General features: G+C 35.3%; 4 protein-coding genes, 1 non-coding gene and 1 pseudogene across 5 annotated transcripts; 3 read left to right on the forward strand and 3 right to left on the reverse strand.

Moving 5' to 3' along the window:
* Positions 1-12751: 12751 nt before the first annotated feature.
* ATS1 (phospholipid/glycerol acyltransferase family protein) lies at positions 12752-16757 on the reverse strand. Its single transcript, XM_079004649.1, has 12 exons — positions 16210-16757; positions 14912-15009; positions 14712-14798; positions 14543-14640; positions 14394-14451; positions 14211-14312; positions 13954-14126; positions 13791-13869; positions 13595-13714; positions 13397-13510; positions 13170-13321; positions 12752-13014 (listed from the first exon to the last, which is right to left on the reverse strand). The coding sequence occupies exons 1-11, from the start codon at positions 16478-16480 to the stop codon at positions 13184-13186; spliced, it is 1338 nt and encodes a 445-aa protein (XP_078860775.1). The 5' UTR covers positions 16481-16757; the 3' UTR covers positions 12752-13014; positions 13170-13183.
* An 11244-nt stretch (positions 16758-28001) lies between these two features.
* ATDAD1 (Defender against death (DAD family) protein) lies at positions 28002-30252 on the reverse strand. The gene is made up of 5 exons (XM_079004650.1): positions 30096-30252; positions 29944-29991; positions 28868-28955; positions 28551-28594; positions 28002-28297 (listed from the first exon to the last, which is right to left on the reverse strand). Exons 1-5 carry the CDS (start codon positions 30183-30185, stop codon positions 28214-28216), a joined length of 354 nt encoding a protein of 117 aa, XP_078860776.1. The 5' UTR covers positions 30186-30252; the 3' UTR covers positions 28002-28213.
* A 73-nt stretch (positions 30253-30325) lies between these two features.
* On the forward strand, positions 30326-30399 carry TRNAI-AAU (transfer RNA isoleucine (anticodon AAU)). The gene has a single exon. It is a non-coding gene; the product is annotated as a tRNA-Ile (tRNA).
* Positions 30400-41911: 11512 nt separating this feature from the next.
* On the forward strand, positions 41912-45067 carry LOC145056921 (NAD(P)-binding Rossmann-fold superfamily protein). The gene is made up of 7 exons (XM_079004651.1): positions 41912-42137; positions 42713-42812; positions 42904-42992; positions 43188-43243; positions 44195-44341; positions 44406-44531; positions 44602-45067. Exons 1-7 carry the CDS (start codon positions 42010-42012, stop codon positions 44880-44882), a joined length of 927 nt encoding a protein of 308 aa, XP_078860777.1. The 5' UTR covers positions 41912-42009; the 3' UTR covers positions 44883-45067.
* Positions 45068-45370: 303 nt separating this feature from the next.
* Positions 45371-47083, reverse strand: LOC145056922 (uncharacterized). Its single transcript, XM_079004652.1, has 5 exons — positions 46868-47083; positions 46334-46443; positions 45859-46253; positions 45703-45778; positions 45371-45573 (listed from the first exon to the last, which is right to left on the reverse strand). Exons 1-5 carry the CDS (start codon positions 46940-46942, stop codon positions 45540-45542), a joined length of 690 nt encoding a protein of 229 aa, XP_078860778.1. The 5' UTR covers positions 46943-47083; the 3' UTR covers positions 45371-45539.
* Positions 47084-50120: 3037 nt separating this feature from the next.
* LOC145060189 (protein MOS2 pseudogene) lies at positions 50121-50753 on the forward strand (annotated as a pseudogene).
* Positions 50754-72089: the final 21336 nt, after the last annotated feature.

Consider the following 72089-nt stretch of genomic DNA (forward strand, 5'->3'; position numbering starts at 1 on the left):
ACAACGAATTCAAGAATCTATAAATAATTCTGAGCAAAATCTCAAGGATTCTTACAAACCTACTAATCGATGTACAATTTTAAATAATAATCATATTCACGATGCTAGATGACTCATAAGAGCTAGTATTAAAAATCGTTACAAACAATATGTTATCTAAAAACAAAACTATTTGTTTTCTAAAAATATTATTTAAAGTCATTATATTATTTTGATTTTTATGAACACTCTATGACACTCTACAAATAGTACAAGAATACATATATATATATATATATATATATATATATATATATATATATATATATATATATATATATAGGGCTAGGTTATAATGTGGATGAACAACTATTGTGTGGACGTGTGGATAATGCTATTTTATGAAAATTACTAAGAAAATATGTTGTTTAGTAATGTGAATACGTTTAATTTCACAAAACTATTGTTATTTTAATGGATTCTCACCAATTCTAATTCATTTTTGTTCTCATTCATCGTTTTTTTATTTATTTTAATTCTTACAGAATACGAATCAATAAACATCATGATAATATTCTGACAGAATGAGAATAATTAAAAAAAAAGTGTATAATAAGTTTATAGACGATTTAATCAGGAAAAATGCTTAATAATTAAAATAATTATATAAGATTGAACGTATTCATATTATCAAATAATATATTTTCTTTGTAATCCTCACAAAATAGCATTATCCACACGTCCACACAATAGATATCAATCCATATTTGAACCTAACTCTCTCTCTGTGTATGTGTGTGTGTGTGTGTGTATATATATATATATATATATATATATATATATATATATATATACGCTAGACGAATTCTCGCGTGTTACGCGACGCAGGTTAAAAATATATTATTAGAATATAGTTTTCAGACACCTTTTAGTTAATTCGATTCATCAATTTAGGTTCTTTTATTATTATTATTATTATTATATTTAATGTTTTCCTTTTAACTATGTTAAAAAAAATTGATTTTTTTAAACATTATTTGATATTTTACTTTAGGTTTTAAATTTTACACTAAATTTTTAAGCTTATTTGATATATTAATGTAAGTTATTTTGTAACCTCCCGGAATAGCAAGGGTAAAGTTGAAGGGCTAAAAGAGTAAATGGGAAAGAGCGACTCGGCGAGTAGGGTCGCGACTTTGGTCGCGTGTTAAGTGACCAACTTGGCGAGTAGCATGGGTGGACTCGGCGAGTTGGTGCTGAGTGGAGAAAACCCTAAATCCAGAGGTTGAGCCCTATATAAAGAACATAACATCCATTCCCCCAGCCTCTTTACTCTTCCTCAAGTCCAGAAACCCTAACCTTCGTGTGTGAGTGGATCAAATTGCATTTGGAAGCTTGAAGAGGTAATTGTTGAGGAAATCTTGAAGGGTAGGAGGCTTGGAGCAAGGGGCTTTTCTTAGATTCGAGTTTCATTGCTGTTGGGGATTCCTTTTGAGGTAATATCTCGCTTTTGGGTTGTCACTCTTTTAGATTCATCATTTTGGGGTTTATGGGGTGCACATCTTGTGATGTTCTGAGTTTGGAGGATAGATCTGAGGTTGCTACCTCAGATTTGGAATGGAGAAGGACTAGAGTGCATGAAATTCACTGTTCTTGAGTGATTGAAGGAGCTATCTTGTCCCAAACCCTAGCCCTAGAGTGTTAAGTGCCTAGATCTCCTTGGATTCACGTAAAGTTTGCCACTTTACGTGATGGATGGCCTTAGGAAGGGTAGATCTATGGTTTGGATCATCTGCATGGCTTGGAAAGCCTTTGTATGGATTCAGACCCGGTGGTACTCGGCGAGTCACATGGGTGGACTCGGCGAGTTGCTTGAAGATAGGCTGGGACTAGACGAGTTGGATGAACAACTCGGCGAGTTGGATGAAGATGACCTGGAAATCGACGAGTTGGAAGAACAACTCGGTGAGTAGGTTGAAGATAGCCTTAGACTCGACGAGTCTGTTCTTGGACTCGGCGAGTCTTGTCGAAGAGTCCCAATCTTTTCTGGTTGAGCCGTGAATCGGTGAGTCAAGGGATGACTCGGTGAGTTGTGTGTGAGTGGAATCAGAGTTGTTGGACTCGGCGAGTCTTGGGGTGACTCGGCGAGTTGAGTCGCGGATTGGGGGAATTCTGAGCATGGGGACTCGGCGAGTCATCGGGTGGACTCGGCGAGTAGAGTCGGTCAGGGGTTGACTTTGACCAAGGGTTGACTAGTGGTTTCCAGGGGCATCTTGGTAATTGTTAGATATTGTTTTGAGTTCAGTGCTTTGGTGGTTGTCCAGTGGAGGAGATCGTATCAGTGATCGGAGCAACGTGGGTTATCTGTTCAGTCGGCAGTATCGAGGTGAGTTATCCTCACTATATCAATAGGGTCTAAGGCACCAAGGCCGGCCCTTATCGGATTGAGATCCGGGTAGTTGTTGTTATGTTATTGCTTGATATGTTTGCATCCTGGTAGCTAGGATGGTATATGTTAGAGACCTGATTGAGATCGGTATCCTGAGAGATAGGGTGATGCTATGCAAGTGACCGGTTAGGTCGGTATCCTGGTTAGGATGATGATATGTTATGTGATCTGTTTGATCTGCTTGTTGACTGTGAATTGCTATATGATTGTATGTATATGTGCACATGGTTGTTTGGACTGGAGTTGGGTTGAGGTGGGCCCTGCTTTGTGCTGTAGGCCAAGATACCCAGGGCGGACCGGTTGTCCCGAAGGCCCAACGAGCGGTCCGGATAGGCTGTAGGCCCCAAGAGGGCGGACCAGACGTGCCGAGGCTCGGAGAGTGGACTGGGCCGACTGAAGGCCCGGTGCGGGCGGACCAGTCATACTGTAGACTCAGAGAGTGGACTAGGTGGATTGAAGGCCCGGTGCAGGCGGACCAATCATACTGCAGACTCGATGTATGTGGTTAGATTCGGAGAGTGGACCAGGTGGATTGAAGGCCCGGTGCGGGCAGACAAATCACACTGTAGACTCGAGGTATATGGCTAGACTCGAAGGGTGGACCAAGTGGACTGTTGGCCGGTGCGGCGGACCAGTCCCACAGTAGACCCGAAGTGCATGGCTGTTCTGTGATCGGATATGTTATGCATGTATGGTATATGTGGTTGGTATTTTGGGGATATCTCACTAAGCTTTCGGGCTTACAGTTGTGGTTTAATGTTTTTAGGTTCTTTAGGAGACCGTGGCAAGGCGAAGGCGTGATCGTACCGCTCCTCGTGTTTATATTATGATGAGATTCTGGGAATACTTAAAATAAATTGTATTGAAAACCTTTTTGTAATAACTTTAATGGAATTGGGTTGTTTTCGAAAATTTTAAATTGTATGAAATATTTGGTTGTTACAAGTTGGTATCAGAGTCGTGGTTTGAGTGAATTGGAGGAACATTCGTGTGACTCCAGTCTCAAATCGAGGAGAGTTTTCAAAAGAGTATTTAAAATGGTTTTCAAAATGAGTAAAGGAGGACGCGGAGGTACGATCAGCCGGAGCCAGTAAGTAACCCCAAAATACCATACATGATATTTGTTTTTGAGCTTTGTTAGAACAGCATGCTAGTGCTAGGCTAGGGATCTTCAGGATTTCATGATAATGTTGTCTGATTTGTGATGCCTGTAGCCTAGGGTTTCCTTATGAGAGATTTCCAGTGTTCCTCTAGTTATGAGGGTTGAGCGTTGTTATGCATGTTTTCACTAGGGTGTTGTGGTAGTACTTCATACAAATATGGGCAGGTGTGGAAGGTAGTATAGGCCCGTACTACTGAAAGCACAGGACCCATACGCGTATCAGGGAAACCATGACCTCTAGGGTTGGGTTGAGAGAGTTGGTTCCCGGGATAGTGGGAAGTGTTTGAGATTTTGTGTGGTGTTTTCAGTATGGAGATTTCGAGGCATGCTGGGAGTGGGTCCGGATCAGGATCGGGAGCAGGAGAGGGAGTCCCAGGCGGGTCAGTACCGCCCGAGGCTATCGGTCAGATGAGCACATGCGAGTTGGATGCGAGGATTCGTGAGATCCTGCGTGATGAGATTGCTGAGTTGTTCCGGGCTGAGTTGTCGGAGCTGTTTGGGTCGATCAAGACCGCCATGGTTGAGTATTTTGATGAGCGCTATGCAGCTCTCACAGAGACGGTTGCCGCGGCGGCTACAGCAGCTGTAGCAGCGACAGGGGGAGGAGCTAGTCGGGGCTTTCAGTATCGGGACTTCGATAATACGAAGCCAACCACCTTCGATGGAGTTCAGGACCCGATTGTTGCTATGAGGTGGTTATCGGATGTGGAGGGGTGTTTCTTCACGTGTCCATGCCCTGCTGAGCAGAGGGTGAGGTGTGCTCTGAACCTATTGAGGCTCGGGGCGAAGGATTGGTGGAGATTGACCACGGGGTCATATTCGGATGCGCAGAGGGTTGCGGTTTCATGAGATCAGTTCAGGGAGATGTTCAGTACTCGCTATGTTCAATGTTCAGCACTCGCTATGTTCCGCGAGTTGAGAGGGAGAGATTGGCTCAGGAGTTCCTTGAGCTGAAGCAGGATTCGGAGTCGGTGACAGAGATCACCAGGATGTTCACTGAGAGGGCGATGTTCTGCCCTGAGTTCGCTTCGGAGCAGGCTCAGATGTCTCGATATCTGAGCATGCTCAAGAGGGATATCAGACAGTTTGTGTCTACGCAGAGGTGCGAGACCTTGTTGGAGTTACAGGAGGCCGCCAGGCGGCGCGAGTTAGAGATTGAGTTGCAGATGCATGAGTTGAGGCAGACTCCAGTGCAGTTGCAGCCGGCGCCAAAACGGTCCAAGACCGTTGATTCTAGAGTGGGGGATCTGAGTAGCCACACTTGTGGGAAGTGTGGAAGGAGTCACACCGGAGTTTGTAGGTCCGGTGGTGTATGCCGCAAGTGCGGAAAGGAGGGGCATTATGCGAGGGATTGTCGGCAGACAGCGCCGGTTCGGGATTTGAGGATTTGTTACCATGGTCATCAGGTTGGATATTTGAGGGTCAACTGTCCACAGATCGCTGCAGGACCGGTTCAGTCTCCAGCATCGGCCACTTTGAGGGTCACGGGTGGAGGTCAGGGTGGAGCGGAGCCCCCAAGGGCTTAGGGTCGTGCTTTTCAGCTTGCAGCAGAGGAGGTCGGAGCAGTGCCTGATGCAGCTGCGGGTATGTTTCTTCCTTGATGTTTTGTTATCTTATGATTATTGTGGAGTATTATTTATGTGCTAGTATCTTTGTGTGGTTCTTGGTGTGGTATTTGTTGTTTTTGAGAGTTATGGTATGGCTAAGGGTATAGTTTTGGGAATTCCGTGGTTATCATTTATGAGGGGTTGTTAGTGGAAACCTGGCATTGGTCTGAAGGTCGGGTAGCATCTGCCTTCTAGGGAGTGGTTAGCTGCAGATTGAGTTTCTTTCGAGCGGGATGATCAGTGTGGAAATGTGATTTTGTGATGGTTGCTAGTGGTAGTGGGAAATCAGTCCGCGTGTAAGTGTGAAGTTGTGCAGGGTTGTTTTGGGAGGTCGGTGATAGCGACCGGTGGTTGATAGTCAGTGCCTTAAGTGGGGGAGAATTGGAAAATTCTCCGGATGATCGATGAGTATGTGAGATTGTTGAGCTGTTGGGGATTCAGCAGTGTTCTATCAGCCAAGAGCGTAGGCTGGCATGAGTAAGTGGCAGGCATGCGGGGCGGAATACAGACCAAGGGTACTTATTTGCGGAGGGTCTGGGATCAGGCCGGGATTGAGTTGTGTGATGGAGATAGCGTTCGGAACCCCTAGAGGGCTAGAACGGTATGCATGGGAAGATTTCTCGGAGAGATAGCTCGGAATGATGAATGCTAGTTGAGCGGTCCGAATCGACTGAAGGCCGGTAGGCGTACCAGTCAGGTCGAAGGCTCGGAGGACGGTCCAGACAGACTGAAGGCACTGAGAGCGGTCCAGATTGGCTGAAGGTTCTGAGAGTGGTCCAGATTGGCTGAAGGCCGGGTGAGGCGGTCCAGTCATGCTGAAGACTCTGCAGGTATTGTTGGATCGGTTCGAGGATATGGATTGTGTATGTTGCGGTGTGACAGCATTAGAAGGTCTGGCCCCGGGAAGTGATCTTGATTAGTTGAGATAGTGCATGGGCTTGAGAGTCCCTTTAATCAGAGTCAGAGCATGTGTGTTGGATGGATAGCGGTTACGCTATGAAGGAGTGGTGTAGCATTGGGCGAGCACCGTGGCACTTGTCGGAGTGACAAGGCGGCCAAGTGGATTCCTTGGTAAAGGAATGAGAGAGGAGTGTAACTCCGAGAGGGAGTGCAAGTTCATGCAAGTGAAAGCGGCAGAGCAGAGTTATGATTAGAGTGATCCGAGTATGGTCATTGAGCAGCGTGGTTGCGGCAGTGGAATGGAATCACATCCGGTTTGGGATGTCTGCTGAGGTCGCGAAAGGAATTCCGCGGGTGTAGAGCCAAGAGGCTCGGAAGGGATGCAGGGAGGGAGTCTCGGACTCTCAGTGTGATTCGGATCAGGGAAGTGCGTATGTAGTGGTGGTTCATCCTGGGGATGTTTGGAGATGTCGTCAGTGTGACGGGTTTTCCCAACCCGAGAGTGCGAGGGCTGGTTCAGCATGTGCATGTGATTGCAAGAGGAGAACTCATGGGAGTTGCTCTGAAGAGTGTGTCTTTCTGTCAGCAGAATGACTAGAGTTGGACTCGGATCGGGAATTCGGTGGTGCATGGTTATTTCTAGCTCATATGAGTTCGAGTTCGATGGTTGTGCCTTGAGGAACCTGGTCTGGTTAATGCCAGGTGATGCGTGACAGGAGTACTTCTAAGAGTTGAGTTGTTGCAGGCTTCGAGGACGAAGCCTAATGTAAGTGGGGGAGAATTGTAACATCCCGGAATAGCAAGGGTAAAGTTGAAGGGCTAAAAGAGTAAATGGGAAAGAGCGACTTGGCGAGTCCATGGGTGGACTCGGCGAGTAGGGTCGCGACTTTGGTCGCGTGTTAAGTGACCAACTCGGCGAGTAGCATGGGTGGACTCGGCGAGTTGGTGCTGAGTGGAGAAAACCCTAAATCCAGAGGTTGAGCCCTATATAAAGAACATAACATCCATTCCCCCAGCCTCTTTACTCTTCCTCAAGTCCAGAAACCCTAACCTTCGTGTGTGAGTTGATCAAATTGCATTTGGAAGCTTGAAGAGGTAATTGTTGAGGAAATCTTGAAGGGTGGGAGGCTTGGAGCAAGGGGCTTTGCTTAGATTCGAGTTTCATTGCTGTTGGGGATTCCTTTTGAGGTAATATCTCGCTTTTGGGCTGTCACTCTTTTAGATTCATCATTTTGGGGTTTATGGGGTGCACATCTTGTGATGTTTTGAGTTTGGAGGATAGATCTGAGGTTGCTACCTCAGATCTGGAATGGAGAAGGACTAGAGTGCATGAAAGTCACTGTTCTTGAGTGATTGAAGGAGCTATCTTGTCCCAAACCCTAGCCCTAGAGTGTTAAGTGCCTAGATCTCCTTGGATTCACGTAAAGTTTGCCACTTTACGTGATGGATGGCCTTAGGAAGGGTAGATCTATGGTTTGGATCATCTGCATGGCTTGGAAAGCCTCTGTATGGATTCAGACCCGGTGGTACTCGGCGAGTCACATGGGTGGACTCGGCGAGTTGCTTGAAGATAGGCTGGGACTAGACGAGTTGGATGAACAACTCGGCGAGTTGGATGAAGATGACCTGGAAATCGACGAGTTGGAAGAACAACTCGGCGAGTAGGTTGAAGATAGCCTTAGACTCGATGAGTCTGTTCTTGGACTCGGCGAGTCTTGTCGAAGAGTCCCAATCTTTTCTGGTTGAGCCGTGAATCGGTGAGTCAAGGGATGACTCGGTGAGTTGTGTGTGAGTGGACTCAGAGTTGTTGGACTCGACGAGTCTCGGGGTGACTCGGCGAGTTGAGTCGCAGATTGGGGGAATTCTGAGCATGGGGACTCGGCGAGTCATCGGGTGGACTCGGCGAGTAGAGTCAGTCAGGGGTTGACTTTGACCAAGGGTTGACTAGTGGTTTCCAGGGGCATCTTGGTAATTGTTGGATATTGTTTTGAGTTCAGTGCTTTGGTGGTTGTCCAGTGGAGGAGATCGTATCAGTGATCGGAGCAGCGTGGGTTATCTGTTCAGTCGGCAGTTTTGAGGTGAGTTATCCTCACTATATCAACAGGGTCTAAGGCACCAAGGCCGGCCCTTATCGGATTGAGATCCGAGTAGTTGTTGTTATGTTATTGCTTGATATGTTTGCATCTTGGTAGCTAGGATGGTATATGTTAGAGACCTGATTGAGATCGGTATCCTGAGAGATAGGGTGATGCTATGCTAGTGACTGGTTAGGTCGGTATCCTGGTTAGGATGATGATATGTTATGTGATCTGTTTGATCTGCTTGTTGACTGTGAATTGCTATATGATTGTATGTATATGTGCACATGGTTGTTTGGACTGGAGTTGGGTTGAGGCGGGTCCTGCTTTGTGCTGTAGGCCAAGATACCCAGGGCGGACCGGTTGTCCCGAAGGCCCAGCGAGCGGTCCGGATAGGCTGTAGGCCCCAAGAGGGCGGACCAGACGTGCCGAGGCTCGGAGAGTGGACTGGGCCGACTGAAGGCCTGGTGCGGGCGGACCAATCATATTGTAGACTCAGAGAGTGGACCAGATGGATTGAAGGCCCGGTGCAGGCGGACCAATCACCCTGCAGACTCGATGTATGTGGTTAGATTCGGAGAGTGGACCAGGTGGATTGAAGGCCCGGTGCGGGCAGACCAATCACACTGTAGACTCGAGGTATATGGCTAGACTCGGAGGGTGGACCAGGTGGACTGTTGGCCGGTGCGGCGGACCAGTCCCACAGTAGACCCGAAGTGCATGGCTGTTCTGTGATCGGATATGTTATGCGTGTATGGTATATGTGGTTGGTATTTTTGGGATATCTCACTAAGCTTTCGGGCTTACAGTTGTGGTCTAATGTTTTTCAGGTTCTTCAGGAGACCGTGGCAAGGCGAAGGCGTGATCCTACCGCTCCTCGTGTTTATATTGTGATGAGATTCTGGGAATACTTAAAATAAATTGTATTGAAAACCTTTTTGTAATAACTTTAATGGAATTGGGTTGTTTTCGAAAATTTTAAATTGGATGAAATTTTTGGTCGTTACATATTTATTTAACTATATATTGAAGTTAACAAATTAAGTATATCATATTGATAAGTCACAAATTCTTCCATTTATGATAATGTTTACAACTAAAAGCATATTTAAGTTAATAAATTAAGTATATTGTATGGAAATATGAAAAAATTGGGAGTTTCAAATGAATGTGGTGAAAGAAAAAGTGTTTCATTTATAATATAGTATAATATGATGATTATAGTTTTAATTTTTAAGTCATTGTGATATATAAAATTATTTGATAATTTTATAAACCATTTAAAATTGTGTAAATTATATATCAAATGTATGATAATCTATATATAACAGGTAAAAAAATGTATGGACAAATATATGAACTACAACTTTTAGTAACATAAAAATACAAAAACATCTATTATAATATTTGTATTAAAAAAGATATATATACAACGAATAATAAAAAATATGAAAAATACACACTACAACTTTTAATAACATAAAAACACTAAAACATTTATTATAACATTTATATTAACTTTTCATATTTAAATCACAAATCTATTCAAGTACATTAATGTTTTTAATGAGCAAAACTTTACAACCTTATAAAAGAAAGGAAAATAAAAAGTTGTTAGTGATTACTAATTAATAATAACAATAAGTTAAAAACTCTTTAGTTGTAACTAATAAATATACATAAATTAGAAAACTTTTGAGTTGTAGTGTGAGTTTCAAATGAATACAGTATTTGGAAATGTGTATTTATTATTATTGTTGTTGTTGTTGTTGTTGTTGTTGTTGTTGTTGTTGTTATCGTCTAAATAATTGGTTCTGATGCATCATTGTAATCCCTTCAATTATTAAACATAAAGATATTTAATTATAAATTTATAACATACATAGGTGCATATATATGTTAAACAAATCACATATAATATGTATTTTCGTAAATGTCATATGTAATTCTTGTTGTAGTAATATGGATAAATTAATTTCATATGAAGAACATATCATGATAAATCATCATAATTACATATCAAATGTTAAAAATTATGTTATCTTTTAAATATTGTCTTATAAATATGTTGTGTAGGATAACCCAACAAAAAAATAATAGAAACTAAACATAATCAAAATAGAAAAACTACAATCAAATAAATAAAAACATTGGGTGGTTGAATATATAAATAAAAATGTTACATAAATATACATTTAAATCAAAAGGAAAAAACTAACATTCGTCTACTTTGCTCAAATAAAAAAAAAACATATATCCGTTTTCTGAATCTTCTTTCTTTATTGAACACCATTCAACCATAGAAACTTGATGACAATTTTTCACTAACCTACAATAAAAATGTTTTTCTTGAAAAAGAAGAATGAGAAAGATATTCCAATCAAAGCATTGATGTATGGAGAGTCACATTCAAGATTGAGTAATACATACAAATCACATATAAAGGTCAAATGAGAAATTGAATATAAAGAAAGAATAGACAAGCTTCATTTGTTTTGGTTGAAAGAAAAAAAATCATATTACAATTACCATCAATGCGACATAACTCATTTCTTCAAATCATCATATTTTGATCGTGAATGCTTCAACTATATGAAAACTTTTGAATTATAATATCTTCAACCAAATTACGACTTTTTGTAAGAAAAATGTACTAATATAACTACATATATAATAAAGGTGAAAGGGTGTGGGGGTTTGAAATGCATGAGGTGTTGAACTTATAGAGTGTGTGATTTTCTTTTAATGAGATTATATATAATTAATTACTTTGAATGTGAAAGGGTGTTGGGGTTTCAAATGCATGAGGTGTTGGCAAATTTTTATGGGAGTTTCAAATGCATCAGATTCAAGAAAAAATGTTAGCTTTATAAGTATGTATGATATATATATATATATATATATATATATATATATATATATATATATATATATGATTATTTTTTATAATCTGACTTAAATTTATTTGTTATTTTATTAATAACATTATCTCGTTATTGTTATTTACAAAAAGGACTACTATAAATCTTTAGGCTTCATTATTACATTTATAGTTGTGACTTGTGATAGTTAAATCATTTTATTAACATATAAGTATCTGAATGAGATTCATTTTTGTCACATGAAATCCTTCATAAAATATAGAAAGTAATATTTAAATATATCACTTTTGTATGTATTTTTGTCTTGAGGACACAAAAAAGTTGAACATGGGAAACCCCAACACCAATACACCAAACACAAAAGTATTAAAGACAAGACAAGTATTTTCACAACCTTTTAAACATCAAAAACAATTATTTATTTCTTAGCTATTTTAACGAATACACTTCAAATCTAAAATGTGCATTTTTTATTGATTAGATTATATTTTAAATAACTATAAACAATCAAAAGATGCAGATACATAAAATATTTTGATATCTAACAGAAAATGACAAAATAAATAACTTCTTTTACGTAAAATATTTTTCTAAAATAAGAAATAATTTTGATGCATTACCATTGTGTGAAAGGTAAAGATTGTGAGGTTGTCAAGTGGTGATAAGGTGGTTTTGTGGTAGTGAATTGAAGTTGTGATTGATTATGAAAGGCGGAAGGATGGTCCTCTGCGAATTGGAGGGAGGTTATGTTGGTTTGGAGGGTGGTTCCAATAAAGAAAGTGGAGGATTAATGGCTTCTCAGGATCTATGAATTTGATATGTTTTTTTTTGTTCTTCCGGTTTGATTCACGATATAAACCTTCTTAATTGTTTACCTGTATTTTACAACATATATGACGGTTCTACATCAGATTTGTTTTTTTTTCAAGTGCATGGAACACCATATAAATATGGTTATTACCTTGTTGATGTGATCTATCCTAAGTATGATGTGTTTGTTAAATCATTTTCGTGTCCACATGATTCTAGATGGAAAAAAAATTCAAGAGAGTTAAAAATAGATGTCAAGCGGATCTTTGGAACTCTTAAGAAATGTTGTCACATATCGAAAAAACCAACACTTCTTTTGGCAAGGGAAAACTTCAATAAGTCATATATGCATGTATTATATTGCGTAATTTGATTATAAACGCTATATGCACATGACAAGCATGAAACCATCCCCAAGACACAACCAACATAAATTGGTAGCAATGAGTATACAGTTACAAAAATATAGATACGTAGCACTGAAACATTTCACAATCTTTGTATGGACTTAGTGAAACATATTTAAAAGATTCAACATATTAATCTTAATTTGGATCCCAAAAATAACTCGGAAGACAATTCTTGGATGAAGATTTCATGTAGTATGTTTTTAGTTACTCATATTTTATTTGTGTTTTTTTTAAGTTATTTTATTTTTAGTATGCATTTTCCTTTAGTTGAATTAATGAAATTTGGTGTTTTTATTTTATTTTTTTTAAAAAAAACCTATGCCACCACACCTAGTGTGTGGCGAAAAAAACCACACTTTTGTGGTAAAAATGACATGATAATGATGTGACATGGCAAAAAGTGTGGTTTCAGTAGCACCAATCCTTCCGGATTAAGGAGAGATATAAAGATGCATTAATTAGCATAGGGAAAAGTAAAAAGAAATTTGATATATTGGTTGTAAAAGGTGCAACATGTGTATGCTAAAGGTGTGGTGTATCCCTTTACAATCCAAAACATAACATACACCTGTACATCATTCAGCATCCAATCCTTCCAATTTAAAACATGATTTCATTGAGAATTCTTCACAAAAACAAAAACAAAAACTAACCACCTGTAATGTAACAACCGCTTTCTCTTACTGTAAATTTCAGTATCTATACACCTAAGGTCATGTAAAAAAAATAGCCTTCACCTGCATTCCCCAAAAGAAAAATAAAATAAATACCATTAACAAAAAAAACCTTAGACTACACCTCTAGTTTCCACTATATGACAGGGACCAAATTTGTAATTTACACTTGTATTTATATATTTACCAACAGGTCCCTAAAGAATGTATGTGTGTACCTGAGGGGACAGAACTAGTGCAAGGTGGGTTGTGACAATGAGACATTTGGTGTTGATGCTTCTAGACCTTTTCCTCCATTAATGGCAGATTGTAGCACCTTGTATTGCTCACACACTGAATCATAGACTGCCTGTGAATAAACTACCTTCGCCTGCAATACATTTGACTCGTAATTAAATAAAAAGTTTGTGAAATAAATAAAAATGTAAAATCAAGTAACAAAAACCTCATCAGGGGATCCACAAGAAACAGTAGCTTCCTGGAAATCAATCGGGGGCCCCACTGATACTCCTGTTCCATGATACGATATCAACCTTTTCTCTCCAATTTCTTTCTCAACCTATTTAAAAAAAAAATAATATTTTGTATATAAGTGACGAACAAAAAGAATACATATGAACCAAGAAGAAGAGGAAAAAGAAACCTGAGGTGGAGGAGGCATGATGTCATGGCATAGCATGGATAAAGGGTATATATGTCCAACCACACCCGCATGCTGCACAAGCCTTCTCATATTGTCCAGTGAATTTGCATCAAATGGTGCCTATACAAAATATTGAATATACATTATATGAAATATATATTTCATTTTTTATTTATGTAATAAATTAAGATGTTACCGGAAACCATTGGTTTGTTACTGGATCTGGTCTGTCCCTTCCGCCACTTGGTGCGATCCATATTATTTTAGATCCACCCCTAAAAATTCAAATAAGAAAATGTTAATGGATTTATATTATATGACATGTGTTAAAAAATATATATATAGAGATTTGATTGTACCTTAAAAGCAAAGCCATTTCTTTTAGACTTCTTGTATTGGATCTTCTTTTCATATCAACAAGCTCAGGGTCATCATTCATGTGTTTTTTTGAATACACACACAACAAGTTTCTTCCCATGCTGAAAGGCTTGCATAGAGGATCTGTTATGACTCTATCACCTGCCACATAGATCTGCATCACAGTGTTTTTATTTTTTTTTGAAGTAAAGGAAATATATATATTTTTTAGATTGAATTTAGGGTGAGGTGAGCTTACTATGTTTTCAGATATATGGGGATTTGTTGTTTCAAGCAATAAGGCGATGACAGCTGGATCTGCTTCTGTTTGGTGGTTTGATATCAAAATCACATTTTCGCCCTATTGGTTTAATAATAATTAAAGTAAATATTAGGATATAAACTAATAATAGAAATAAGTGTGGGAATGAGAATGAGGAACCTGATTAAGCTGTTGTTCTATTTTACTGAAAAGGGAGACGTTTCCAACATATGATTCCCTGAATGAAAAAAGATTTACACCTTTCTTTATCATATATATAATAAATAGAGAGCTGAAAAACTGATAATAGCAAACAAAGATTGACTAACTTGAAATTGATCAAAGGACGAATATAGCTTTGACCAAATGTATAGTAGTCAAAGGGTTCCCGAATAGCTTCATGATATGGTGAAAATTCAAATGGCTCCTACATGTTCACAGATGAGGTTCATGAATAATGGTCAAGATAAATCAATGTTTTAGGTCAAACGGTCAAACCTTCACATCCAAAAACATACGATCGAAAGCTACACGCATGTTTGACACTACAATATCTTCTGCACAAGGATCTCCACTTTTGAGAACCTAAAAAGTAAAGAATGATAATTTTTTTTATAAAACTCACAAGGTATAAAATCATTAAATCAGTATCTAAAACTAAAGGATTAGTACAGGGCAAGCCCTAGAAAGAAGTTTACTGCAGTTTTGTAGTTGTGATACAGCTCTTCCATTGATTGAGCAATGGGTTTTGGCAGTGTTTCAGCTTCTAGCTCTCTTTGAATTCCCAAAATAAGATCTGCATGAAAGATTTATATTGAAATAATAGCATATGAAATTATGAATGCATCAAATAAGGTATGTTTAGAGTTACATTACATGCAAGCGTAACATTGTAGTTAAATCGCACATTTAGGTTTTCATTGAAATGTGATAGTTGACATGAAGATTCCCTACAGAAAGGACACATCTATGAATCTTTACATAAATCAAAGCATCAGAATTGGGAATTTGGGATCATCATTTCTTGAAGTAGCCTCACAGAAAGTTAGGATTTTATAAATTAGGGAAATCCTAGGGCTTTGATGGTTGAACACCGGACGTTATGAATTACCAAAATTGTAGATTTCTTACGTATTTGAACGATTTTGTGTTATAAATGCATTAAAATTTAAAATGTAGCAGAAGAAATTTTTTCTCCCTTTGACGTGTGCCTTACATTTCAGAAAATCCTAACATGTCATCTTCAAGCCACGAAAATTTGAACAACATAATCAAAGTACATTTGGCAATAACATTAAGAGTAATTAAGGATCTAACAATATGAAAAATATCATAAACCAATTGTCCTCATTCACAACAAGACATATGAAATTAGGCGCCCTATTCGTTGAGGCAGCATAGCAAAAAGACTGAGTGATGATGATGATTCGGTGCCTCAAACAGTATCAACAAGCATAATCACTAGATTCAAATCATCATAAGACAAGAACATGCACCCAAAAACTCATCAAGATGATTGGTTGATTGCTAAATGGCATTGGTTCAAATACACTAACAAACCAAAAGAACATCTGGATTCTGGATAAGCTAAGCAATGTCAATCATTCAAAAACTTATCTCGGACATCAATCAAGCCATCAAGAACACACAGACATCATTAGTTTGTCTCAAATCAGGATGTGCATAAATCAAACCTACTAGTATTAAAGGATTTGACAATCGCTCAAGAACTCGATTCACCGCACTTCTTTACAATTGAAAAGAAATGATCAAACCTACTGAACTGAAGAAACAAATCAGAAATTGCGAACAATGAACAATTGAATATCACACAAATCAATCGCTCGAAATTCTCCCACCATCACTTCGTTTTAGTTGAAATAGAGCAAAACAAAAAGCATAACACACGCGTACCAACGCTACCACAGTAAATAAACACAGGCATTCAAAGCAAGTGTAAAATTCACTCGACAAACACACTCGGAATCGCATATACCTTGTTCAGAGCGAGCGTCGATGAATGTAGGAGAGCAACCGAGTTCGGATCCAGACACCGGTAGTGGAGTAGAGGATGGCGAAGGCGAACACTTCTTGTCTTGAACCGTTTCCGCCATGCCATGGGCGGCAGAAAACGCCAAGCACGGAAACCGCCGGAAAGCCGAACGAACTCGCCAGGATGAAGAATTAGAAGTAGAAGGTAATAGAGAAACCCTAGGATTTGTGGTGGATAAGAAGAGAGTAGGGGAAGAAGGAGAGAAGATCGACATAGTGTGTGTGTAGAGAGAGAGAGAGAGAGAGAGAGAGAGAGATTTTTTCAGGTAGAGGTGGTGTTAATAAAGTGATGGAGGTGATGGGAGTGGTGGTGGTGGCGGTGGAGCATTGGCGGAGACGGCCTGTGCACACGTGCTTTTCATCAAAAACGAGGCGGAGGAGGAATCGTGCGATTGGATTAGCTGACGCCGCCTGTAATGGATAGTGAAACTAACTGGCCAACCGTTAACCCTATTTCCTTTTATTTTATTTTCTATTTTATATTGAACATTTTACAATAAAGTATATTATCTATAAAAGATTGTTCAACATAAAATACAATTTCTTGAAACAATCGTCAACAAATAGCATTCATGTAATGTAGATTATTTCTCATAGATAGATTATTTCTCATAAAAATCATTGTTACAAATACATTTCATTACTATCTCTCTTAGTTATTAAAACTATAATCGACAGACAACCTTTAAATGATTACAAAAATTTTTGTAAAGCTTAAATGAATTAAAAGTGTGCTTACCTAATCAGTTGGCCATATTAAAAATACGGAATTGACATGATTTATTATTAAAATTCATGACATAATATTCATTGCATTAAATAGCATCTTATTTTTTGAAATAGCTTTTTATTTGTTCGTGTTATCTGATTATAAACATATTTTGTAGGTAAATGAGAACCTTTTTAAGAAAGTAAGATGTTATTTTAGAAAACAAATATAGTATTATATGAGTAAATGAGAGTTCATATTAGTTTTAACATCTTTCAAAAGGAAATATCAAGTTAGGATGCGGTTGAAATTTTTTTTAAAAAAATGCCGCTTTAACTAACTGGCATAAAAATTTGTTGTTAAACCACAAAATAAAACTCAATAAAACAAAACTAGAATATTATTAAATATAATAAATGAAAATATTATTATATCGAAAAGATTTAAAAATAAAAAATAAACGTTTATGAAAATAAATGATTTTTTTTCTAAATGAAAAAAGATAATCTATCATTTTCAACGAGTTTTTAAAAATTTATTATAGTTGTAGGAACCAGTAGAAAATCCAATTGAAAGTGTTTTTATGGGTTATTGTTAAATCATTTAATGTTAAATAATTACAACAATTAATGGCTAAAAGAATGTAGCCTTTCTTAACTATTTAGAAGCATTTAATTAAACGTTGTTTCAACATTATTTCAACAAATATTTTTCTTTTCATTATATTCATTTGAAACTCTCATACATCTTTCCTTTCACCACATTTATTTGAAACTCCGAAGACTTTTCAATTTCTTTATAATATAAATTATACTTTGGTTAATTATGTTAAATAAATATCAAACTTAAAGTGTAATCATATATAAATTAAATTTTAATATTAAAATAATACTTTTACTTCTACTTATAAAGTTATGTTTTTTTACTTTTAACATATTATCCTTCATTATTAGGTTTAATATATTGTTGGATGTAAACCATTATCATTTTAAAGATAAAATTTTGCAACAATTTGTATAAAATACTTAAATTATTAATTTAAATATTACATTACAGGGTCAAATTAAATATAAATTTTATTTTAACTTAAACAACCCAAAGAATATTTTATAAATAGTTAAAAGTGATGAATTATAGTGTCTTTTCTAATAATGAATATAAGTTGGTTAATAAGTTTAAATAAATATCAAATCTAAAGTGTAATCATAAATAAACTAAATTTTAATTTTAAAATAACGTCTTTACTTCTACTTATAAAGTTATGTTTTTAACTTTTAATATATTATACTTAATTTATTAGATTTAATATGTTGTTATATGTAAACCATTATCAGTTTAAATCTACAACTTTTGAACAATTTGGAAAAATACTTAAATTGTTAACTTAAATATAACATTACAATGTCAATTTAAATATAAATTTCAGTTTCATTTAAAAAACAAAAGAATATTTTGTAAATAGTTAAAAATAATAAATTTTAGCGATAAATACAAAAACTAAATTGTAATCTCATTTAAACTAAAATATTTTCTAAAGATATTTTTAAAATCATTAAAAGTTTTCAAATAAGTAGCTTAAAATAACTTACAATAACAATAGTTAAAAATAACTCTATATAAATGATTATATCTTTACCTTTAAAATCAAAAAATAATGTTTAATGTTTTAAATAATTATCATTTTAGAAATTTAAACATTAAACAAATAAATTTTAAAAAGATAACAACTATAAATAACATTAAGCCATATATTATATTTAATTTTATTCATCTGTAACTCACAACTAGAAGTCATTCAGACGATTGAGATTATCAAGTTATAATAGATGTATATATTATCATATAATTCAAAATAATCAATATATTATATCAATTTAGTACATGAATTATTATATCAAATTTAACAATAACGTTATTGTTATATTTAAAAAAACATATATTTATAAAGAATTCAACTATATAAGTGCTTCTACGCATTACAGTGTCAACTTAAATATAAATTTCAGTTATACTTAAAAAACCAAAGAATATTTTGTAAATAGTTAAAAGTGATAAATTGTAGCGATAAATGCAAAAACTAAATTGTAATCTCAATTTAACTAAAATATTTTCTAAATATATTTTTATAATCGTTAAAAGTTTTCAAATAAGTAGCTTAAAATAGCTTACAATAACAATAGTTAAAAATAACTATATATAAATGATTATATTGTTACCTTTAAAATCAAAAAATAATGTTTGATGTCTTAAATAATTATAATGATAGAAATTAAACATTAAACAAATAAATCTTAAAAAAATAATTAACAATAGCACCAACTATAAATAACATTAAACCATATATTATATTTAATTTTATTAATGTTTAATTCGCGGGTAGAAGTCATTCAAACGATTGAAATTATGAATATATATATATATATATATATATATATATATATATATATATATATATTATCATTTAATTAAAAAATAATCAATATATTATATCAATTTAATATACAAATTATTATATCAAATTTAACAACAACTTTATTGTTATATTTAAAAAACATATATTTGTAAAGACTTTTCAACTATCTAAATGTTTCTGCGCAACACATAAACATTCACCTAATTATATTAAATATGTAAATGTACGAATACTGACCGAATCAAAACTATATACATGGGTTACATTTAAAGGTCATATAAAAAAACGATTTCCCACTTCATAAGTTAATCCAAAAAGTGTGAAAGTGACTTGGGATTTTCTTGTGCGACCTATACAATTTTGTTTTCACTCTATCTGTATAATTAATTTATTTAAGTGATCACATTTCATAATCAGGTAAAATATTAAATATTTATGGATATTTTATGTCAACTTTATAAGAATTGTTCGAATATGTTATGTCATGATGATTTTATATAAAAAATATAAACGGTAATTTCGACTTATTTATTTATAAATAAATGAATTTTAATTGTATATCAATGGTCGAATAAGTAAAAGTGAACACTTATAAAAGTTTATTTTGATTATATTTTATGTAAAACAGCTTATGTATCTTATAAAAACAAAGTAATTGCAAAAAGGTAATTTTATCAACAATTTTATAGACTATAAATATAATTCGTAATGAATTAAAATCAAATACTTAGATAAAAATCAAATGGATCAAGTAGATTTAGGCAACAACATTTTATGAACGTATTTGGTTGGTATTAAATAAAATTAAATAATAATAATAATAATAATAATAATAATAATAATAAATGAAGTACAATTGAATTTGGTTGGTATTAAATACTACTAGTAATATGGTTGTCATTAAATGAAATAAACTTGAAATTTAATATTCGATAATTACATGGTTGATTTGTAATGAATATTTGATAGCGAACTATTAGATAATGACAATCACCTAAATTCAATGTTTTAAAAACCGGTTTTTTAGTTGAATCGGTATGGTGACCGGTTCCCGGTTTAACCGGTTCGATCGTCGGGTGAACCGGTTTCTATACTTTTTATGTTTTTTTTTCTATTTTCCTACACATACATTCATATATAAATTATGAATTTGATTTTACAATTTCAAACATTAAAAATAAGTTGTAGATAAATACAAATACATTAAAATAACACATAGTCATAAGGTTTAGTGTTTTACATCAATCCATATACGTCAGAAAGAAAATAAAGTATAACACCAAAACAAAATATAGTTTTAGATGAATACAAACATATCAAAAAAATTTATAAAATTTACCATATGTTTTTATTTAGAAAAAACTAAATAGATTTGAAAAAAATCACCAAAGTTTATTATGTAATGATTCTTTTTCATATGGTTTTATTAGGTTTAACCGGTTCAACCGGTTTTTTCTAAAAACCGGCCGGTTTAATCCGGTTCAGAAATCAATGTAAAACCGCTGATAATTGAGCCGCTCACTCTCCCGATTCACGGTCCAACCGATTCAACCGGCCGGTTCAAACCGGTTTTTAAAACATTGCCTAAATTAACAAATACAATTCTATATTCGTTTATAAAAAAAAATATTTAAAATTAATAAATAGAGAAAACTTCATAAATAGTCCCTATGGTATTTTGAAATCTATCTGAAATCCCTAAGTTTAAAAACATCAAAGATGTCTATTGGTTTCAAAACTTTTGATGTTTGGTACTTATTGCTTGCTCTATTATCTTTTTTCTGTTAACTAAAGTTTTGCCTTATTTAAAAAGAAAAAGAAAAAATATAATATAATTATTTAATATAAAATGGTCCTATCTATCTATCTATCTATCTATCAAAAGCATACATATGTACAGAAGAACACATACATACATACACAAGAACACACACGTCTCTCTCTTTCTCTCTCTCTCTCTCAAACATATACATATGTACACAAGAACCCATACATACGTACACAAGAACACAAATACCCCCTTACTCCTTCGTTTTCATATTTTTGAAAAAACATCATAAATGGTCCCTGTGGTTTCCCCAAATCTGAAGTTTAGTCCCTATGGTTTAAAAACATCATAGGTGGTCCCTATGCTTTCAAAACTTTTGACGATCAGTCCTTATTGCTAAATCCGTTAAGTTTTATCCGTTAAGTGAAGAGCATCTTCATCATTTCACAACAATAGGGACCATTTATGATGTTTTCACTTATTTTAAAAAAATATATGCAAAAGGGGTCTCTCTCTCTCTCTCTCGTCAAGAACACATATGCACACACAATACGAATATACATTCCCTACAACCAAAATCTTTGTCTGGGATCCACCCCCTTCTCTTCTCCTTTTTTTTTTTTGAATCCATGAAAACATACATGCAACTAAGAAAAGGATATTGAAATTGAGCAGATGAAATGAAAAACCCTCACCCTAATCTTTTCCATTCATAGAAACAAAATCAAATCAAGCAATCAGAAGTTGATTTGGGAAAAGAACGTTGGGGAAGTTTTACCTAGCCATCAACTCTCTTTTTCTTTGATAGATGCGTCACCACCACCGACCTCATTTGTTCTCTTCAAGCTACCTGCTCCGGCCTCTGTCCTGTTCATCATCATCTCCACCCATTTAGGTAATCAATTGAGAAAGGGCAAAAAAAATCTTCCTCCTAACCACTGAACACACCAAAATGAACAAAAAACACCACAAAAAATGAAGTTCAATTTTTCAAATCTTGAAGAACATATGGATTTCCCAATCGAATCAAAACCTAGAAACATGAATTAACAATAATTGTGAAGAACAAATGGATCTGCATAGATCTTACTTACTCGTACACTTGTTTTATCAAGTTAATTTCTTCTTTTGGGAACTTAACATCGGAGTTCATATCATCAACCTCCCACCACTATCTTCAACCTCAAAATCGGAGTTCAAATCTTCCTATTTATCCTCAAAATATGGGTAAACCTTTCTTTCTCAGAATAAACGATGGCCAAAAATCGATTTAAAGAACATTCAAACCTTGGAACCAAAAAACCGAACCAAACTTGGTGAAAAATCAAAGACCCCATCGTTCTCTTCCTTTTAATCACATCTGAATAAACAAAACATGACAATGGCTTGGTGTTGGAACCCTTAGAGAGGAACTGATCTTAAAGTTTCAGAAATGGATTCAAAGAATGAGGAAGATGAAGTAGCGGTGGACGGTTACCACCATAAGCATCGACGGTCCCCGAGATTTAGGTTGCATTGGGTTCCTCGATCTGGATGGACATCAAGTTCCTCGATTTATTTTCGTCAATCAAAACCCTCTTTCTTCTCCTGAAACTTGTTAGTTTCGATTTGCAGATTTAGGGTTTAGTTAGGTTTGATTTTCAGGTTTAGAGTTTGATCTTTGAGGTTTGATTTTTCTAATTTTCATGTTTGGGTTATCGTCGTATTTGCGTGGAGGAAAGGGGCGGGCAGGTTTAATGATGATCGGAGGTAAGGCTGAGAGAGAGAGATAGAGAGAGAGAGAGAGATTAAATTTAATTAAAAAAAAGAAAAGAAAAGAAAAGAAAACCTCATAAAAGGTCCTTGGATAGTTAAATGACAAAAATACCTTTCATTTGACGGTGAAAAGCTAACGGAGTTAGCAAAAAGGACCCAACATCAAAAGTTTTGAAAACACATGGACCATCTATGACATTTCTAAACAACGAGGATTAAAATTCAGATTTTGGGAAACCACATGGACCATTTATGACGTTTTTTTTCCATATTTTTTCCCTTCAAAAAATCACTAGCTTCTCCTTCGTTTTTACAAAAGAATCGGTACCGAAAACTCAGATCAAGAAGGAGAGATACAAATATACTTCGATCAAACAACCCCAAAAATTTGGACGGTGCCCTCTTTCAGTTTTTAATCGATGTTTCTTCCCCAAAAATTCACCACCGGTTATGGCGTCTCAAAGCTTGTGACGATGGATGACATTTATGGGTAATCGGATCTCTTTAAACCCAAAATCAAAGATTGTATCTGAGTTTAAAGTCGCCACATCGGAAACCTGCCTCTGAATCTAAAGTTGCTGTCGGATTTTGATCCAAGATTACATTTAGGTTTAAATCACTTGCATCACCCACCTTCATATTACCCACTGGATTTTGTGCTTGGATCGAGGTTTGGTGGAGGACCCAAATCATATTGCAAATCTCGGTTCTCTGTTCAATGTGTTCTTAAAAGGCATCATCGAGCGTCCAATAGACTTCCCAGGAACACGATTTTATAGATTGAAGAAAGCAGTATCAGCTATTTGGAAATAATTAATGTTGATTATCAATGAGAAGGGTGGGATTGGAAGAACAAAAAGTATCATCTTCACAAGACCTATAACATTGGAGTGAATGCCACCAAATTCACCAAGGATTCTCTACCTTCCTCAAAGAATTTTGCCAATTCGACGATCTTCGACCATTATTGTTTCTTTTTTTTCTATAGGAATGAATTTGTGTATGTGTTTGATCATTTTTCTATGGAATCACAAGGAGATGTTTCAAGCTCTGATTTTTATTCCAACGAAAATGGCATGGCAGGTTTCAAACATAACATTTAGTGTGTGTAAGTGTTTTTTAATTGCAATGTGTGTATGTATGTGTAAAATGAGTTTGTGTTCTAATTTTAAAATGACAAATAATTGTTATACCATCCGACGATGAGGCTAATGTAAATCAAAGAACAAGACAGAGGTGTTAGGTGAAGCAAGGAGCGATGAAGGTGAATGGTTGGGTTTGGGAAGAATGAAGGTAGAGATCGCGTGTATATATATATATATATATATATATATATATATATATATATATATATATATATATATATATATATATATAGAGAGAGAGAGAGAGAGAGAGAGATCCTTTTATATTAAATAATTATATTTTATTTTTTTAATGGTCCATTTGATAGTGAAATAACAAAAATGTCCTACAGTTAACGGAAAAAAGATGACGGACTGAACAATAAGGACCAAACATCAAAAGTTTCGAAACCACAAAGACCATCTCTAAGGTTTTTTAAATGAGAGACTAAACTTCAGATTTTGGAATACCACAATGACCATTTATGAAGTTTTCTCTAGACAAAACTGCACAAATGGTCCCTGTGGTTAGCTGAAAATTGCTGCTTTGGTCCTGAAAAGTTTGGATTAGCACTAGAGGTCCAAACTTTTCATTTCTTTGCGAGTTTGGTCTGATTTTGTTTGGACTTTTTTATAAAGACAATTTTGCCCCTGATTATTTAATATTTTAATTTTCTTTTATTACAACAATTAAAAAGAATTAAAAATAAAAGAAAAGAGAAAATACTCTCTCTCTCTCTCTCTCTTATGAAAGCACCATAGATCTGTACAAACACGTTAAAGTCCTGTGACCTCCTAATAACCCCCACCCCAAATTTAAGACCATAAGGTGTGGGCAACTAGATGCAATACCATTTTGGTGCCACATCATCAATGGTGTTATAACACCAAGTGAGGAAATGGGCAACATGTTATATCTTGTTATGACACCAATTTTTTTTTTCATTTTATAATTTATTTTATTTATTTCGATTTTTTTAAAATTGAGACAAATATCTTTTAAATTAAAAATAAATAAAACATAATGTTTAAAAAGTATAAAAAACAATTAAAATTTTCTAAAAATTAAAATTAACATAAAGACTAAATTACACATAATATCCAAAAACAAAAAAAAAAAAAAAAAAGAAATAACATCCAAATTCAACAAAAAAAAAATACAACGCTATTTGTTATCGTTATTGTTACCATAGAAGATATGATCCGCCAAGTCCTCTCGAAGTTGTCTGTGTTTATTTGCGTCCTGAATGTCAACAACACGATGCAAATAATCTGTTGTTCCTGGTTGAAACTGAACGTGTCTGGGCTCCGTTGGGATATAGTGTGCAATATTTCGCCCTTTATCTTCTACTACCATGTTATGCATTATGATACACGCATACATGATATATCGTAAAGTTTCTAAATCCAATGGTCGTGATGCATGTTCGACTATATGCCACTTCGCCTTCAGGACCCCAAAAGCACGTTCCACATCCTTACGTGCTCCTTCTTGTCTTCTCTTAAAAAATTTGTCTCGTTCTTCAACCGGGTGGCGGAATGCCTTCACGAATGTGGAATACTGAGGATATATTCCATCTGTAAGGTAATACCCATATTTGTATTCCTTTCCATTCACCGTGAAAGGAGCATCCGGGGCTTTTTCATTCAAAAGATCGTCGAATATTGGCGACTGATCAAGAACGTTGACGTCGCTGTTGGAACCCACAACCCCAAAAAACGCATGCCAAATCCACAAATCTTGAGAAGCGACAGCCTCTAACACCAAAGAAGGTGATCCGTGATGACCACTTGCGTATTGCCCTTTCCATGCTACCGGACAATTTTTCCATTTCCAGTGTGTGCAATCAATGCTTCCGATCATTCCGGGAAACCCATGGCGTTCTTCATGCGCCACATACAATTCTTGCAAATCATGCAACGAAGGTTTCCGCAAATACACGTCACCAAAAGTTTCAACAACACCCCTTGACAATGTATACAAACTCTCTCTTGCGGTTCTTTCGGACATTCTCATATAGTCGTCCATGGTATCGGGTGACTCCCCCATAGCCATCAAACGAATGGCCGCAGCACATTTCTGCAACGTTGTAAACCCGCGTCTACCTCTAGCATCATATCTTAATTGAAAAAATTCGTACCTAAACATAAATTGACTACAGTTTAAAAATATATTGCATATGTTGTAAAATTAAAGAAACATGTAGTACATTTTTATTTATTTTGTATAAAAATAAAGTAAAGAAATGATACCAGCTTTCCAAGGCGTTGGCGATTCGTAAGAACACATCCCTACTCAAACGAAATCTTCTTTTGAAGTCCTTCGCCCAGTATACACAATTATCCGCAAAGTAATCGCGATATAGATGTTCGTGTCCTTCCTCGCGATTTCTGTTTAACATCGCACGTCTTGTTAGTAGCGGGGTTGGTTCTGGTTGTAGCAAGTCGGTAGTGTAATAATGATACATCATCCTAAAGAAAATATCGTCATCTGAATCATTGGACGAGTCAAAAGGATCCATATTTCTTTTTTAAGATAATTGAAAGTATGTAGAGAGGAGAAGAGAAAGTGTGAAATTTTTAAAAGAAAATAAGAGGTATTTATAGGATAATAAATTGGTTTTTTTAATAATTAATTTTTTTTTTAAACCGTTGCATCAAACGGTCAAAAAATATCCGTTTCTTCCCGTCGCCACGCCAACGAGATGCCACTTCAACGAGTTGCAACGAGCAGAGGGGGCGGTGTTCCCCCCGTTATGCAGCCGTTGCGATCGAGCCACGTCAGACGCGTTGCTTCTCGTTGGTCCCATACCGAACACTCTAAGAAACCCAAGAAAAGTAGAAAAGAACGATTGATCTTTCGATCTTCAACCTCCCTGCTCCAAGAACCGAAGTTCCATTTGTTGCAGATCTGAGAATTAAGTTCTCCTCAATGTCGATGGTGAAGAAGATGAAGCGATCGTGATGACCGATCGTGAATGAAATCAAACACTAGCCTCCGATTGATGATCGATCGTGAAGAAGAAGAAGGACGGGACCAGAGAAAATGAAGAATCGTTAGAAATCTTAAGTAACATTTCGATTGAGGGGTGTGGTGCGACGGTGGATGGCGATTCACGAGGGCTAGGGAAGAAGGCTCGCAGGCGGCTAATCCCGATACTCCTGGGTCGATTGATAGCGACAAGGGAGATCGTCGGTGGGTATAACATGGTCGTCGACCGTGGAACAGGTGAGGAAACGGGATGGGGGTTGTTTGACATTGTTGTTTGCTCGACAATCACAGGTTTCCTTTCATCTCGCTTCTTTTTACTTCGACCGTAAATCCATGGGGTTTAGTTAATAGATTTAGGTTAAGATGATTGTTTTTTGATTGATTCTTGACAGAAATGGATAAATGGAATGGATGAGTGATGTTAATCTTTTACAGGAAATCGATGGGTATATGTTTGTTTTGCTTGATAGAATCGATGGGGTGTAAATCACTAGGTTTAGGTTTGTGTTTTGGTTGCTTGAAATTGCCATGGAAAGAAGATGAAACAACAGTATTTCTCATTTGCAGGTATAGGCTGAAAAGAACAAGAATGCTCTTCTGTTCTTGGCTTCGAACGAAAGCAGAAGGGAAGAACAAGGATATGTGTTGAACAAGGATATGTGTTGATTGTATTGGTTTATGAGAGAGAGAGAGAGAGTATTTTCGTTTTTCTTTTATTTTTAATTCTTTTTAATTGTTGTAATAAAAGAAAATTAAAATATTAAATAATCAGGGGCAAAATCGTCTTTATAAAAAAGTTCAAACAAAATCGGACCAAACTCGCAACAAAATGAAAAGTTTGGACCTCTGATGCTAGTCTAAACTTTTTTGGACCAAAGTGGCAATTTTCAGCTAACCACACGGACCATTCGTGCAGTTTTGTCTTTTCTCTAATAAATATTAAATACTACTAATAATAGTAATAAAAGAAAAAAGTAAAACAAAGCATACAAGCCTTCGGTGTAACAGATGTAGCCTAACAATTGAACAATATGTTTTGGATTGAATTACAATTTTCGAAATGAAATGACTAAACAAACCTCATTGCAAAACCCAATTTCTATTTCTTTGACATTTTAAAAGTTTTAAAGGTTCGACTTAATTATTATATCAAAATTCAGTCATATAATATTCTTTATATATTAAACCTATCCAAGGAAATTCATAATCACCAAATGTAGCACCAAATTGCATAGAACAAAGTCTGCAAAAGCACGCTCAGGAGGTAAATCCTGCACACAAAAAAAAAAAAAAAAAAAAAAAAAAAGGAAATTAACAGAAGGGCAATTTGGTCATTTACTAAAAAGAAACATAAGTGTATATTTTTTACTTAACGAGCAAAAGATAGACTTGATATATAAAGTTATGGAAAAGAGGCTTTCTCCTTTGGTTTTGGCTTTTTACAAATTTGCCCTCGTTAAATTGACAAAAATAAATAAATAAATATCATCCTTAGTTTTATGCAGGAATAAATAACGAATATACCTTGAATTCCTTGTTTTCTTTGTTCACTTGAATACGAAGACAAACTGTAAAAAAAAGAGACAAAATGAGGTAATTCAGTATCATTTCTAGACAAAAGGGTAAAATCGTCATTTTCTCTATTAACAATTTATTTTGACTATGTCTATACATCAGTTTCTTTTACTTGATGAAGAAGAATGCCTTAATAGAGAAAATCAAGGAAAGGGGCTTTTTTTTTATTGAGTCCTAACTTTTTACAAAATTGCCCTCATTTATTTCCAAATTTGCCATGATTTTCTGAAATATCATCAGAAAACTTATGAAAGGGGTCCACTTACCAGCTAGGACAGCTGTCCCAACACAAGAAAGGACACCAGAGAGAAAAGAGTTGAATGGAAATGACCCAACCACTGCCATGTAAACCACCTGATAAATAACAAAATACATTAATAACCATAAATTCATGTTAGTTGCATAAATCATTGTGAAAGTTGTTTGTTGGAATGTAAGGGTAAAATGGTCATTTAGTCTAGGACAAACGGATTAGTCTAGAAAAGAAAGTAAGAAACAAACTTTATGTAGACAACACTTTATCTATACAGTCATCATTACCCATTAAGTCTTAACATTTTATACAGAGGAAATCTTTTCTATTCCACATTGTAACATCCCTTTTCAAACAGCTTCACAGCATATAATTTTGAGAGATAACTGAAAACATTGTTGAGAATCAGAGTTATAAATTTCATTAGTTTGTGTATAAAATGTCAACATGCAATAACTAGTGCCTTATTTTCAAGATTACATTTTTAAGGACTGTGATACTGACTTACATTAAGATTAAGCTATGATAAATTCATATATAGATAGAATCATAGAATAAATTATATATACAGAAGTATAACAAGTATTAAAATTATCAAATGTAAGAAATTGGATTAAGTTTTATACTATATAGATAGTAAACACTGAAACATTAACAGAAAACCATCTGCATTTCACAAATCTGCTATAAGTTTTAGGTCAATTACAGGTCCCCATGAAGTTCTCAACACAACCAATCCATGGAAATAAAAGAAATCTTCAAGTTTTCATGCAAGCGAAGAAGAAAAAGCAAATTCAATCAACACTTTACAGACAAAAAACCATAAAAAGTTAAGAAAACTAAACCCTAATAAGCATTTACATCAATATAAGCATAGAAATCCTAACTTATCAGACGATTGAGTTTCACGAGTTTGCAAGTGAAGCAAAATCCTGAACTTAAACGCGAAGGAACTACTACATTAACCTTTCAATCAAACACCGTGGAACTAACAAATCTTCATCCACGATGAGCAGCTAGTTTCGATTTATGCGAAATTCGTATAAAACCGATCTTAATTAGATAGATAATGAAGCAAAAGACGAGTACCTGAATTACAGCGGTGAACACAGCAAAAGCCACGTACAGATCTATGATCTAGAAGAAACACAGAAAAATGTCAATCGTTTTAGTTCATTCGGACACTAAGAAACCAAAACACACAAAATTTACGTGATTAGATCGAGGGAGAAAATGAGAACCTTGAGATTAGTAGGAGTAGCGGCATAAGCAGATCGGAGAGACTGAAAAAGAGCCTGTGCATCATCTTTCGTCGTCGGCGATCTCCCCATTTCCTCTGATCACAGTTTCTGTGCGTTTACTCTCCAGTCTCCACAATGAAGTCAAATTGAGAGAAACCCTTGTGTACTAAAATCTCAGATCAAGTTTTTAACTTACGATTTCAAAATTTACCAAATCAAATTAACATCAAGGCCTATTAGCTCAGCTGGTTAGAGCGTCGTGCTAATAACGCGAAGGTCGCAGGTTCGAGACCTGCATGGGCCATTTGGTTTTTGGTTTTTTTTTTTTTCTAAATTATTTACTTATTTACCCCAATTTTTTGTGTAATTTATATTTTGCACTCTTAGTTTTTCCGCCTCTTTTAATTTCTATACCTTTTAAGCTTTTCATTTCCAACTTTTACCACATGTGGATTAATATGTATTTGTTAGTCTATCAAAAAATGTTGGTGTTATATTTAAATTCAAGAATAAAGTTTTATTATTCATTCTAATTTATGAATAAGTTCCAAACTTAAATTTATTTATGATAAAATATTAATTAAATGTCACTGCAGCTCAATTAACTATCGTCGTTTATCCGATTTGGTCACTAAATTTTTTTTTGCTCAATATGTCATTAAACTTACAACTTACATGTCTATTAAGTCATTTTCATTAGTTTTGAACAGATCATCCGTTAACCAATTATTATAAATTACAAGAATGGTCTGTATGGTTTCAATTTCTTTTATGGTTGGTCATTTACCAGCATCGTTCATCACCTGCACCACCATTGTTCATTTCCGGCACCTACAAACGTTCACCTCGAGCAACCCCCACGATACATAACTAAAGGGACGACAACAGATAATCATACAACCAGTTAACCGAATAGCAGATAGATCTACAACCACTACCGTATAGCAACATCCTATATACCAGGATACATAACTAAAGGGGCCGACATTGGTGCCTGTGACTCATAAGAACAGTGAGGAAAACTCACCTCACAGTCTGAAAAATAATTGAACAATACACTGCTCCGAATACCAGATCTACAGGTCACTTATTCAGCAGATAGATACAACGGCTTAGTTATAGCTCAAAATACCCTTAAGTCAAACTTGGTTAAAGTCAAAGTCAAAGTCAAAGTCAACGGGTTAATGAGTCAACTTGGTCCACTCATCCAAGTACGCGGGGCGTACTTAGCTCCTACGTCGGGCGTACTCCTACTTTGATCGGAGTCGGGAGGTTGACCATGTACGCGCAACGTACATTCAGGTACACACGGCGTACGCTTAGAATCTTCTTTCCTCAATAAGAGCTTAATGCATTAAGCTCTCACGTCCCAATTTTAGATCTAAGACCAAAATACTACTAAGAGTCATCAAGTTTTAAACTTTATGACTTTGCATGCCCATTAAGTACTTAATACACAAAATCCCAACTTCTTAACACCTTAAGACCTTCTAAAGCATGCATGGAGAAAAATTAAGCATCAAGACCACATTTGTATGACTCAAGACCCTCATTAGGTTTGAAAGGCTAGATCTACAAGATAGGTTAATCAAATGCTCAAGAATCATCCTAATTGGGACAAAAAATGCCTTAAATGAAGAAATGGCTAGATCTACAAGATAGGTTAATCAAGTTATGAGCTTTTTACCTCCTGGAGGTTGTTAGCAAGGAGAAAATCCCATATCTAAGTTGTTTCCAGGCTTCACGGTCTTCCCACCACCTTCTTATTCTTCAAGAGTACCACAAAACATAAAGATGAGCTCAAGATGCACTCTTCTCACTTAGGGTTAGCTAGGGGGACGTTTTCTCAAATGGAGGTTGATGAGGGAATGAGAAATAAGGTGATAATGATACTTATATATGGACCAAACCCTAAAAATTAGGGTTTGAGGTTTCTTCACGTACATGATGTACTTTTAGCATATTAAGGTCCGCCCTAGTATGCCCATCGTACTAGATCTTGGACAAAATTACCAAAATGACACTATAGGCCATTCTTGCAATATTTCTCAAGCATAAGGGTCAAAATAGAATATTTATTCATACATAGGGTTAAAATTGAAATACCTCAACATCACGATGTTATAATTTTTCAGGTGTTGAAAGACTCTACAGTTTCAAAAGATGAACTCAATCAATGTGCAATTAGAATGAAGAAGATTGGTACAATCTTACATGTAAATTATTAGGCTATTGGCAATTGACATTGTGTTTCATGAATTGTAGTAAAAAGTTAATAGGAACAATATGAGAGTGAAAATTGTTTGGTATTTTTAGGTTACATAATTTAAACCGATCAATATACAAACATATAAGCACACGTACGTCTTATAAACAACCATATGAAAATTTCATCACTGAAAGGAACCGGGAAATAGAAAGGTACCCGAGTACATATGAGTTTGTGATCGAAGTAGTTGTGGTCATGGTTCTATGACTTTATCTCATCACATATTTCAATATTCAGATGTATGTTATCGTAAATAACTATTCTATGCATATGTGTAGTTCATCACTGGATTATCATTTTTAAAACAACTAATATTAACAAATTAAAACCGTCAAGAAAACGTGAGTCGCATCATTTTTTTCTTCATTCTTTCCTCACCTAGGAAATGGTCACCTACTTCTCATTTTTTAGGTTTTTAAATAAATATATAATTAATATAATTTATCTATAAATAAATTCAAAATTTTTTATTAATTCAAAAATGTTTAAAGTATGTGTGTTTAACCTATTTGGTGGTGAATCTAAATATGTAACACCAGATTTTAATTTCACATCCAATTGTCTTTGTTCTTTTTAATATATTAAATATAAAAACGTTTTATATTTTATCCAAAATGAATAGATCATCAACAATTTATGATATACTTTTACGTAATAAAACACTTCACCTGCAATATATCTTTTGAAATTCATTTAAATTCATTTTTTTGGAAAACCCGACTCACATGATATTCATGTATAATGATTTATACATAAAAACTATAAAAGTATCTATTTAGTCTTTCAAACGTATAACATTAACCATGATTGCAGAAACAACATAATGCTTACTTAATTAATAAACTTTTATAATGATTCAAATAATGTTTTTGTATAATTGAAGAGATTCTTCATCTAACGAGATATTTTTTGGACTCAAGAAATGGAAATTGACTATAAAAAAGTATAACATAAAGTTTCATAATCTCCTAAGCTTCACAAAGAGATTATAGCCCGATGTAGATGATAAGGTGAGTCAATTTGTTGAGCGACTATCAGAAATTTTCAACTCTAAATGAATGAAGTAATAACACTTGATCAATATGTATGGAAAAAAAAAGATAGAAGACACTCACAATGCATGATAAAATGCAAAACACAAAAGTGAAAGTAAGACACAAAGAAAGAATAGCTATAATAGTACGAAGACTAATATGGGATAAAAGAGCAAGACTTAGAATTAGGCAGTTGGATCAAAGGAAGACATTACATGTTTTAGACACAGAGAAAAAGGGCATTTTTCCAATACTATCATAAATGGAATGAGAAGGTGTTATCATTACAATGAAGAAAAACCCATGAATTGTCTAAACAAGAAGAAAGATGAGCAATAATCGAGTACAAATGAGAACGATTTCTCAATGGAAAAAAGCGAGCTCTTTAGATGACTGTTGATGTCGTCTTAGGTTCTTTTTAGTAAACTCAATATATGTGTCACTCTTGTTTGATTTTAGAGACACAAATTTGTATGTCTCGTATGTATTTGGTAGAAAAATTAAATACCATAAGGGATCATGAAAAGTACTTTACCATTAAAATCTTTATTGTAATGGAATTTGTTGTGACACTAATAAGCAAGAATAACATAAAGGTATCTTAAGCTTAACTATGTAAGTATAATTCAAGGCAATATAAGTTAAAAGAAATTGTTTCCTTTTACTCTTTCATTGTGATATGAGACAAAATCATCGTAGAGGCGGATAACTGTAACATCCTTATTTCAGACCCATAATTTTTGCCTTTTTGATATAATTAAAGTTGAAAATTTTAAATATACGAAATAATTAAATAAAATAATAAAATATGAAAATAAAATGAAAATATAATTATTATTTTATTTATTAATTGATAAACAATTATATAATTAATTTAGATTATTGTGTTATTTTGGTCAAAAATTTATAACTATGGGTACAATGTTAATTTAGACAAACTCCAGTATTTGACCAATGGTTAACTCAAATAACCTTTTGTGTCTAGCTGTAACGTCCAAAAAATAAGAGTAAAAATTTTCATTTTTAATTTAAATACAACTTTATTTCAAAACATTGTCATATAACCTAAATAGACCAAAGTATGTCACTAAATCATATCATATTAGAGTAAATGTCAAAAATGTGGAAAAGTGGTGTGTGATCTGCAATCATTCCGGGCTCTTCCCTTTCGATCCTGAAGTACCTGAAGCATAAATTGAAAACTGTAAGTCCAAAGCTTAGTGAGTTTCCCAAAATACCACATACCATACATATATAAACACATACTAGGCCCCCGCCCCACATCGGGCCTCGCCCGACATCGAGTCCCACTCAGCCTCGGGCCCCGCCCGACATCGAGCCCCACTCGGATCATAGATATGTCATTCATTAGGCCTTGCCTGACACACATATAAGCATATAAACATATAATCATACTAACATATGAGATGATCACAAAGATAACAACATACAATACAGTCACCGAGCCTCGCTCGACATCGAGCTCCGCTCGGTATACATACCAATGCATACACATGTAAGAGTCACACACACATCTAGCATCCTACATAAAAAACCATGGGTCGATATCGGTGCCTTGGACACGCTAAACATAGTGAGGAAACTCACCTCAGACTGTTGAATCTTATAGATAAATCTCTTACTGCTGGCCCGCTAAAATCCTTGCACTATAATCACAAAATAACATCCAATTAATAATTGGATCCCGGCTCACACTAAGAGTCCAAACTAGGGTAAAAGACCTTTTTACCCTTTCCCTAACTTGGGCCAAGGCCAAGGCCCAAACCAACTGTCCAAAAAGCCCAAATTCCAAAATAATGACCCAAAGTCCAAATATGGCCCACATTTCCAAATTAGGCCCAAATCCCTTCATGGGCCTTCAACCAAAAGAGTCTAATAAAATAGCATCAGCCCAAAAATGGAATTTTGATGGCCTAACAAGGCCCAAGACTCTAAGGTCCAACATGGGTCAAATACTGAGAAGCCCACAATTCTGAAGCCCACTGCTGAGTACGTAGGTCATACTCAACTCGTACGCTTAGCGTACTCGCTTTGGGGCTTGTACACGCAGCGTACCAGCTTATATACAGAGCGTACTCCCCAACTTGACCAACTTCCATTATTAAGCTCTTAATCGGCTAAGACTTCAACCCAACACTTAGATATGACTTCCTTAAGGTGGTTTATCACATAAAGTTGGCAACTTTACATGTATGCATGGCTTAAAGGGATTCTATAGCTCAAAATGTAGCACCTAGTTCTTGGTACGTATTCTTTGTAATTAACTCTTTAAATATTGCATTTTTGGCCTTGGACTCGGCGAGTTGAAGGACCAACTCGCCGAGTAGAAGCGAGATAAGACGCAGGGTCTAAGTTGTGGACTCGGCGAGTAGACCCTGTCTGGGCAAAAACCCTAACCTGGGTGTTTGCACCCTATTTAAACGCTCTAACTTGGCCTCCTTTGTCCCTAACACTTCCGGAGAGTTGTAGAGCGAAACCCTATCCCCTATATTGTTCTTGTGAGTGATCCTGGCCTTGTGAAGGAAAATTGGAGCTTAGTAGAAGAAGGAGGAGGTTGAAGAGTGCAAGAAGGGGAAGTAGATCCAAAATCTACACTGTGGGAAGCTTCCATTCAGGTAGAAAAGTTCCTATCTTGATCACTAGTTCATTAGATCCCCTTGTTGTCCCTAATTAGTGGTTTTCAAGCCCTAAAAACCTCAAACTCCATGTGTTTATGCTCTATGTTCTGAAAGGACTTCAAATCTGGATCTTATGGACATCTTAGAAGTATATAGTCTTTGTGGTTGAAGTGATTAATGTTCCTATTGAGTGTATGACCTCATAAAGAGCTTGGAATTGCCTTTTGGAGCTCATAGGGCCATGCATTCACGTAAAGTTTGCAACTTTACGTGATAAGCATGCCCTAGGAGCCTAGATCTATGGTTTGGAGCCGTTGCATGTCTCAGATTTGGTTTGTATGGGAGGAGGGATGAAGGGACTCGGCGAGTTCCAAAGTGGGCTCGGCGAGTTCTATGAAGATGGTCTTAGACTCGACGAGTTTTTCTTCAAACTCGGCAAGTCCTATGAAGATTGCCTGGAACTCGACGAGTTGTTCTTCAAACTCGACGAGTTGTTCTTCAAACTCGGCGAGTCATATGAGTTGTTACTGAGTTAAGAAGGGTTTAAGTGTAGAAGGTCCAACCCTTCGTAGTTGCACGCGGAGTTAGCAATTTAACGTGTAGCAATAGTCCCATAAACCAAATCCTCAAGATGGATGCTCTGGTGAGGATTTGGAAGCGAGTAGGAGATCTGCTCGTGGGACTCGGCGAGTTGTTCTCGGACTCGGCGAGTCAGTCTAATCGTCCCTAGTAGTAAGTTTAGGGTGACTCAGTGAGTGGGAAGAGGGACTTGATGAGTAGAACTGGGATAGTATGGGAGGTACTCGACGAGTCTGTGGCATGACTCGACGAGTCCAGTCAACTGGAAGTTGACTTTGACCAAGGAGTTGACCTTGGACCAGAGGTAGGTCAGTCATTTGACCTAAGGGTATTTATGAGTAACTAATCTATGTTTATGGATTTATAGCCGGAGGATTACCGGTACAGCAGTCAGACGTCTAGCAGGCAGACTTTCGGTAGCTACTTTTCGAGGTGAGTTACCTTCCAGTAGGAACGGGTCTAAGGCACCAAGGCCGGCCCGTATAGATGATATGTAGTATTGGAGTGTGGGCAGAGCCCGTATCTTATAGTTGAGTTTGATTATGCTATATGCCAGTATGATAGAATTGTTTATATTCGTTGTCTGTGTGATACTTGTATGTTGTGGCTTAGTAACTGAGTGTGGGCGAGGCCCATATCTATCAAATAGCGGAGTGTGGGCGAGGCCCGTATCTCCCAGATAGCGGAGTGTGGGCGAGGCCCGTATCTCCATGAGTGTGGGCGAGGCCCGTATCTCCTAGTTGTTCATTATATGGTTGCATGGTATGAGGTATTATGAGGGAACTCACTAAGCTTCGTGCTTACAGTTTACTGTTTTGGTTTCAGGTACCTCTTCAGATAGGGGGAAAGAGCTGGCGCGGTAGCGGCATATCACACACACACACACTCTTGTTTTCCGCATTATGGATTTTTCTGGGATGTACTCTGACATATTATTATGATGTGGCTGGTTTTCAGACATGAAGCTTTATTATGAAATTTTTATATTGAAGTTTTTATGAATTGACCTATTTTAAAAAAATAAAATTTTTGGCCTGTATTTTGGGATGTTACACAAAAGAACTTAATAAAGAGTCTTAACTCATGCAAGAGTCCATAAAACACCTCAAAGCTTGCATTTTATGGACAAATGGACCAAAAGAACCCTAGATCTACCATTAATCACTTATGGAGTGAATCAAGAGGCTCGATCAACAATCATTCAAATGAGTCAAAAAGCACAAAATGGCACAAAACTAGATCTAGCATCATAGATTAGCAAGATGGGAGCTTTTTACCTCACAAGAATAGCAAATGATGAACTAATCCCAAATCTTTAAGCTTTAAACACAAATCCAAATGGTTCACTTATTCTTCTCCTTCACAAAGCACCAACAAGCACACTTTATGTCTCAATAGGGTTTCGATTTCTAGACAATAAGGGATGGAGGCTGTCTAAACATGACCAAATGAGGCTATCATAAGGCTTAAATAGGCTGCAATACCCTAAAAATTAGGGTTTCATTAGCTATACGTATATAATGTTGGGTTTTGTATACTACAACATCTTATGATGCACATACAACCCTAAATGCCTTGGATCTATGTTTTCTCTAATTATACATGTAATGGTGTTTCCAAAGCATTAAGCCTATAACTGGCATGAAAATGACATAAACAATATGAAATGCTAGTTAGGGTGACATACCTTTTATGTAGCTTGAAGCCTTGTTGTATTTGGCTTAAAGAGCTTAACACCAATAGTGTGGATGCCTCAAATGGAATCACAACACACCATGGACAAAGGTGTCTCTTGAGATAGAATCTCCATGCACCAAAAATACCTCCATGAACTCCAAGAACTAGTGTAGGCATTTTTTTTTAGCTATAGAGCACATATTTATATGTAGGATTCCAAGGGTCATGGGTATAACCCAAATCCATACCTAAGGGTTTATGATCCATGGATCATGTGGCCCAACTCTTTATGTATCCATACATAAACTTAGTCCAATATGGATCGTAAGCCCAACACATATAAATATAACCAATTACCATAATTAGTCCCCATAGATTTAATTAGTCTCTTTTGATCACTAAATTAATTCCAAACTAATTCTTGATCAATACTAATTAAATCATATGATTTCATATTAATATATTAGAACTTATAATATATTAATAAATCATATATAACCTCTTCTCAAAAGTCTATCCTAACAAATTGTCCTGATAATATGCAACCTAAATGGACCATGCTACTCTCGGGTCGAGTACATACCAATAATAGTTATGGGCTTAGACATCTAATCTAACACATAATGTATGCCCAAAATACGTGGTCCAAAGGTGAGATCATCCCCAGGCTAGTATGCTAAGCGTACCACCCTGTATGCCCTGTGTTTGAAGGCCAAAAAGAAAGGAATTTGCACTTAGGGTTTAAAAGAGACATGCCCGAAAATGAATGTTACACTAGCAGTGTCAGAAATCTTGATAGGGATGGGCTAGTCTTGTACATATAAGGGAGACTAGTTAGTTTTGTACATTTTATGGGCCAAAGTGCGAAAAGTAGAAAGTAAGGGGTCGTATTTGATAAATTGTAAAAGATTAGAAGCTAGCCATTCTCTTCCCCAACTCTCCCATTTTTAAAATTGTTCTTAGAAAGAGAACAACACATGAAAGGTGTTTTCATCCATTGAATTAGATTTATAGAAATATTTAAGTGTTTGAGAAAAAGGAGAGCTAGAATCATCATCTTTGGACCAATAAAATGCAACCTCTCATGTACTCATCATTACTTTTTAGTTTAGGTTTAAGATTTACCCAAAATCAAAGTTTGCAGTATGATCAAATGCTTTGATAGTGTTTCTTAATGAGTTTTAGCCATTAGAGCACACATATCTCATTACATTACTTGTTTCATCACGATTTCAATTATAATGGTGGAAATTTAAGCTTGCAAGCTTCAACAATGGTGGAATCTAAATGTAATTATTTTCATGAAATTGATATTTTTATAAACTTATTTTAATGTTCTAAAACTATATTCAAGTTATGGAACACATCATTTGTTGTAAATTGCATTTATGGATATGTGTTTGGCCTTCAACTTTGATCAAGTTTTAATGGTTATTCAAACTCTACTTTGAAACAACTAAATTTTGATATATTAAATCTCTTGGAAATGTCATAAGTTAGATGAACTAAGTCAAATTGAAAATTAATCGATGACAACGTTAATTAATGTAAGGATCGATCACAATTTTTTTCTTTAAATGATTTATATGAAAATAAACCATGATTTTAAATGTTCAATTGGTTGATCACCACTTTTAAGTCATATATTCATGTTTAATTGGCTTTCCAAAGGATCAGTGACATATTATGAAATTATTATTGACTTTTTAGACAAGAAAAATCAATCTAACTAAAACCTTTGAGCTTAAATGAAGCTTGAAGGATAATTGGGAAGTTTGATGGCTTCTAATTTTGGGATGCATATGGAAGGTTTGGAAGCATATACACTATAACTCAACACCCAAATGAATGAAAAATGTCAAAATGGATAAGTCTAAGCACCACACGACCAATTTTCTTTCAAAGGAAAAATGTACATGACCCTTCTACTACCTGACCAAAATAATGAATATGTTGTAACATTTCCTTGGCTGATTCGTTTGACCTTCAAACCAATTCCATTTAGGCCTGACAAACGTGTCGTGTTCGGGTTAGCGTGTCGCGTGTTGGCGGGTCAAAATATGTCAACCCAAACACGACCCATTTAAATATACAGGTCACGTATTAGTGGGTCACGGGTTGGCGGGTTTGGAACATAAACCCATATATGACCCACCAACCCATTTATTTATACGGGTTCACAAGTTGGCGGGTTCGTGGGTCAGATTTGGGTTCATGGGTCCGAATTTTAGATATTTAATTCTTAAACATCCAAATGAAAACTAAAAACATTCATAGAAACATGTTACAAACTTAGCCTTATAGGTTACGACTTATGACATTAGACCATCCACCACGAGTCATAATGTCGAAACATTCAAATGGTCTATGAATAAATGGTATATATTATGTAATACTTATTAAATATTAATACTTGATACATAAATACATTTAAAAATAAAATAATTTTTTTATTAACAATATAAACGGGTTGGCGGGTCAACCCGTTTATTTTTTGAGAAACCCATATATGACCCGTTTAATAAACGGGTTGGCGGGTTAGCGGGTTGGTGGGTTGAAAAACTCAACCCAAATCCGTTTATTTCGTGTCGTGTCGCGTGTCGTGTCAAGAATTGCCAGCCCTAATTCCATTGATATCCAACCGTCTTAAATAGCTAATTTAAGTTAAAAAAAGGTTTGTTATGTGTTGAGTTTATTAGGAGCTCAATATAGCATGTAAGTGATGCATACAACTATTTTATACAGCTCTGGTTGGAGCCTAGTGGTTGATGTACAAAACTCTATATAAGAGGTCCAAAGTTGAAATCCTAACATGCCTAAAATATCGTTAATGTTTAGCAACTGACATTCGTTATGGGCCTTTATGTGGGTTGATGTTTAGTGTGTTCACATAACAACACAATTGTACTTTTGCTTTACATGAAGACACAACCTTCTCACATGCTTAACATTTGGCCTATTCATTATTTATGTGATGTATTGTTTGGTCATCCATGTTGGGTTATCAAGAGAGCCAAATTTAATGTTTTCTTGCACATTGATGATTATAATTTAAAGACATTACATGGATAGACCTATACTCGTACATCCAAATATCATATAGCATATATGGGCATGAGTTAGGTTGATTTCTTTTGCCACATCTAGCTACCAACCTTATGATATGTCACTTATCAAAGTACAACTATAACCATTTTCCACAAAGTAAATTTTAAGCCAAATTTTAGGTGTAATGGCTCTTGAAAACTTCAAATGATTCATCAACATAAGCCATCACTACCAACACAATCCTTTAATCATTTAAACGTTTATAGTGCTTGGTTCAATTTCTCACACACTAAAAACCTTCAAAAAGTGAATAAACATGTAATTACACGTATTGCTCTTCTTTCGTAATGGTGTATTGCTTTTACCCAAAAGCTTTACAACAATTTAACATATATATGGTGATGAGATGCGAAAGGGGGAATGCCCTTTGAAAAAAGCTCGGAAAACATCGAGAGTTTTATAGTCGAAATTGGAAAAACCCACTAAGGAGAAATTTGTAATAAATTCAAAACCTAGGGCTTTTTATGTAAAAATCTCTTTGAATTATCATATTTAAAAAAACAAGAGATTCAATTGCTACTAAAAGAAACAATTTTGTCTCCATACCTTCTGCTCACAACCACGCAGGAGAGAAGTCTAGTTCACGTGGTAGCGAAGACAACCCAAAAATGGCTTCATCGCTATCGTACGCTGCTTCCATTTCCAGACCACCTTCTTCACCTTCGCCAAATTTACGAACTCTCTTCCCTTCTGGTATCCGTTCGCGTGCCTCAAGCCCCATTTCTCACACCAATCGGTTAGTTCTCTACCACTACAGTGTACTCGCCTCTGCGTGCGTTTTCATTTAGTGTTGATTTCATTCGAATTCACCTCAAATTTGGCGTAATTGAACCGAACTTTGATGCTTTCTATGAAAAACAATAATGGGTTTTCTAGGGTTCTAATTAATCAGCTAACACTCTAGATTGTATGGGGGACATGTACCAGAAAACAGTAATTGTAACGTTTGATGTATTTAGGTTAGTTAATTCCACTTTAGATAAGGCCAAATTTTATCTCAATTTGCTTCTTATAGCGTTATAGGTGTTTCCATTGGCTGATTTTATCATAAGTGTGTGTGTGTGTGTGTGTGTGTGTGTGTGTTGAATTTATTGTAATCCAGTTGAAATATGGTGTAATTTACCTAAATCAAAAACCTTACATTGAAAAAGTTATCGAATTTTGTAAATTTTTTCTTGAATTTAGTGATACGATCATAGAATTTCTTGTTTTGAGTAAACTTTAATAGTATGACTAATCATAATCTGTTGTTTAGATGTGAATGTTGGTGTGATTTGATTACATTGACTAATAAGTTGACTTTTCTTGCAGGTTTTTGAGGTTTGGTGTCAAATGCAGTTATGCTGATGCAGGTATAAAGGACACCAATTCCAGGACAATAGATGTTGAAGCAGATATTAAAGCTGAGAGGGTAAAAATTAAAACATGCAAATTAAATAATCTTAAAATGTAAATCTCATTAATGCTTTTTATTTTTATTTTTATTTTTATTTATTTATCAGATTGTGGTGTTGGGAGGCAGTGGTTTTGTTGGTTCAGCTATATGCAAGGCTGCGGTATCCAGGGGTATAGAAGTCATAAGCTTAAGCAGGTTTGTTGATTACACGAAATAGCAATGTACTTTTATTTATTTGTTTATTAAAGTAATATTTCATTTAAATTTTAAACCAATTAATTTATTTCATTAGTTCTAGTGTAGTTAAAATAGTGTAATAACATAAAATTCATGATAAAATTTTGATGTTTTATGATTTTAAGTTTTTTTTTGTTTAAATTTCTTTGTCAGGTCAGGAAGGCCAACTTCCTTGAACTCATGGGAGGATCAAGTGACTTGGATTACGGGTATAAATCAAATACCTAAAATACCCCTCAATCTTTGACTATAAAATCAAATACCTCATATAGTAAAAAACTAAAAATAAAATACCCTTCAATAGTGCTCACTCTCACTTTCTGTTTGACTTGATAAAAAAATATTTGACTTTAAAGCAAATACCTAAAATACCCCTCAATAGTACTCCTTTCATTTGTTTAATTTGACACGTAGTTTGAAATAATTATTTTTTACTAGATAAAATACCTAAAATACCCCTCAATAGGACTCCTTCCATTTGTTAATTTGACACGTAGTTTGAAATAATTATTTTTTACTAATACCTAAAATACCCCTCAATAGTACTAATGCGTGCTTAACTTGACGCGTAGTTTGATGAAAATCTTTGACTAAATCAAATACCTAAAATACCCTCCCTCTGTTATTTTGACTAGACACATAGTTTAATAAAAAAAATGTCTTATATACCTAAAATACCCTCAATAGTCTCTGTTTGTTTGTTTGACTTGTCACATAGTTGAATAAGAATCTTTGACTATAGTTCCCTACAATACCCTTCAACAGTACCCCTTCCATATTAGTTTAATCATAATCACTATAGATAAAATACCTAAAACACCCCTCAATAGTACCAACGTGTGCTTAACTTGACACGTAGTTTGATAAAAATCTTTGACTAAATCAAATACCTAAAATACCCTCCCTCCTTTATTTGACTTGACGCTTAGTTTGTTAAAAAAAATCTTAAATGCCGAAAATACCCTCAATCGTCTGTTTTGACTTGTGACATAGTTTAATAAGAATCTCTAATCCCTAAAATACCCTTCAATAGTACCACCCCCTCCGTCTTAGTTCAATAAAACACTTTTGACTATTAATCAAATACCCAAAATACCCCTCAAGAGTCAAGAGTACTCCTTGAATTCCATCCTTTTATTGATTTTAAATTTTCTTTGTAGGAGATGTTTTCTATGTAAATTGGGATGAAGTACTTCCTGGTGCTACAGCAGTGATTTCAACCCTTGGAGGATTCGGTAGTGAAGAACAAATGCAAAGAATTAATGGTGAAGCAAATATCATTTCAGTAACTGCAGCCAAAGAATATGGTAACTTATTTTTTACTTTTTACTTTTTACTTTTTACTTTTTTAATTTTAAAATAAAATTACAGGGATTCCAAAGTTCATCTTGATCTCAGTGCATGACTACAACATACCGTCTTTTTTACTCACGTCTGGATACTTCACGGGAAAGCGAAAAGCCGAATCTGAAGTCCTCTCGAAATACCCGAGTTCCGGTAAATACAAAATGACTGTTTTGCCCCTAAAGATTTTGATTTGATTTGATATTAAAATTGTGTTATGCAGGTGTGATATTAAGACCTGGATTTATATATGGGAAAAGGAAAGTTGGGAATTATGAAATCCCATTGGATTTGATAGGGGAGCCAGTTGAAAGACTTCTGAATGCCACTGCGAGCTTCACTAAACCTCTGAATTCTTTGCCTGCTTCTGATTTGATTTTGGCGCCTCCTGTTAGTGTTGATGACGTGGCACTTGCTGCTGTAAATGCAGCCAAAGATGATGATTGTTTTGGTGTCTTCACAATCAATCAAATTAAAGAAGCTGCTTCTGGTGCTAAAGTGTGAGTGAGTTTGTGTGTATGAATATTTATAGATTATATATAGTACGTATGGTATATATAATAATAATCATACTAGTAATATATATACATAGAAATGTATTTATTTATCATGTTGCAATATGTTGTATGAAGTTTTTAACTAACGAGGTATGCAATATAAAGTTGTGTTGGGAAGTCGATTTTATATGAGATTCTTTTTGTCAATTCCTAATTTTTTATAAATCTGTTTTTACTAGTATGATGTGAAGATTAGTGGCCTAAGATTGAATCAAATATTAATTTAAATATTTGAATCCTTTTGGTACAATATTTTCACAATTATTGTAATTTCACTCGTCTTTTATAAATATTTTGCATTCCGTTTGGAAGTTTATAATAATAATTAATATAAGAAATAATACTTTTTGTATCTTTTATAATTGAACACAAACAACCATTTTATTTTATTTAAAACATTGTCTTTTATATATTTTTTTTCTTTGTAAATTATAATAAACATAAAAAGTTAAAAGAATTCATTTCAAAAAAACAAAAAACACATATGTTTTATCTCATAACTTAAAACTTTAACATTCCAAATACATCACCTTTCTCTAAATAACTACATAACTATCAAACACGTTGAATATATGATGCCACTATCTTTCACAAAACTGCATCATCATTTCTTTAAAGCAGCTTGCTCTGAGAGATACCTACATTTTTAGGTGGTTAGAAGTTTCTTTATAAAGAACTTAATAAAAAAATTCATGGAATGAACTTAATACAAAAAGAACAACTTTTATATTTTTCAAACATAAGTTATCTAGACAACAAGTTCTTACTTTCCAGTATAGAAGCCTGCAGAAAACCAAGCATTCAAGACAGCTGAAAGATCTGTTTCTTCACTTTTCTTTCCCTCTACAATTCATACACAAATCATTATATCTTTTTACATCATTAACATTCACTGAAAAGTAAAAACCATACATACTACTAACCTTTATCTCCTGTGTTAAATGTCTGAATAACTTTGTCAATAGCTCCCATTGCTGCTTTAATAACACCATCATCTTCATTACATGAAACTTTAGTTGAACATGGACATACATAGGGTTGACATGAGCATGCAGGAGGACCAGAAGGTTGGGGTGGTTGATCTTGAGAATCATAAACACCACCATAACCATAGCTTTGATAATCCCAATTGCCATATTGATAAAGTTGCCCTAAAAGTTTTTGCCTTTGTTCCTCAACAGCATTATATTGGTTGAGTAACACGTTATAATCTTCTGCAGTTTGTGCATTTTGTGCATCAACATAAGTAGACTCTGTATCTTGAACTTGATCACTGTTTGGCATGTTTGTGGTGTTATCTTCTGTTTCCACACATGCACTATGCATAGTAAACAATGGTCACTTCAGATGAGCTTCAGGAGAGATACAAGCATTTGATACACAAGAACATAGACATACCTTTTAGCTTCGTTGCTTCCATTGAAGACGATTGATTCACTTTCTTCTGTACATGTTGTGATTTTTTCTTCATTAGGCGTACTAATGGTGCCTCCTTTTCCATGCATTATCTGAGCATATGGCAGTTAACATGTTTAATTTATGAGTTTCAGCCATTTGAAAGTAACATGGGGTCATGGAAAAGGCAAATGAAATGTCTCAATAAACGAACAGAGCCATACTTACACTAAATCAACACTCGTAGCAAACAAATACCGTTGATATGATACATAAAGGAACAACATACTGCAGGTATGACGAAAAACCTAGTTTTTTCTTTATAGCAAAAGCAGCAAATTCAAACGAGTTTAAAGGAATTTAAGCAGATCCGAGTAATTTAACAAAAAAAACTAGGTCGTTTTCCTGCTATATTAGTAAGTCTTTTACCTCATAAGCTTCTAGTTTTTACTGTCTAGAGTGATGCTAGTTTCAAAAAGAAGTCATTTGCCATGGATGCGATTCAAGGTTTTTGAAAGGAAATAGAGAAAGAAAGACCTTATACTTGGAGATAGCGTCATCTAGGGCTTTGACGAGAGCAGAATCGTCCCGGAGTTCGCCATATTTCGCCATTGATTTCTGCAACTGCAAGTGTGGTGTATTGTAGGCGTTTCTGGTCGCTTGAAAGTCTTATACAGGGAGAATTCAGGGATGCAAAGAGTTCTTTCTCTTTCAGGTTTTGATTTTAATTATTTGTGACAAAATTGAAAGAAATGGTTTGCTTGGTTGGCAAAATTTTAGGGTTTCAGTACAAATTTTTTTGATAGTGTACCAATAGTAAAAAATTAGATCATTTCATTTGTTTTGGTTCCTCACACCAAGAGCACCCACCGGTTCATGTTCAATGTCTTGCAAAAAAAATGCCAGCAATGCCAACTCAACATAATTCATTAGTTTTTGGAAAAAGATATTTGTGGCCTATCTAAAAATAGTTGGTTCTAGTATTTTAAATATAATTGTTGTATTAAAATAGTAATATAAAATTACTTACGATACTTGCAAGTCTCACAAATATAAACAGAACAAATCTAAGTGACATTAAAAACTAGCTTATTGACATTGCAATTGCTTTTTGAAAGACCCGATATGGAGGGTCTAGCATTCGTCCAAATGTGTCGTGACCTATAAAAAGAGAATTTGCAAGGTGATGAAAGTGATGTCCAAAGCTCCAAGACCATTCGCTCCTACAACATCAAAGTTACTTCAAAGAAACAGGGAAGCTTCAAACGGTATAAAGCTAGATGGAATGAGACTGCAAAGTATGAAATTTAGGGTCCTTAGCATGACCAACATGTGGTTGACATGAAAGAGATGTCACATACATGCATAAGGTGAGACTTAGCATGACCAACATGTGGTTGACATGAAAGAGATGTCATATACATGCATGAGGTGAGAGTTGTTGAATGGGATTCCATACAAACATGCAATAGCTACACTACATGAAATCAGTGATAGTGGAAAAAAAGAAAGTTGAGGAGCTTTACATTTATGTGAGCAATTAAGGATTCTATCTACACCATGGTTGAAAACCATTTAAGGTGGTCAAAACCACTATTAATCAAATCACATACGAAAAATATTAAAAAATTATAATAATCATATCTTACTAATGATAAATTGATAATGTCCCAATATATGTGGTGGCAAATTTCCTTTTTTTTCACTCGACACAATTAAGATTTTCTATTTTCATTTTTTTGTTTAAACTAATTAATTTTATATAATTGTTTATAATTATAAAATTTTAGTTTCTAACATTTATTTTGTATATTTGTTTTTATCGATGTTATAATCTTTAAATTAAATTTTTTAGACAAAACTGTAAAAATGGTCCCTACATTTTTTCAGATGTTTAGTTTAAACCTTGATTTTTTTTGGCTCCGTGGTCCTTCTGAGCTAGTTTGTTGTGAATTTGATCCCCCCGTAAACTGAAATGACTGTTATATCCTTTTCATTTTTCTTTGATTTTTTAAAATATAATAATATTTATTTATTTATTTTAGGGAAATCTCCTTAAAAGTCTCAATATTTGGGGAAATTTTTTAATAAAGTCTAAATTTTATTTCCTGAACAGAAAATTCCTGACTTTTTGTATGAGCCAGATAACCAGAAGGCGACACGTGTTGCGATCTGGCACCACACCTTCTTTCCCACGGCTTGCCACCAGATGCTGACATGTGGCACATTACGCCCAACGTAATGTTTAAGTAAACCCCGCATACTAACCATTTCCAACCTATAAATAGAAGTCGAAATTCACTCCATTCTTCACTAGAAATGCACAAACAGCCGATCTGATCCGGTTTAATGACGTCGAACAGAAATCGGTTTCATCAAAAATTCGATCCGATTTCAACCCGGTTTTCCCTTCCGCGATTCCGAATCATCCGATCCAAAATTTACAAAAAAAATTAAAAAAAAAACATTTTTAGGCGTGATTTGGCGCCAGTGTTAAGCCTCAAGCTTTTTCGAGCCTTGATGAGCCATGTCGTTTGTAATGCGTGACTTAAGGCTACGATTTTGTATATATATATATATATATATATATATATATATATATATATATATATATATATATATTCTACTATTATTCATTTTTATATACCTATATGACTTAAGCGGCATTTGATCAAAACTCGGTAGCAAGTACAAGCTTTGAAACCATAACGAACTTTTTAAAACCTTATATATATATATATATATATATATATATATATATATATATATATATATATATATATATATATATATATATATATATATATTAAACTAAAGTAAGTTTTCAAAATGCAAAAGGATATAAATTGAAAATACGTTTTAAATAGAAGGGGTAAAGATGTAAAAATTGTTTAATGTTTGATTAAGTGATTGTGTGATGGGATTTGATCTCAATTATACGATTTCGTTAACAATAATGTAAATAATAATAAGTATCATTTCAGTTTGGGTTTTTAAGAAAAAAGTGGTTTTGACTTTTAGAATTTGTGGTTTTTGACCCAAATTCTAGGTGTGAATATCAACACCCGTGAGCAAAGTGTATTGGCTTGAAACTTCGAAGGAAGTTTACTCTTACACAATGGACCCCATAAATGGTAAAGCCATGTGGCCAAAAAGTACATCTCCAATGAAATCAACACCACCACCGCAACACACTCAATCGGGGAGACCAAAGACGAAGAGAAAGCGCATTACAGATGAAAGGACAAAAACACCCCCAACATGCTACTGATCTGGTAGTTTCTACCAACATGGAAGGACAAAAACACCCCAAACATGGAAGGACAAAAACACCCCCAAAATTAACTCGTTGTCTATTTTGTTGTTAGAAACTTCCATATGGAAGGACAAAAGCACCCCTAACATGCTACTCATCTGGAAGTTTCTAACAACAAAATAGATGCCAAGTTGATTTAAGGATCCGGTGGGTAACAAATTTAAGTTTTGAGGATAGTCCGAGTTAAAAAAAAACTTTTTAGTAAGAACAAGCTTGGAAATAACCTTAACCACAGGAATAAAATATTAAAACTGCAATTTTCGAACAAACATAGGGACCATAATTGATACAACAACTAAAAATATACAAACTTGCAAGATAAAAGTATTTGTAACCAAAAATGAAACTTATGAACGAACTTAGGGACCTAAATTGTAATTTACTCTAAAAATCTATAGACGGTGAACCATAACCCAATTTCTTGTTCGACTGCCGGAGCTTGTTCCCCCGGCACCTCAACATCCGATCTGCACCATGAAACTCTCCTTCTCTCTTTCCTCATCAAAGAATTCATCAAAACCCTCAAAATCCTCATTCAGTGCTTCACGAGATCACGATGATCAATCTCCGGAAAAGGAATTCTTCACAGAGTTCGATTCATCCATAACCCTAGCCGATTCCATTTCCAAAAGAACTATCGTTATTCCCCCAATTCCCAACGAATGGAACCCGCAAAAGCAAACGACGAACATCGATATACCCATCAAATCCAACGACCCAAATCTTGAGTTCGAAGTAGACACCAACTCTGCTGAAGAACCCATCGACTCCAACATCTCCTATGGTCTCAATCTCCGTACGAAGAAAGCTTCCCGTTCTGATAAGGACCCGGAAGTTGATCGGTCGGAATCATTGTCGTCGATTAATCGTTTGATGTTGATGAAACTGAGAAGTGATTTGAAGAGTTTGCCGGATGATAGAGGATTAGATGAGTTCGATGATGTTTCAGTTGAAGAGTTTGCACCTGCATTGTTGAAAGGATATGGATGGTATGAAGGGAGAGGGATTGGGAAGAATGCAAAAGAAGACGTTAAGGTGTTTCAGTTTACAAAAATGACTGCAAAACAAGGGTTAGGGTTTGTTAACAATGGAGGAAAAGGTACTTGAGTTAGATCAACTAAAGATTACATATGGTTAATAGAAATGTATATGCATTAAGATTTTCCTTATGATTTTGTCTGAATTTTTGCATTTGATACACGTATTAGTTTGAAGTTTGAACTTTGAATTACTCCATTGTTTTCCCCAAAAAGATGGCTTAACTTAAGCTTAAATGTCTATGGATTTGAGGGAGATATTTGATCTTCTTCCATGACTTACAAGCATCAATAGGATGTTGGGATGTTCATGATTATAGTGTTGCCTTGTTGGTGATTACTGGTCTTAGAATCAGTGACACTAATTCAAATCCATCTTGTTAATTTCTTTGAACAAAATCCAATTGAATCTTTAGAATTGGGTTTAGGGTGGATGTCCCAACCCACTTCATATCATATGAGTTATGTTAATTTCTCTTTTTCATGTTGCCTAACCCAAAACACAAGGAAACCTCTTTTCCAAACATATTTAATTTGTAATTTTAAAATAAACACAAACTTATACAAATCATACAAAACTAATTCACAAAATATTAAAAAACATACAAAACTAATTCACAAACTAACTAAAAGCATACAATTTTTTTTGGTATAATTATAGAAGCATAATATACAAGTGGTCATTACACGGTTAGAGAAGTCGCATACCAATGTATCACTCCCAACCCGCTTATAAGGAAATAGTGTCTTGGAAATACCGACGATACATCCTTTTTTTTGTCTTGATTCCGTCCTACCCTAAGTAGTTATCGCAGTCGAAATTTTAATAGCAGTCACATACCGCTATTTGAAATCGCGGTTATCGCGGTGGTATATCAGTAATATAACGGTTTTTTAATATTATGTATAATTTATATTATATATTTATACAAAATTTATAAATTAGATTATTAATACTATAAAGAATTAATATCATAAAAAATCATATAAAACATAACATAATCTATATATAATATTCTAATATAGTAATATGGAAACTAAAAATTGTCAAAATATCATCGCAACTCAAGTCGTTCGTGGTTCCTAAGTACTGAAACAGACGAAAAAAGAAAGTTGTCATTTTTTGCTTTGTAGTTTGTAATTAGTTATATTTATTTTTTTGGACTTATTAAGACAAAAAGTGTAGTGAACTAGTTAAAAAAATAAAGATTTAATATTGAAATAATACATAATCGTTTTTTTCTTTGTCAAAGTAGCCCAATATGTACGGAATTGTAAAAGTGGGTGTAGCGTCGTTATAGCGCTGATGAGGTTCGCGGTAAATAGCGCCGCTAATAGCGCCACCGCTATTCGTAAACACTATTTCAAAATAACGGTTTAGTAACACCGCAAAACGCTACAGCGCTGCTATAGCACCGCTATAGCGCGCTATTGATAGCATAGGTCCTACCTTAAAAGAAAGGGAAATCTCTAGAAAAGTCCTAAAATTTTAGTCCAATTTATGAAAAAGTCTCAAACTAATTTTTATTTACAGAAAGACATAGAATACCGGTTAAAACTTCGAAAAAACCCTTTTCGGCCGATTTCACAGATTTTGCCGGTATTCTGACATTTTTCGTTAGTTTGCTCAAAATTTTGGATTTTTCCAAAAATTACATAATAACCAAATATTTAGACTTTTTTGAAAATTATCATGAAATTAATGTATATATTATTATTAACAAATCATTTATAAACATAAAAAATATTTTTATTATAAAAAAAGGAAATACATTTGTTGTTAATTTCTAGGAATAAATTGGTGGTCTAAGTACTCCTCTATTGCTTCCTGACCACTGAAACTCTCTACGTTTTTCCTATGCATTGTTGTGGGTATGATGGTGAGATGAACTTAGTTAGCATTCCTCTAATGTTGGTGTTCCTCTTATGTTGTTTAACCTGACTACCAACCAACATTCATACCTTACATGTTAACAACCATCGGCTAACACACGTCTATAAAATGTGAAAAGTGAACCGTGAATGATAATTTATATGGAAACAAGTGAAGGGTGATTATCTATTTAAATTGTCATTCAAAGTTTACTTTTCACTCTCGATAGATGTGTGTAATTTTATGGTTGTTACCGGGTAATGTTTGGAGGTTAGGTGGTAGTTAGGTTAAAGAACATAATAAAAGATCTATATGTTCGTGTAATGATATTTTCTAATAACACGTGATCATATAGCATCATGCCTAATGGCTAGTAGACACTTATTGATTGTATATTAATAAATATTATCAAATCTTGTATCGGTCACGCCTAACAAAATACTTCTCACTATGACACCTACAACAATACATAGGAAGAACATAGAGACTTTGAAGTGGTCAACAAACAATAGAGAAGTACATAGTTGACCATTCTATTCCTAGAAATTAGCAACAAATGTGTTTCATTTGTTTATAATAAAAAATATTTTTTATGTTTATAAATGATTTGTTAATAATAATATTCATTAATTCCACAGTTCAAAAAAATCCCAATATTTTGGTTATCGGGTAATTTTCAGAAAAGTCCTAATATCTTGAGCAAACTAATGAAAAAAGACAAAATACCGGCTAAATCTACGAAACCGGCCAAAAAGGATTTTTTCGAAGTTTTAGCTGGTATTCTGTGTTTTTCTGTAAACAAAAATTAGTTCGGGACTTTTTCATAAATTAGACTAAAACTTTAGGATTTTTCTGGAGATTTCCCTAAAAGAAAAGACTAGATGTTTATTTCATAACCATCTTTTTGTTGGTATTTTCATGTCGGAGAACCTTGGAATGCTATGTTAGTGTGACGCACATTGTGTATTTGACGAAATGCTATTCTCTTCAAACTGTTAGGGTTTTTTTTTTAAACCAAAATTATAAGACAACATCAAAAAATTGTATCAGAATAATTTAATTTTGATTCGAAAAGCATTTACACGATTTCTATTACTCTAACCCTTTTATTAAATATTAGTTACTTATGTTATAATTGAACTCAACCAGTCATAAGTCGGAAAAAAAAGCATCAAAAATTAACTAGATATCGTTGGACTTTGAATTATATATATATATATATATATATATATATATATATATATATATATATATATATATATATATATATATATATATATATACACACACGTCCAGGTGCCAAAATGCACGTTCAATTCTTATTTTCAAAAATTAACTCGGACCGTCCCTCATTTGGTTTTAAGTTGCACGTTTCATCCCTCCGGACATAAAAAGACAATTTTGCCCTTATTTATTTCTTTTATGATTTATTTTCCATTTGATTGTTATTAATTAATTATTTATTGTTTTTTATTATAAAAATTAATTATTTATTGTTTTTTTATTATAAAAATAAAAGAAAGACTATAAACCCTAAACATATCATCTCCTTTCCCCCGTTTCTTCTTCAGTGTGTCGTCTTCAGTGTGTATCATCACCAGACCATGTCATAAGTCCATCGGAGAAGAGGGAGATTCACATCGGAGAACTAGGTTCGGATCGAACATAGATCGTCTCCATCGACGAATCTCATCTGCGTATTCAACCTCTTTCCCACCCTGTACAACCTCCTCCTAAAACCCCCAATCGAACTCCAACTGTGGTGGCGACACACAACAGAATAAGATATTACTGGTGGTGGTGATGCCCGATCTAAAACCCCCAAAATGAAATCCTTCATGAAACCACCAAAGTTCTTGATCTGAAACCACACATCTCATCTCGATTTTTCAAAACCCTAACATATGGGTGGCAATGTTGACAACATATTTGCTCTCTTTCTCTATCTCTCTCTTACCCTCTCTCCCCCCGCGTATCGCATCAACAAACATACACAAGGTGTGTTTGTATTTTGTGTTTCTCTCATTAAGAAGAAGAACGAGGAAACAAATAGCGATGAAGAGTCAAGGATTTAAGGAAAAAATCAGATGAGATCAGAGGGAGAGAAATCGGTGTGTATATTTTAGGTTTTCAAAAGGATCCAACACCATTTTTGATTTCTGGAACGATTTTGAGATTTCTGAAACAATTTTATGTTTCTAGGATCATTTGGGTTACAAGTTTCAGATTTTTTTTTTTTATTTTTTCAAGTTCTAGAGAAGAGCATATCGGGAGAGGAATATAAGGGGTGGATGTGCACATTTCTGGTGGAACTCTATTTTCCGGTGGTGGTGATAAGGGGCGGGTGTGCACATTTCCGGTAGAACTCTATATACCAGTGGAGGTGCTGGTGGTTAAGTGTTACAAAAGAGGAAAAATATATTTTTTAATTAAAATATTTTTGAGTAATTAAAAATAATTAGAAATGTTAAAAATAAATGAAAATAAATTAAAAAGAGCATTGTAGTCATTTCATATATTGCATGGGATTAAGCGTGTAAATTTAAATTAACGAGGGATGAAACGTGCAACTTTTAACCAAATGAGGGGCAGTCCGAGTTAATTTTTAAAAATAGGGACTGAACGTGCATTTTGGCACTTGGACGAGGGACGATTCGTGTAATTTACTCTCTCTACAATTTGGACCATATAATTTTTTTAAATTAAAATCATCAAATAATATTAATATAAATAAAAAATAAGTAAAAAAAACCTACTAACCAACACCACTCATCACCCAAACAACACCACCCACCACCCATCACAAAAACCACCACCCACCACCATCACCACCAACCACCACCACCACCACCTATCACCATCAAACACCACCACTCATCACCACCACCCTCACCAACCACCCACCAAAACCACCTCCTCACCGCAATCACCACCACCTGCCATCACCCCACCACCCCGACCCCGACCACTACCATCCATCACCACCACCCGCCACCATCACCATCACCTCGACCAAAGACACACCAAAATCATGGACCACCGCTATCACCCCCACCCAACACCACCACAACCCACCACAACCATCACCCTCCTACCATATGTAACAACCCGTTACTTTCCGAGTCAACAAAAGTCAAATCCGATAAATAAAATTCTAGTCTTTATTTATTTCGTTAAGTTCGTAAAGATTAGAAAATAATTTAAATTATATAAATAAAGTTCATATAAGTTTATATAAGTTTTCGGAATAAAAAACACTCGAAAAACCAGAATTTTTCCTCGAAACCGCAAAACCTCGTGACAGCAAACTGTTTTTGGCTGAAAACCCAACCGGATATATTTGTTTCATCCGAAAACTTAGTCATTTTCTCACTTTTTCACTCGAAAACACTCCCAATTCTCTCTCAAGTATCATCAAAAAACATTCATACCTTCAAGAACAATCCTTTGAATCTTCATATTTTTCACCAAGAACACTAAGAACAACACTCAAATCTTTAAGTGACCGAAAACAGCTTAGGACCGCAAACCGTTTTCGGCCGAGAACCCCTAGAACCGAAAACTCATCAACACTTGTGCAAATTTCGGTAATTACCCTCAATACAAAACAAGTGTTTTCTAACACTTTAATTAATTGTTTAACTAATTTAAATGCGATTATGTGCTTAAATATTATTAGGATACCGTTAGTTCTGCGTACGTCAACTCGAGGGTCATCTCTACAGTTCGCTATCCAGTTACGAGCACATACTAAAAGTGAGTTCATACCCCTACATTTTCACTATTTTCAATATTTTTAGGGGGGAAATACAAGTAAAACACCAAGATTTCTGTGTTTTTATACAAACGATTTCAAACAGCTTCAAAACCTTTGCAATTGCTTCAAACAAAGATTTCACTACATTTTACAAATATATTTATATATCTGAACCCTTTTGTACCATGTCGAGCATAAGGGTGTTTTCCTTCATACAACTAAATTGCAAAAGTTTTCAGTACAATACAGATCATACAACTGAACTATAATTGGTATAGTTTGGGATATATTAAAGTGATATATTACTAATTAACATATGATACCAATGGGTCACACTAACAACAACTTGATATAATTGACTATTTATTAAAAATTGGTTTTAATGAATATTTAATAATCTCTTATAATTAACTAGAAATTATTTATTTCATGGAAATAATATTTTTCATTAGCAATTAACATAATATATCATATGGTATGATATATTAAGTCATGTACATTATTTTTGACTAGAAAGATTTTTTTTGTCTTTTTGCTAAAAGTTAAAGTTAATATATTATAAAGAGTTATAAGAATTTTATAAACTTCTCTTATCTTTTTATACAAAAAAGATGGTCTGGTGTCTAGGAAACAAGACGTGGTCTTTTGCATATAATAAGGAAAAGTAATCATGGCTTAGGAGGCATGGGAGACATGTAGGCCTTAGGGTATGGAGTTGTAACATCCCATGATAAGATACTTCTAATTTTGACCTTATGTATGAAGATTATTTGCATTTTAGCCCTTATGCATGGAAAAGGTTGCAAAATGGCCCATAGTGACATTTTTGTAAAAAATGAGCAAAAGGCACTTACGTTGGGCGTACAAGCTTGGTATGCTGGGCGTAAGTCCTGTTATACATTGATTTATGATATGCTGAGTATGGGATATATCCGTAGGGTTTTATGATAGTTGTTGATATGCGTAGACCGGTAGATCTGTAAGACTACCTGTGATTTCTGTCTGCATGATTATTTGTCTGTTGATTTTGTTTGTTATTTGTTATACGTCAACATATTGTGTTGAGTTGAGACTTTAATGCTTTGTGCGTGAGTCAACAGACCGAAGGTATTCCAACCTAATGGTTAAGTGGAACCGAGGGTATTCCAGGCCGATGACTGAGTGGACATGCTGTATATTGGTATTCCAGTCTGATGAGTAAGTGGACCTGTTGTATATTGGCATTCCAGTCCGATGACTGATTGAGCTAGGGGTAATCCAGACCAATGGCTGTGGACCTGGGGGTATTCCAGTCTGATGACTGATTGGACACAACATGCTTGTTTGTATATGATATGTGTTTTGTATGGTGGTACTTTTGGGGAAACTCACTAAGCGTTGGCTTATAGTTTTTGGTTACGGTTTCAGGTACTTCCGAGGATCGTGAGAAGGCGAAGGCCTGACCATACACATCCTGGTTTTATGTTATTGATCTTGGGAGACTCAGTTTTGAACAATGTTTTGAAAACAATGGTTTTGTAAACACATTTATTAGTAAATGGGTTGATTTGAAAAGTTAAAATTGGTTGTGATTTTTGAGACATTACAAGTCGGTATCAGAGCCTTTGTTTGAGTGAATTGGAGGAACATCGATGTGAATCCAGTCTCAAAGTAAGGAACTGCAAGGATTTTAAAAATGATTTTCAAAATTGTTTTAAAAAAAAATCAAGAAAGGATGTGATGTGTATAATCAGTCAAAGCCAGTAAGTAGACCCCAAATTTTTCTTAACTAAGATTTTGTTGCCTAAGAATGTTTGATTTAGCCTTATTTCATGTTCCTTTTTTGGTTTTGGGCTTAGGGTAGAATCAAGTATTCGACTGTCTATAGGATCCAGCGTTATGTATGATTGTCATACACGAGTGTTGCAGGGTTGGTGGAAGTTTCATGGATGAGTTATATGGAGTTAGCCGACCCGTTGAGGGATGTCTAGCCTTTCTCTAGGAAGTGAGAATAGGGTGTATGATTATTCCAATAAGTATTTTTAGGGTTGTTGTGATGATCTTCTGAGACAAATACGCGTATGTGTGGATGGTACTATGATCGAGCACGTACTACTGGAAGCACATGACCTATATATGTAATAGGGAAGTCACAACGCCTATGGTTTTATTTGGGGAATGGTTCTCATGGTAATATATGTGTTTTTATCTAATATCTCCTTGGTTTATTTTTATTATGGTGGTTACTAGGCGATTCGAGTCAGGATCCGGATCAGGAGCCGAAGAAGGTGGCCAGGATGGGCCAGGATTGATTAAGGACCGGGTGAGGGAGATAATTCATGAGGAGGTTGTTTCTGCTGTTTGAGGGTAGATACCCGAGTTGTTTGGGTCTATCAAGACTGCTATTATAGAGTTCTTTGATGACCGATACACTGCGCTGTCTGAGGTTGATGTTGCTGTAGCCACCGCAGCCGTCGCTACGATATTGATTGGCACCGGGAGAGCCTTCCGATACCGGGACTTCGACAATATGAACCCCTCGGTGTTTTATGGGATGCAGGATCCAATCATTGCCAGGAAGTGGCTCTCAGATGTTGATGGATGTTTCTTTACTTGCTCCAGCCCAGCTGACCAGAAGGTCAAGTGCACTCTGAACCTTCTTCGGTCTGGAGCGAAGGATTGGTGGAGGCTGGTTAATAGTTCATACACCCAGAGTAGTGAGTTGCAGTATCATGGGAGCAGTTCTCTGAGATGTTCCACTCGAGATATGTTCCATTGGTAGAGCGGGAGAGGCTGACCTAGGAGTATTTAGATTTGAGACAGGGGACCGAGTTGATGACGGAGATCACCAAGATGTTTACACAGAGAGCTATGTTTTGCCCTAAGTTTGCTGCTTCTGATCATGCTCAGATGACCCGGTACTCGAGCATGCTTAAGAAAGACATCCATCAGTTTGTGTCTATGTAGTGTTATTGTTCACCGGTGGATTTGCAGGAGGCCGCTAGGCGGTGCAACATCGAGATGGAGCTCCAGACGAGGGAGTAGAGGTGGGCCCCAACACAGTCACAACCTTCGGAGAAGTGGTTTAAGGTTTTTGATGTTATTTCTGGGAGTCAGAGGGGCCGCACTTGTGGGCAGTGTGACAAGGTTCATGATGGTGCTTGCCGATCTTCTTTTGGATGACACAAATTTGGCAGGTTGGGCCACATTACGAGGGACTACCGTCAGCAGGCTTCAGTACCTAACACTAGGATTTGCTATCACTACGACCAGGTTGGCCATGTGAAGTCTAACTGTCCCTTGCTTGCTGCTAGATTGGTGCAGGCTCCAACGCCGGCTACTATGAGTATCACTGATGGGAGCTAGGGCAGGGCGGAGCCCCCGAGGGCTCGAGGTCGTGCTTTTCAGCTCACAACAAAGGATGGGAGGGCGGCACCTGACATTGTGATGGGTATGTTTCTATTTATCGTTATGTCGATTATTTTATGGTATGCTTATGTTTACGGTTCTGTTAGGTACCTTCCTAGTGAACTCTTTGCCTAATCTTGTGCTTTTGGACTCGGGTGCGAGTCGGTCTTTTGTATCCCAGACGTTCAGTAGGGAGTTCAATATGCCTATTGGGGAGTTAGAATGTCCATTGTGGGTTTCCATCGCTAACAAACACGGGGTTTCTACATCTAGAGTGTACCAGGTTAGTGTATTGGAGATCTTCGGGGTGCCTTATATGATAGATTTGATCCCTATCCCCATAGGGGATGTATGCGTGATAGTGGGTATGGATTGGATGAGCAGGTTTGGTGCTATGATATATTGTGAGGGCCAGTGATTAGTAGTTCAAACCCCAAGTGGGGGAGAACTAGTTATCTATAGATATGGTACCAGGGTTGGTTCATGGTTTTGTTCGGCAACCAGGCTTGGCAGTATATTCAGCATGGGTGTGCGTGTTATCTTGCTTATGTGGTTGATACTCGGGTAGGGGAGCAGGTCTCGGTTTCAGATGTGCCAATTTTTAAGGAGTTTGCCGATGTATTCCTGTAAGAGTTACCTCGTGTGCCTCCCAATAGGCAGGTCAAGTTCAGGATTGATCTAGTGCCACATGCGGCTCCGATTGCCAAGGCCCTGTACCGCTTGGTACCGCCCGAGATGTAGGAGTTGTCCTCTTAGCTTCAAGAGTTGTTAGGGAAGCAGTGTTGGATTAGATGTCTAAGCCCATAACTATTATTGGTATGTACTTGACCCGATAGTAGCATGGTCCATTTGGGATGCATATCATTAGGGCAATTTGTTAGGATGGACTTTTGAGAGAAGATGTTGTATATGATTTATTAATATATTATAAGTTATAATATATTAATATGAAATCATATGTTTTAATCAGTATTGATCAAGAATTAATTTAGTGATCAAAAGAGACTAATTAAATCTATGGGGACTAATTATGTTAATTAGTTATATTTATATGTGTTGGGCTTATGATCCATGTTGGACCAAGTTTATGCATGGATACATAAAGAGTTGGGCCACATGAATCGTAGATCATTAAACCCATGGGTATGGATTTGGGTTATGGGTTATACCCATGACTCTTGGATTCCTCACACATATAAATAGATGCTTCTAGCCAAAAATCGTAACCTACTCTAGTCGTAGAGTTCATGGAGTTTTTGGTGCATGGAGATTCTCTCTCAAGTTCATTCTTTGTCCATGATGTGTTGTGATTCCACTTGAGGCTTCCACACTATTGGGGCTAAGCTCTTTAAGGCCAAATACATCAAGACTTCAAGCTCCATCAAAAGGTATGTTATGCTAACTAGTATTTTATATGGTTTATATCAAATGCATGCTAGTTGTAGGTTTAATACCTTGGAAACCATTTGCATGTATAATTAGTGAAAACATAGATCCAAGGTATTTAGGGTCGTATGTGCACCATAGGATGTTGTAGTATACTAAAACCCAATAGTGGTATCAGAGCCTAGACTTGTTTTCAATTATACTTGATGCAAAGTGCTGAAAAATGCTGAAAAAATCGATTTTCTGGCTGTCTGGGCACTGGACTTGCCGAGTCCACTGATGAACATGCCGAGTCCATGAAGAAAATCATCCTAGCGTCGAGTAGGTTCATACACTCGACCAGTAGGAGCCCCAGACAACATATTTTCGAGGTTTCTTTTGCTGGAATTGGACTAGAAACATTACCCTAAGTTGTTTTTGAACCTATAAACCTGTTTTTGATGTGGTAATGATTATTCTAATCCAATTCAAAAGATAATTGTCAAAAGTTTCATGTTTTGTATTAGTTTAATGTTTAGGCTAATTACATGAAAATTGTTTGATTTGAATTGTCTTGTTCATATGAGTTTAATCAAGATTATGAATATTGCTAGATATGTTTGTGATAGTTGTTTTTGATCCAAATTGATCTAAAAATTTATTCATAAAATGTGTTTTTTTAACTTGTCCTCAAGTTACATGAAAAGTCTCATTAATGAATTTTATTAAAAACATAAGTTAAGAAACATGAAGAGTCTTTTTGTCATAAATAGTTTTATGAACTCCATAACTTGTCCTCAAGTTATGGATGTGGAAGAGTCTCTTCATTAAAGTTTTTTAAAACCTTAATTAAACTCATAAGTTATGAAAATCCAAGAGTTTTAAAAAGTTTCAAAACTTGCCCTCAAGTTTTGGAATTTGTAAAGTCACCCCATGTACACATTAATTCCAAACCCTTGAATTTTAAAATTTAAAATTCAAACTTTATGGACTTCATTAAATTATTTAAAGGAGTTAATAATTCCATAAATACATGGTTTAAGTTTAATTAAATTAAGAGTATAGTTTAATTAATAAGATTAAACCACCAAGTATTTTAAATGTGTAAAATACACCCTTATACTATTATAAGATTAAAAGTTAATACTTATGTATATGTATAAGAACAAAGTCAATCTTACCATTAGTAGGCCTCATTCACGAAGCCAATCTATAAGGGGGTATAAGGTTACTGCCTATAAAATGGCAGTTTAATGGGTGTCCACTCTCACCCACCGCTTCCTTGACTGGTAGAGGGTCGTTAGCCGAACGAGTAGGAAAGGACTATAATTCTCCCTTCATTAAAAATATAATGATAAATATTAAGTAACTAAAAACTTATAAATTCCCAATCTTAGTTACTTAAGAAAATATGAAATGGTGCTAACCAATGAAATTACACTTTGCACCTTGTTAAGTCGTTAGTGGAGCGTGTGTGGTTAACCGACACACTAACATGGGACTGACAATGTATGGAGAAGGGTGACTTAAGTTTTATCATAGATCGGTGGAACGCGTGTGGTTAACCGACACATTAATTGGGTGATAAAATTAAGGGTACGAAGTCAATTTGTGTGGTTATTCACACCTTGTTTGTGATTTTCGGCACCCTAGTCACGAACTTGAGAGGGCACAATCGAGATTTAAACATGCCATTGAAAGTTCAATGAATCTCAAAATATCTAGGAGTTTCAAATCCAATTAAAACTCAATAATTTGTTTTGTTTTCATGGTGGAAATTGGTAAATCGTCATTTACCTACCTTCAAATATTTTGTAGCTTGGATTACGGCATCCCTCTTCCAAGTTATAAAATAGTTTGTTGGGTCATAGCCTTAATATTTCATATTGGGTGTTATATTAAGGACTTTAAATCAACTAAACTTGAATTTCTCCCATTATAGATGTCTAGTTAAGACAACTATGGTCTTCCCAAATCTTTAGGAACAAGCTATCCTATTGAAGATGATATCCCACATGGCAATCAAGGTGAAAGATTAATCCCTTTGTTGTGCATTAATGGGATTGGAAATCATGCTTCACTTCCTCCACCTCCTCCAATTATTCTCCCTATCCCACAAGATCAAATACTTGAAAAGTTCAAGGTCACTCAATCCCTATTGGCAAGCCGGGAGAGTCGGGTGTCGAAGTCTCGAGGTAGCTGGCTGTTGACTTGGTTCTTCAGTCACACCCTAATGACAGATCAAGACATGACCCTTAATGATCTTACCTATTTGCTTGATGCTGCTAAATCAGCAATGATTTGGAGCATTGGTAATGCAAATTAGATTGGAAGATCTACTTCCCAAACTTTAATGGACATTGACAATGGTAACATTAGAAGTCCAGAAAAGCTTTCTCTTCCCAATGGAAAGGGATCGACCATGGTCAAGTCATTTGAACTAATGGTAAAGAGAAAGGATAAGTCTGAGATAGTCTCATGTACCATTTCCAAAGAGTTCATATGTTTCTTTTGCTAAAATAAAGGGCATTGGTTGTGAAGCTGCCAGATTTACCTGAAAGATCTGGTAAAGTCAAAAGTTTGACTCTACTTTAGGTAAAGTCCATTATCTAACTCTATGAAGTCTCTTTTGGAGATTCTTAATACATGATGTAATGTAATTACATTTTGATGTTTTGGAAGAATCAAAGGAAACATGAAAAAGGGTATGTTGATTCTGATCACGAAGATGGATTTCAATCGCATGGTTCGGTGATCAGAATTCTGAGCTGCTGCTTAAAGAGTTATGATAGATTACTTAGGAATAGATAACAACATGTTTTTCATATGTATTTGCATTGTAAGGATAACTTTTTATGCAAGTTTTAAAATAAAAGAAAAAGGTTTTGATTTTATTTTTTTTAAGCATCCTTACAATGACATTTATGAAAAATTGTTGTTTATATGATTTCATTGATAGCAATATTGGAAAATGGATTTGATTCTTTCACTTATGGTAGTGTCATAATTTACCAAATAAGGAAAGATTCTCATCACCCAAGTTTCAGTTAGATAGAAACTTGGAATCACGCAAGTTGTACTGTGTGATGAATGAGAATTTTTATCTTTGGAAAATTAAGACTAAGACCTTGCTCACATGTATGTGTGAGCCGAGTGAAGGACTAAGGGATTGGGTACACTTGATTGTGCGCTGATCAGGTTCACCACAAAGGTCAATATGATTATTCGTTATGATTTACTAAAGTTTAGTAAATATGGCTTACAAGTTTAAGTGTAATTCTGAAACATTGGAAAGGTTTCAATGTATGGCAAAACGGATAAGAAGAATCAAATAAGGCAGAAAGATAAAAGTTTCTCCAATCTAAAGAGATGGGAGAGTACTTGAGTATCTTGTTTTATGACCATCTTAGTGATTATGAGACCATATCACAATTGATTCTCTAAGGACACCTTAGTGCATTTGTTTCGCTAAGGAGAGGAATCATGAATTGTTGAAATGGTTAAATCAAAAGATAAATCATACTTCGTTCCAAAATCAAGTCTTAGAGTCATAGTCTAAGATTGTAACTTAAGTGACATAATTTTCAGAAAGGTTTTTAACACTTATCAAATGTAAGAGTAAAATGTTTCTTACTCTTGTACATTTGAAATTGGTAAGTTGTGATGTTTGGATAAAACAGAAACAAACTAAGACCAATTGTGAGAAGTGCTTATCTTGATAAGAATCCACACTAACTCTTGAATATTTGTTTTTGTCAAGGAATGGTTCTTGACAAGAGAATCTCATATGTCAAGAGGACAGTGGGAGTCTTAAAGATCCTGAAAGAATTTCAAGATCTAATCAAGAGTAAAACACGTAGTTTATCACTGGCACCCGACTTGAGGTTTATAACTTATCGTGTTGACATATTCCTATTTTTATGCCCATTCTAGTTAAAGTTGGCTTTGCATATGAGTTCTGAAAGTTCTCAATTGGTTGCATAACAACTTGGAAGCAATGGTAGGCCCTTGTGCTACCGGGTGGCAAGAAAATAAGATTGGGCAAGTTCAGTCCATATGAGTTTGGATTTGTCACTAACCTTGTCTTATGATTATGGTTATGACAAATTCACATGGATAGGAACACATACACCATAAAATATAAGTGTCATAAGGTTTCTCTCCGATTCATGAAAATGATGGTGAGGAAACGCTTTCACTAAGTAGATTTTAGGAAGATAGCAAGTGAAATATTTGCATTCTCAAAGTTGTTAGTGGAGCGCGTGTGGTTAACCGACACACTAACATAGACTTGTGAGAAATGGAAAAGGTCTAAAAAATTGAGACAATGATTACGACATCCCTTTTCATAGTTCTAAAATTGTTTAGACACACATGTGAGCTATCTAAGGAAAGGTGTATAATTTTGATAAAGTCTTATCAAAACATCTCGTATCAGAAAACTGAACTTTGGTAAGAAAGTCAATAAAGTATTGATTTCAAAAAGTCCAACTGATTTCTGGATACATGTCAGAGCTAGTGGGAGCATAAGTGTCATGATAATAATCATCATGTTAGTGGGAGCATGATTATTATGTTAAGTGTTGCAAGTTAGCAATGTTAAATATAGAAAACAAAAGTTTCAATTCGCTTTGAAAAGTTGTTTTTCTATAATTAAGGGAGAGGATTTTATACTTCATTCCAATTCTACAAACTTAGGTTGAGATTTTAATCAACTTTAGTCAAATATATATATGAATGCTATGTTGGAATGATTCAACATAAGGAAATTCTATATATGTTGCGTTCTCAAAATTCGATTATGATTACAACATTCCTCTTCATAGTTCGAATTGTGAGAACATAGCAAATAAAAATTTTATAGCATGAATCGTGTCCCATATGCTTCGGGTATAGGATCGATTACATCCATTCTAAATTTTCCAAATGCTTAGGGCATTAAAGGGAAAAAGGAATAGTACCAAATATGAATAAAATGATTAAACAATTGTCGAGGATAACCTGAGGTTTACCAAAGATTGGTTACTCGTGGACAATTGGAAGTAAAATGTAAACTTTGGAAAGGACCATATTGAAATACTCTGAAAATAGGCAACTCTTGTTTAGAAGTGATAGTCACAATGGTAATATGGAATTGTTTCTATAGGTGGAAGTTATTCTTTGAATCTGTGTAAGATTAGAAAACTTAATGCAAAGAAGGATGTTTAAAGAAATGTACTTTGAATATGAGAATTTGTTTCCATGGAATTGATCTCCATTGGAATACTTTGTAATGTTTGTCGCCAAGTTTTTATGACTTTTGTGCAATGTCATTACAAGAGAATCGTTGAATATAAGTTTAGAATCTATCAGATTATAGTAAATGGCAAGACTTTGGTATTCTTACATTACAAAAGGGATTGGGATTTTGAAATGAGCATCATTGGAGTCGTGTTTAATTGATCTATTTCACAAAAGAAAGGACCATAGGTAAACATAGTGTGCATACTTGGTGCATGGCATGACTATTGTTTTTATTCAAGTATTAAGTTGATAAAATCGAAACATTGAAAAATGAGTAATCAATATGGTGCTTAGATAAAAGGTGTTTTATTTACTCTCAAAGGGTTGGGGTCATATAGGATTAGTATTATTCTTATGTTTCACTTTGCATGTTTTGAATTCCAAAATAATTATTTTATTCAAACTCTCCACAGTCGGTCATACGTTGGAAGTAGGTATTGAATTAAGACTGTCATGAATCTGGCTTGTAAGATTTGTCTAAGGTGCATTAGACATAGCAATGGTTGCTACAACATTCATGAGTGCTCATAAGTTCTGAGTATTGGATTAAACCCACACTCATTTGAATCACTTCGTGGATTTTATAATGAGTGAATCATGAGACGATAATATCTTATATTCTTCAAACCTAGAGATATGAGTTGTTGACTATGAGTTGGTTATACATTGATTGTACGAAAAAGCATCAGTAACTTGATGTTATAAAACGTGCCTTTGTGTATGATTCAACAAGTAGTTAGTACAAGCATATAAGTCGAAGTTTATCCATTCCTTTTACCTCATAAAGATAAAAGCGATATCTGTGGGCCCCTCGATGATTTAGTGATGACACCCCTAAGTGCTTGGCCAAGCCTGGACTGATTTGATTTGTTCAATTAGTCAGTTGTCATAAATCGAAAATTAGGAAACAACAAATGGACTGAGAGAATGATTATAATCTATGTCTCAGTCCATATGATATCTAGAATGGAGGAATATATGATCACTTATCTAATGGACACGTCATTTGATTTGTTCAGAGTTCGACAACGACTTTAAGAGCTACGATTGCTAGTCAGGTTATGAAGTCTTACTTGCAATAATAGTTTTAGACTTATCCAAATGGGAGACTGTTGGATTAGATGTCTAAACCCATAACTATTATTGGTATGTACTTGACCCGAGAGTAGCATGGTCCGATTGGGATGCATATCATCAGGGCAATTTGTTAGGATGGACTTTTCAGAGAAGATGTTGTATATGATTTATTAATATATTATAAGTTATAATATACTAATATGAAATCATATGTTTTAATTAGTATTGATCAAAAATTAATTTGGAATTAATTTAGTGATAAAAAGAGACTAATTAAATCTGTGGGGACTAATTATGTTAATTAGTTATATTTATATGTGTTGGGCTTATGATCTATGTTTGACCAAGTTTATGCATGGATACATAAAGAGTTGGGCCACATGAACCATGGATCATTAAACCCATGGGTATGGATTTGGGTTATGGGTTATACCCATGACTCTTGGATTCCTCACACATATAAATAGATGCTTCTAGCCAAAAATCGTGACCTACTCTAGTCTTAGAGTTCATGGAGTTTTTTGGTGCATGGAGATTCTCTCTCAAGTTCATTCTTTGTCCATGATGTGTTGTGATTCCACTTGAGGCTTCCACACTATTGGGGCTAAGCTCTTTAAGGCCAAATACATCAAGACTTCAAGCTCCCTCAAAAGGTATGTTATCCTAACTAGTATTTTATATGGTTTATATCAAATGCATGATAGTTGTAGGTTTAATACCTTGGAAACCATTTGCATGTATAATTAGTGAAAACACAGATCCAAGGTATTTAGGGTCATATGTGTACCATAGGATGTTGTAGTATACTAAAACCCAACAAGTAGTTCATCAGACTGAGCAGTTCGCCGTAGGGAGTGTCGATACTGTTTGTCAAGAAGAAGGATGGTTCACACCGGATATGCATTGATTAACGGGAGTTGAACAAGCTAACAGTGAGGAACCGTTATCCCTTTCCGCGGATTGATGACCTATTTGATCAGTTGTAGGTTATAACTTGGTTCTCCAAGATCGATCTGAAGTCCATATATCATCAGGTGAGAGTGAGAGAGGAGGACTTGGAGAAGACCGCATTTCGGACTCGTTATGGGTATTACGAGTTCGTGATGATGTCATTTATGCTCACCAATGCTTCTGTAGTGTTTATGGATTTGATGAATCGAGTGTGCAGGTCGATGCTTGACCGATCTGTTATTGGGTTCATTGATGATATCTTGGTGTATTCCAAGATCATAGAGCAGCACGAGGAGCACCTTCGATAGCTTTTGGGAGTATTGAGGCAGAAACGACTATATGCCAAGTTCTCGAAGTATGAGTTTTGGTTACGAGAGGTCCAGTTCCTAGGACATCTCGTTAACCAAGATGGGATTTTGGTCGATCCGGACAAGATCAAGGTCGTGATGCAGTGGTAGGTTCCAAAATTTCCCTCAGAGATCAGGAGTTTCTTGGGTTTGGCGGGATACTGTCGAAGATTTATTCAGGACTTCTCCAAGAATGCAATACCCCTCACTCGTCTGACGGGGAAGGGAGGGGATGTATAGTGGGGCCCTGAGCAGCAGATTACTTTTGAGACACTACGACAGAGGTTATGTGAGGCCCCAGTGTTGACCCTTCCAGAGGATGTCGAGGATTTCGTGGTGTTCTGTGATGCATCCATCACTTGTTTGGGGGCAACCCTTATGTAGAGGGGACGAGTGATTGCTTATGCTTCTCGGCAGTTGAAGCCGCATGAGGCAGGATATCCAACTCATGACTTGGAGTTGGGGGTAGTGGTGTTTGCCCTCAATATTTGGAGAAATTATCTTTATGGGGTCCGATGTAATGTTTACACAGATGACTAGAGTTTACGATATCTTATGGACCAACCGAACCTGAACATGAGGCAGCGCAGGTGGCCGGACAAGTTCAAGGATTATGACTGCGAGTTCCTTTACGATCTGGGTAAAGCAAATGTGGTAGCGGATGCCTTGAGTTGCAAGTCGGCTGGATTTTAAGCTGGATAGATATATATGAGGATATTTGTTGATTCTCCACTTTTGGGATTGATCAGAGAGGCTCAGTCAGAGGGAGTTAGGAATGATAACTGGAAACATGAAAGGATCAGGGGCGAGATCGACAGGTTTGTTACCGATTGTCGGGGGTTGTTGAACCGATGTGGTCGGGTTTAGGTTCCAGTTTCTAGTGGGATTAGGCAGATAGCAATGGAGTAGACTGATAAGGCTCACTTTTCTATACACTCAAGAGCCACCAAGATGTATCAGGATTTGAGATTGATTTACTGGTGGCCATGTATAAAGAGGGAGATAGCTTGGTACATTGAGAGGTGCTTTAATTGTAGGATTGTCAAGGCTGAGCATCAGAGGCCGTGTGGCAAGCTGCAGTCTTTGGAGGTTCCCATGTGGAAATGGGAACAGACCACCATGGATTTTATCACTAAGTTGCCGAACACTACCAAGGGTTTTCGATGCTATATGGGTCACCGTGGATCGATTGACTGTCACACCCCCAAACCAGAACGGCAGAAATGTTCGGGGGCGGAGGACGTCATGTACAATATCATATCAATGCGTAATAGTAAACAAGCAACAACATCATCCATTGCATTAATAGTATAATTTAATACAAGTGTGTTCTGTGTATGGTTTGAAAGACACCAAAATATGAATCAAAATAAAAGACGAGTCTTGAATGAGCTCCGTCTTCTCAAAACCTGATCCCATGTACCTGTCTACCGGTGACCTAAGAATACTAGTTATTTTGAAAGAGTAGATCAGCATTAAAGCTGGTGAGTTCATAAGTATTTAGTGTCATTTGTTTGTATATGTTTGATGGAAGTGTTTGTAAATGTTTGTAAGTGTTTGATGTAAATGTTTGTATCTCCTAGAAAATCCAATATTTTCTACTTGAAATGTAGCCTTCTACCAAGACCCAAATCTTTTGTATGTTTGTTCTTTTGTAAAAGTGAGTGTTTTTCCCAAGTTTGAATATCATTACCACAATATAGTTTACATTACCGGTTATGTGAGAAGATCACAATTTGAACGTAATGGGAAAATAAAGATGTACTGTAGTATTGTATATATAGTAACTACATTTGTACTAACTACCTTAAACCAATTGTTTAATTAAGGTAAAATGTGATATGATTGTAACCATACTTGATTGACTAGTAAAACATGACTTTTGAAGACATCGAAATGGTATGACATTCATCACTCGTAGACCTGCAGGTCCCACTGTAGCTAGCAGCAAGGTGTAGGATGGTCAATCCCGTATAGATCTATACACAAATTCACGCTCTCCCTCCAGGAGACTCTGGTTACAAAACGTGACACAACAGTATATTGCCATGCCATGAAGTAGTGGCTCACATTAATGTTATAGTATTCTTGTGTTTATATAGTTTGTTCTCTCTATTCTAGTGTATTGTATGTTCTCTTTGTATAGTGTATTGTATGTTCTCTTTATATAGTGTATAGTATGTTTCTCATTGTTTCTCATTATAGTATGTTCTTTCTGTTTCTCATCATAGTATGTTCTTTCTGTTTCTCATTATAGTATGTTTGAACTGACTCATGTATGAACTGACTCATGTATGTTTCATTGTATTAGAAATAGTGAGTAGTAGTCTTCTAAACTATACATATTATAGTTTACTAGTAATGTTGTTTGAATGACTGAGCACGTTTGTACACCTTTGCTACCCAAAGGTGCTGTACTGATGCAAGAACTTTTATATCTATACACATATACATAATATATAACTAAGATCGAAACGACACTCGGACAAACAACCGATACCCTAAGTCCATAACCAAACAAGGAACATGAAATAAAGTGAGTTATCAGTCCTAAGCCCTTTCAACCTTATTTATATAACTATATCTATATAGACATGATTTTGACAATATATAAGTTTAAAAGAGTTTTAACATATAAATGAATTTTAACCATTTGAATGGTTACAGATGACTTGATGTCAGTTTGTAAAACGTTTTGAAATAGTTTGTTTGATAACACAGTTTTGAAGTATAAGAAAACCACTTGTTTGATAGTTATTAATCACATGTGATTGATATAATAACTATAATGTTTCTACTTATATTCCCCCCATAAAATCATTTAAAAGATAAGTTAAAGGGTATGAACTAACCTGATTGTGAGTGATTCGAATGAAAGATCGATAAAGGATGCCAAGTGTCAACTGAAGCCTTGAGCACAAACAGATCCTATTAAGGATATAATGTCACATATATGTATATAATTAGTGTATATAACCACTAATCATGTAAGGGAACTACCTAAGATTTTAGGAAACACCCTAAATGAGGTGTTAGGCTCACAAATGGAGCTTGGAAGGGGTTTCACGCCACCCAAGGATGGGTTTGCAGCCTTATAGATTTCACGGCCTCATGAGGTGTTCACGGACGAAAGAACCTATGAAGGGTTCATGGACCTTATGAACTGTAACATCCCCCTCTGGCACGTATCACAATATTGTCCGCTTTGGGCCACTCGGCACGAGGACTTCCCAGGGGGTCACCCATCCTGGTACTACTCCCGCCCGAGCACGCTTAACTGCAGAGTTCTTATGGGATCTGCTGCCCTCACGGCTTTAAAACGCGTTGTGATAGGGAAGGTATCCACAACCCTTATAAGGAATGCTT

This window comes from Lactuca serriola, chromosome 6 (genome assembly GCF_051521515.1).
Source record: "Lactuca serriola cultivar US96UC23 chromosome 6, Lser_US96UC23_V15, whole genome shotgun sequence".
Lineage (NCBI taxonomy): Eukaryota > Viridiplantae > Streptophyta > Magnoliopsida > Asterales > Asteraceae > Lactuca > Lactuca serriola.

Bases quoted from the DNA above. Each gene is read 5' to 3' on its own strand.
- ATS1 (XM_079004649.1), bottom strand. From the start codon at position 16,480: ATGTCGATCTTCTCTCCTTCTTCCCCTACTCTCTTCTTATCCACCACA. The intron at 13,870-13,953 runs GTACAATCAAAT...TTGAATTTTTAG, and splicing joins GAAATGGCTTTGCTTTTAAG to GGGTGGATCTAAAATAATAT. The intron at 13,511-13,594 runs GTTTCTTTTTCC...TTTTTTAAATAG, and splicing joins TCATGCCTCCTCCACCTCAG to GTTGAGAAAGAAATTGGAGA.
- ATDAD1 (XM_079004650.1), bottom strand. From the start codon at position 30,185: ATGGGGAGATCGCCGACGACGAAAGATGATGCACAGGCTCTTTTTCAG. The intron at 29,992-30,095 runs GTTCTCATTTTC...TGTTTCTTCTAG, and splicing joins CTACTCCTACTAATCTCAAG to ATCATAGATCTGTACGTGGC. The intron at 28,298-28,550 runs GTATATTCGTTA...TTTTGTGTGCAG, and splicing joins AAGAAAACAAGGAATTCAAG to GATTTACCTCCTGAGCGTGC.
- LOC145056921 (XM_079004651.1), top strand. From the start codon at position 42,010: ATGGCTTCATCGCTATCGTACGCTGCTTCCATTTCCAGACCACCTTCT. The intron at 43,244-44,194 runs GTATAAATCAAA...TTTTCTTTGTAG, and splicing joins TCAAGTGACTTGGATTACGG to GAGATGTTTTCTATGTAAAT. The intron at 44,532-44,601 runs GTAAATACAAAA...TGTGTTATGCAG, and splicing joins CTCGAAATACCCGAGTTCCG to GTGTGATATTAAGACCTGGA.
- LOC145056922 (XM_079004652.1), bottom strand. From the start codon at position 46,942: ATGGCGAAATATGGCGAACTCCGGGACGATTCTGCTCTCGTCAAAGCC. The intron at 45,779-45,858 runs GTTAGTAGTATG...TATGAATTGTAG, and splicing joins ATTTAACACAGGAGATAAAG to AGGGAAAGAAAAGTGAAGAA. The intron at 45,574-45,702 runs GTAAGAACTTGT...CTAAAAATGTAG, and splicing joins GCAGGCTTCTATACTGGAAA to GTATCTCTCAGAGCAAGCTG.